This window comes from Schistocerca cancellata, chromosome 3 (assembly GCF_023864275.1).
Source record: "Schistocerca cancellata isolate TAMUIC-IGC-003103 chromosome 3, iqSchCanc2.1, whole genome shotgun sequence".
Classification (NCBI taxonomy): Eukaryota; Metazoa; Arthropoda; class Insecta; order Orthoptera; family Acrididae; genus Schistocerca; species Schistocerca cancellata.
Window position 1 is genome coordinate 891,378,228 of NC_064628.1, and position 72,089 is coordinate 891,450,316.

Genomic DNA, 72,089 nt, shown 5'->3' on the forward strand with positions numbered 1-72,089 from the left:
TGAATCTTTGACGCAGTTTGGTAGAATTGACACCCACAGTCTAATCGAGATCGAATTATCCCTCGGTACATGGTGAGTAAAACACTCTGGTGCGCTCCCCACCAGACACGAGTGAGTGATCTGATTACATTTAAACCTTCTTCACTCTTGGTAACGGTGGATCGGTTGTGGGGCGCCCAGCTTAACCGAGAGTCAAAAATCATCCCCAGAAATCGAACGTGAGACTTTATTTGGAAGGTGTACTTGCCACAGGTAATGTGACCTTCAGTGCGAGCTGTCGTCGACTTGAAGAAGGGAACGACTGCTGATTTCTCAGCCGAGACCTCCAGCCCATTGATAGAGAGCCACTCATCGATGTGTGCGATGGTTGTGGTTAATGCCGTTTTGGCCTGAAGATATGAAGCAGCAGTAGAATAAACACATATATCATCAGCATACTGTAAAATTTTTGTGGGGGGAGTACGTATGCGTTCTAGGTCGTGCGTATATACAGTATACAGGAGAGGACTTAAAATTGCACCTTGCGGCAAGCCCTGGAAGACATAAAAAGGTCCGATCATGGCACCTTTGAAACGGACGTAGGTCGTTCTTTGAGTAATCAGGGTACTGATACCGTAGAACATCCGTGAAGGAATTCCGAATCCTGCCAGCTTGTCCAAGAGTTTCGGTATTTGTACGTGATCATATGCACCCTTAACGTCAAGAAAAGCTGCCACTACTGTCTCTTTCGTTTGAAAGGCTGACGTGATATCCATATGAAGCAAAAACAGGTTATCCATCGTCCCTTTGCCTTTTCTGAAGCCGTATTGACTCCGAGGCAACAAATTACTCTTTTCAAGCAACCATTCTAGTCTCCTTTTTACCATTCGTTCCAGTGTTTTTGCAACACACGACGACAAGGCTATAGGTCTATAATTAGTACCGACATTTGGGTCTTTGCCACTTTTGAGAATTGGAATTATTACTTGCGTCTTCCATGTTGATATGAGGTCTTTCTTCATCCAGTACTGATTACAAATGTTCAAGAGAAAGTCTTTCGCTTCTATAGGTAGGTGTGCAAGTATAGAGTAGTGTATATGATCAATGCCAGGGCAACTGTCACTCGATACTTTAGAGAAAGGACGAAGGAGAACATGATAGCGGTCTTCTTCAGCAGGGAACCAATGTTTTAAAAATGGCACCGTGGGAGGAGCGATTGTATCTATGAATTCCTCTAACCAGGCAGTGGTAGCAGGAGGGGAGGAAGACAGTCTTCTTGTTCTAAAAGCTTTTATTTTATGCCAGATGCTTGTCATACTGGTTTCATTATTTAGGTACAGGCAAAATTGTGTCCAACTGTCCTTCTTGGTTTTCTTCAGGAATTTGTTAACTCGCGCATTCACTTTTTGCACAGTCAAGAAGTTGTCCAATGAAGGATTCTGACGATAGGTTTTCAAGGCGAGTCGTCGCTTCGCAAGTTCCCGAGAGCATTCAGAATTCCGCCAAGGAGGAGAACGGTGCTTCATTACTGTAAACTCTTTTTTCTTAGGGATGCTGATGCCAGCTGCGACGTTCATAGAATTGAGTAAAACTGGGTATGTATCTTCGTCCCGTAAGTCACGTCTCGTATTTGCGAGTGCCCGCCGAACCGTTTCCTTGTAAGAGGCCCAATTGGCTTCCTTGATTTTCCACGTACTATTACAGATGTGCGTAGTATCGACGTTGATGTTTATGTGAAAATCTATTGGGAGATGATCGGATCCCATTGAATCCTTTCTAACGCACCAATTAGATATTTCAGTAAAGCAGGAGGTGCAAAGAGTTACATCAACTGCGGAGGGTCTACGGTGAGGTGAAGTTATCATAGTAGGAGAGCCATCGTTGAGTATCACTAGGCTAGTATCTTCGAAAACGCTTATCAAGGTCCTGCCGTTCCTGTCTGTCACGTCTCCTCCCCACGCTACATGGTGGGCATTCACGTCTCCAGCTACGATAAAGGGAGGACGAAGCTGACTTATTAATTGTCTCCAGTCATCTTCCACGATACTGTGGTGGGGGAGCGTTATACAACGAGACAACTGTAAAGGTTTTGTGGGCAGTTCGTTTCTCCACAGCACCTAATTCAAGGTTGGTGACAGGTACCTGTAACGGGTGTGGTCGATGCGGCAGCGAAGTTTTTACCATAGCTACGCTGCCCCACCCATCGAGACGGTCTTCCCTTACTATAGAATAATTTTGAAAGCGAACAGTTCGTTCGAATTTGAACCAAGTTTCACATAACAGAACAATATCAGGCTGACTTACGAACAGTTCTCGTTGGAAGCTTTCTCTATTAGAATTAGCCGATCTCGCATTCCACTGCAATAGTTTTAAAGCCGTCATAATGTAGGGAGAGAGAGATTGAAATATGTCAGTAACGAGGTGCCGGATATCGGAATTGTTCATAGCACTATTTTGTCTCATGTTTTGCATGACAATATCAATCATATTTATTATCTGTAAGTTCAGCATGACCTTGAGGCTGTCGTTGATTCGGCGCTTGTGGGGTTGCTAATCTGTGAGCAGCAGGCAGGTATGGATTTTGGCTGACAGGAGTGAATGAATGTTGCAATGGATATAACAGGCTGCGGTACTGAGACCACTCACGAACGTTACTTTGGTTGTTTACTTGCGCCTGCCGCCGGGGAGGCCGGTAAGCGACGTGTGTCTGCTGGGACACAGTTGCACACTGAGTTGTTTCCCCACTTCCACGTTGTTGACTCTGCATGCTTGCGGCGGGCAGCGGCGGGAAGAGTTGTGGATTTTGAAAGTCCGGAGAGCTCAAATTTGCTGAAGCAGGGATGATCGGAGCCAGCAAGTGATGTTGTTGAACCCCGGTGACGGATGCGTAGGTTGGAATACGAGCAATAGACAGCGCAGCCCTGAAGTCAATGTTGTTGAACGTAGCTAATTCTTGAGCTCGTCGCCGTATATGGTATTCCGGGCAGGAACGGTCCGTGGATGCGTGTTGTTCCCCGCAATGAGCGCAAATAGTGATAGGTGAGACACAGGATTCAACATTATGTGGACCACTACATTTAATGCATCTCATCTGAGATCGACATTGTTTGCTGATGTGCCCGTAACGAAGACAATTAAAGCACTGCTTGACAGTTGGTACATAAAGGTCTACGGGACATCTTGTTCCGTGAATAGACACGGCTTCCGGTAAGGTTTGAGAGTCGAAGGTTAACAAACAGATCTGCAATTTAACGATTTGGTCTTTACCATATCTCTTCGTAAACCTCCGAACGCCTACAACAGGGAAGGGTGATTGTACGACTTCCAAAATCTCAGCTTCTTCAAGGTTGGTGTTTACTTTCCTGATTACTCCCAGCTTATGGACAACAAAGGAAGGAATGTAAGCTTCTATATTTTTAGACTTTAATACCTCATTGGTAACTAGGAAATTAGCCTTGTCTGCGGTTTTCAGTTCCACCTTAACTTTTGTTTTTCCTGCTGAAGAGATGTTAAGTATAGAATTCTTCACTTCTGGCAAGGGAATATGCAATAATTTCCCTAGTGCCATAGGGTGCAAGCGGCCTAAGTTTTTGTCCAAACATTCCGCGTAAACTACGAACGGTCCCCTATCTGTACGTTTGTAAAAGTTGAGAGACCTCGGAGTAGGTGCAGATCCCACAGGAGGGGTGTTAGTTGCAGCATGTTGGTTAGGAGTGAGCCCAGAAGAAGTTGCTACAGGCGGGTCAGCTACATTTGAAACGTCAGTTACAGGTAAGGGTTGATTAGCGTCTGCTATGAAGGTTTTGGAATTTCTTAAATCCAGACTGACCTCACTTTGTCGCTTGTTTCTCGTAGCGGAGTAGCTGGAGGAATCCTGTTCCGATAAATCCATATGCTCCTCCGCCGGCTGTATTCCAGATTCTCCCCGAACAACTGCTAACGAGTGGCTGATCACAGCCGTCGTGTTCTCCAATGGGGGTCCTGGAAGAGCTGGTAAAGGTGCTGCATCTGGATGTAGCCGCTGGGCAGGTGGTTGTTGTTGATGTTGTCCCATAGGGGCGTCGAAGTCACCACCCCCTTCTCCATACACCCCACCATATGTGGCTGGGCTTGCCGTCACCGATAGTAATGTCAGGTGTTAATGTGCCTAACAGAAAACCGTACCAAACGAAAGCTGTTACGCGCGTGCACTAGTAGGTAAACACAAGGGGCGCACGGAAGAGCGACCGCGTAGCAAGTCTTAACACTTCCGCGTCTGCAAGCGAACTGAGGAAAGGACTTCTTCTGAGGCGTTCCTAGCTGGGAAGCCCGGCGACCAGGTGGACACAGGTAGTGCCCACAGGCGAGCGGCGGTCGCGCCCCCATGTCGGCACACTTCACAGAGGATTAGCGACAGGCGAAGACGCTGCATACATCAACACGCTGCCAAGGGAAGCCGTGGACGTGTGCAGAGGCAGCGGAAACTACAAACTTAGAGCAAAAAACAGCTTTGCCACGATTCTAGATAACACGGACAAAGCGGCGAGTTGAATGGCAACTGCACGACATGAGTGTCCAAGAATCTCAAGTGGCCCGGGGAATTTTGGCCGTTTCCCGCGAGCAGAACACCTGGGAACGTAGCGGCAATACGCGGCAATACGCTGTTCAAATGGTTCAAATGGCTCTGAGCACTATGCGACTTAATTTCTGAGGTCATCAGTCGCCTAGAACTTAGAACTAATTGAACCTAACTAACCTAAGGACATCACACACTGTAAGTAGGCTGTTTATGTTTTCTTATTGGCAACGTTACGTAGTGCTCTGTATGAAAATTACTGGCTGTGCTGTGTGCAGTCTGTGGCTAGTTTGCATCGTTGTCTGCCATTGTAGTGTTGGGCAGCTGGATGTGAACAGCGCGTAGCGTTGCGCAGGTGAGCCGCCAGCAGTGGTGGATGTGGGGACAGAGATGGCGGAGTTTTGAAATTTGTAACACTGGATGTCATGAACTACTATATATATTATGACTGTTAAGGTAAATACATTGTTTGTTCTCTATTAACATCTTTCAATTGCTAACTATGCCTATCAGTAGTTAGTGCCTTCTGTAGTTTGAATCTTTTATTTAGCTGGCAGTAGTGGCGCTCGGTGTATTGCAGTAGCTTGAGTAACGAAGATTTTTGTGAGGTAAGTGATTTGTGAAAGGTACAGGTTAATGTTAGTCAGGGCCATTCCTTTGTAGGGATTTCTGAAAGTCAGATTGCGTTGCGCTAAAAAAATATTGTGTGTCAGTGTCAGTCATGTATAATTGTCGAAAGGGGACGTTTCAAAACATCCATGCCCGAGGCAGGATTCAAACCTGCGACCGTAGCGTGTATACTCTGTCTCACACAGAGTACGGCTCTCTTTTCCTCGCGGAATGCGACCGCAAGGAGGGAGGAAATTTTGAAAGGGACTTCTTCATTGGCAAGAATCTAACGTTGGCTTTGAAAAATAGTACGAGTTACGTAATTTGCGGAAGGGCGGAGACAAGACGCTGGAGGGGAGCGGCTCTCTCTCTCTCTCCAGGTGCGAGGAGTGCACTAGTATTTGGGGTTCCGAATATTGCTTCTGAGGAGGCAGGAGTTCACTCTTGACTGCTTCCGATAAATCGCAAGGATTCTCTTATCGCTTGTTATGAGACAATGCACTTAGCATTTCTCGCTAACAGCGTAGAGAGCAAAGTTTGTCAGATCCAAATAGGCGAGCTTCACTCACTGTGCGCGTTATCAAGAGCTTAACTCAGGATCACATTTTGTTTTACTACACGTCCGATGACAGCAGTATCGTTAGAACAGTTTTGAACTTTGTTTAATGCAGTTTCACGTAGGTTTGCAGTTGAAGATGGACGCATACAGTCGTCCAGTAATGATAACTTCCAGTAGCAGGTTTCGGTCGCTATTTTCAGCGTAGGGCATGTTAGACGCTATCAACTACGTCGACGGCATAGCCTTGATGCAGTCGGACGCAATCAGCGCCGACGCCACCGCCACGCCGACCATGCTATGAACATGGTAATACAGAAAACGCCCGCTTTCCTAGCTGCGCATTCTTCTTTCACTTTCTTCAATTTCTTTGCAGTGTGTGAGATGCTCATAAAGACGTTAAGAGAGTCATCTGTCCAGCTGGATGTTTTTTTATTCCTTCTTCATATAAATCACCAGGTCAACCCGTCTCGCGTAAGTTATTTATATGTTAAATTAGAATTAAGTCATACAATGCTCATGTTAAAAATTAAATACAAGGGCAGGCACCTTATATAATTCACTTGTTGTGAGCTTTTGGTGCCAATTCAGTTCTATTTGTTGTTTTTTGTTTGATACTTTCTACAGTATCTGGAGATCCAAATTTTTTATTTTTGTTTATCATTATTTGAATAATTTGTGAGTGATTGTTAAATGAATTTGATAAAATTTAAATAATTATTACATATGCAGATTAATGCAGTTTCACTGAATAAACCACTTATATGTTGAACAGCACTCCTTGCATTTCATTTATAGAATTTAAATAAAATTCACACCTCTTTCTCCCTCCCACACGAGGTGTCTTGCAAAGTTCAACGCATTTACTTTTGCTGCAGATGATGTGATGCTATGGCGAGGCACACAAGAAGATGTGCAACACCAATAAACACGCGGAACTACCATTTGAATGGAAGTAGGAGTTATACGCTGAATTACAGGCCTATATCGCAAACGTCGATTTCCAGTAGGGGTTTGGAACATATACTGTATTCAAACATTATGAAGTACCTCGAAGTAAACTATTTATTGACACATAGCACGGATTCAGAAAATATCGTTCTTGCGAAACACAACTAGCTCTTTATACTCATGAAGTAATGAATGCTATCGGCAGGGGATGTCAAATTGATTCCATATTTTTATATTTGCAGAAGGCTTTCGACACCGTTTCTCACAAGCGTCTTCTAACCAAACTGCTTGTCTACGGAGTATCGCCTCAGTTGTGCGACTGGATTCATGATTTCCTGTCAGAAAGGTCACAGTTCGTAGTAATAGACGGAAAGTCATCGAGTAAAACAGAAGTAATATCCGGCGTTCCCCAGGCCTTCTATTGTTCAAAACTGGTTCAGATGGCTCTGAGCACTATGGGACTTAACATCTGAGGTCATCAGTCCCCTACAACTTAGAACTATTTAAACCTAACTAACCTAAGGACATCACGCACATCCATGCCCGAGGTAGGATTCGAACCTGCGACCGTAGCAGTAGCGCTGTTCGAGACTGAAGCGCCTACAACCGCTCGGTCACCGCGGCCGGCAGTCTATTGTTCCTGATCTATATTAATGACATAGGAGACAATCTGAGTAGCCGTCTTCGATTGTTTGCAGATGATGCTGTCACTTACCCTCTTGTAAAGTCATCAGATGATCAAAACGACATGCAAAATGATTTAGATAAGGTAGCTGTATGGTGCAAAAAGTGGCAATTGACCCTGAATAAGGAAAAGTCTGAACTTATTCACAGGAGTACTAAAAGAAATCAGCTAAATTTCGATTACGCGGTAAGTCAGACAAATCAATTCAATTAAATACTTAGGGATTACAATTACAAATAACCTAAATTGGAACGATCACGAGATAATATTGTGGGTAGAGCAAACCAAAGACTGTGATCCATTGGCAGAGCACTTAGAAGGTGCGACAGGTCTACTAAAGAGACTGCTTACACCACGCTTGTCCGCCCTATTCTGGAGTATTGCTGTGCGGTGTGGGATGATACCGAAAAAGTACAAAGAAGAGCAGCTCGTTTTGTACTATAGCGAACTAGGGGAGATAGTTTCACAACATGATACGTGAACTGGAGTGGCAATCATTAAAACAAAGGCATTTTTCGTTGCGACGGGATCTTCTCATGAAATTTCAATCAAGTTTTCTCCTCCGATTGCGAAAACATCCAGTTTTCCACCCACCTACATAGGGAGAAATGATCATCACGATAAAATAAGAGAAATCAGGGCTCGCACAGAAAAAGTTAAGTGCCCGTTTTTCCCGCGCGCCTTTCGAAAGTGAAACGGTAGAGAGACAGCTTTAAGATGGTTCATTGAACCATCTGCCAAGCACTTTGACGTGAATAGCAGAGTAATCACATAGATGCAGATGCAGATGAATCAGTCTGACCTAAAAACAGTCTTTGATAACCAGTTCTAATGCCTTTCAACACAAGAGTTTTCTATATGAACACCGACCTGGATCGAAAGAAGACACAAAACGTTGACCACATTCATCACCCTTTTAGTATCCTGCTTCGAGACACAAAGTCCTCTTTCGGTATCACCAGCATAATAAATATCAGAAATAACCAAGTTACGACTTTCCAAAAGAAGATCGAAAGAAGACACAAAACGTTGACCACATTCATCACCCTTTTAGTATCCTGCTTCGAGACACAAAGTCCTCTTTCGGTATCACCAACATAATAAATATCAGAAATAACCAAATTAAACTTTCCAAAAGGACAGCAAAATCGCCTTTAGAAGCAAGAAAATCGTTTATCTGATATTTTTTTTACTAGTAACTGCATATTCCTTTCACAATTGCTCCATCAACAGCGGCGACAGCAGTAGACTCTAGGTCTTCAAAAGGCATGAACAGAAAAGGTCCGGAGTGAAAATATCCGTCATTAAACGCAAACGAATCAACCAGAATGTGAAATCATAGGTTAAAATGGGTTGCAGACACGTAGAGGATGGATCAAAGAAGAACACCGAGAAAATTGCTGAAAAAACGAAGACAACAGCGCTGAAGTCTACCCAAGGAAACAGCTGATCACTCAAGTGAAACAGATTGTGGGACAGGAGTAGTGGAATGGCTGTAGGTCGAGAGAGAAGAACTGTGCCTGCACGGATGAAAATGAAATCTGCTCTTATACCACACCTGAGGTACTACAGATGGTTAATGTGTGTGTTACCTGTTACAATTATTGTCAACTTACAAGTATCACGTTTAAGGTGTCTGTTACTAGCAGTCTTTGCTGTGTTATCAGTGTCCGCTAATAATTATCTGTGTAGTCATTCTTGGATCAACTATGGTGTTTGTCTCAACTAAGGTCTTTGGAGCCAGCGCTGGCTTAGCCAATGAGAAGTGAAGGTAGCTGAGCAGACAATATGGTCTGCGGTACCAAACATGAACAAGTATTCTTATTCTCTTCCGGTTTCCATTCCCTTCAGTTCTTATGTGTGTTACCGCGTGTTAAGAGACTTGTCCACTCTGAAATGTACTGATACACTATGTGAGCAAAAGTATCCGGACTCCCCCAAAAACATACGTTTTTCATATTAGGTGGACTGTGCTGCCACCTACTGACAGGTACTCCATATCAGCGACCTCAGTAGTCATTAGACATCGTGAGAGAGCAGAATGGGGAGCTCCGCGGAACTCACGGACTTCGAACGCGGTCAGGTGATTGGGTGTCAGTTGCGTCATACGTCTGTACGCGAGATTTTCACACTCCTAAAAATCCCTAGGTCCACTGTTTGCGATGCGATAGTGAAAACGTGAAGGGACACGTGCAGCACAAAAGAGTGCAGGCCGACCTCGTCTGTCGACTGACAGAGACCGCCGACATTTGAAGAGGGTCATAATGCGTAATAGGCAGACATCTATCCAGACCATCACGCACGAATTCCAAACTGTATCAGGATCCACTGCAACTATTACGAGAGTTGGGCGAGAGGTGAGAAAACTTGGATTTCATGGTCGAGCGGCTGCTCATAAGCCACACATCACGCCGGTAAATGCCAAACCACGCCTCGCTTGGTATAAGGAGCTAAACATAGGACGATTAAACAATGGAAAAACGTTGTTGTGTAGTGACGAATCGCGGAACACGATGTGGCGATCCGATGGCTGGGTGTGGGTATGGCGAATAGCCGGTGAACGTCAGCTACCATCGTGTGTAGTGCCAACAGTAAAATTCGGAGGCGGTGGTGCTATGGTGTGCTCGTGTTTGTCATGGAGGGGGTTCGCACTCCTTGTTGTCTTGCATGGCACTATCACAGCATAGGCCTACATTTATGTTTTAAGCACCTTCTTGCTTCCCACTGTTGAAGATCAATTTGGGGATGGCATTTTTCAACACAATCGAGCACCTGTTCATAATGCACGGCCTGTGGCGGAGTGCTTACACGAGAATAACATCCCTGTAATGGACTGGTCTGCACAGAGTCCTGTCCTGAACCCTATAAGACACCTTTGGAATGTTGTGGAAAGGCGACTTCGTGCCAGGCCTCACAGACCGACTTCGATACCTCTCCACAGTGCAGCACACCGTGAAGAATGGGCTGCCATTCCCCAAGAAACTTTCCAGCATCTGGTTGAACGTATGCCGGCGAGAGTGGAAGTTTTCGTTAAAACTAATTGGGGGCATTGAATTCTAGCACTACCGATGGAGGGGGCTTGTAAGTCATTTTCAGCCAGGTGTCCGGATACTTTTGATCTCGTAGTGTAAAGATGGGGAATGATAAATGACTAAGTCTGCGTTTCTTTGTGTGAGACTGCAATGAGACTTGCTAACATCATTTCTAAGTCCAAGAGCGCAGAAAAATAACGTAACATTACTCCAAATAGGTGTTTGGCGAGCCATATTTAAATGTGGGGTTTTAGCTGTACTGACCAATTATGAGTAGCAAAGGGGGACTTGCAGTCTCGATTAATGTAGAACACTTCATTATACCCTCCCTTCCTCTCCGAGTGGTAGATTATTTAAAAAATTACCTTGTTGCTAATGATTTGATATTAAATCAGAATAAGGCATCGAATCCGGAGTGGAAGTACTACCCGGAAGAAGTCAGACGCTGTCATAACCTGATGGTTATTGTGCGATTTACTTCGCGCAACAACGATCGGCAGAAATAAAAAGTGTACCAAATAATACAGAAATTCGCTTGTGAAGTTTTGGTCTGAAAATGATGAGTTAATTTTGACTCTGTCTGAAAATTATTGTAGATGAACGTTCGCCGGCTCACTTAATGCGGACGAATTCAATTAAAACTCTTGACTCTGAAATTGAATAACATTACTGTTGTAGCATGCTGGCAGGCGCGGACAGTTGCAAAGGCACTGACTCGCGCCGACTATCAAAACACAATAATCACAGAAAAAATTTCGGTCATGCACAAAAGCAAACTTGCAACTACTTGATGAAATTAACTACTAGTTCTTTACACTACCAGTTACCTAACAACTGATCTGCGTTTCCCACTGTGTTGCAACTTCAATTAAATTGTTTTGCAAAAGGTAAACTTTTCGAAAAGAATTATTTTAGTATTTAAATTGACTGTTCTACAATAATAACTGGTATTTAAAATGGTTACGGAGTTCGATACAGTGACTTATGTAAATTACTTTTCCTATAAAATTGTCTGAACATGACGTATTGTTAAATATACTGCTTTGTCAAAAATACTTAATTTTTTGTTACGTAAATTACCTCTCACACAAAGCCCAGCAACAGTACTAGAGTAACAATAACCTCTTTGGTATACATAACGATATTCCCTGACTTGGCCAGTGCGTCCACTACAATATTTTACATTCAGTTTCATTGATTATTTTAAAACAGGAAATTATTGAAACATATATACATCATAATAACATTTTTTTGTTTATTTTTTGGTCATCAGTCTACTGACTGGTTTGATGCGGCCCGCCACGAATTCCTTTCCTGTGCTAACCTCTTCATCTCAGAGCAGCACTTGCAACCTACGTCCTCAATTATTTGCTTGACGTATTCCAATTTCTGTCTTCCTCTACAGATTTTGCCCTCTACAGCTCCCTCTAGTACCATGGAAGTCATTCCATCATGTCTTAGCAGATGTCCTATCATCCTGTCCCTCCTCCTTATCAGTGTTTTCCACATTTTCCTTTCCTCTCCGATCCTGCGTAGAACCTCGTCATTCCTTACCTTATCAGTCCACCTAATTTTCAACATTCGTCTGGAGCACCACATCTCAAATGCTTCGATTCTCTTCTGTTCCGGTTTTTCCACAGTCCATGTTTCAGTACCATACAATGCTGTATTCCAGACGTACATCCTCATAAATTTCTTCCTCAAATTAAGGCCGGTATTTGATATTAGTAGACTTCTATTGGCCAGAAATGACTGTTTTGCCATAGCGAGTCTGCTTTTGATGTCCTCCTTGCTCCGTCCGTCATTAGTTATTTTACTGCCTAGGTAGCAGAATTCCTTAACTTCATTGACTTCGTGACCATCAATCCTGATGTTGAGTTTCTCGCTGTTCTCATTTCTACTACTTCCCATTACCTTCGTCTTTTTCCGATTTACTCTCAAACCATACTGTGTACTCATTAGACTGTTCATTCCGTTCAGCAGATCATTTAATTCTTCTTCACTTTCACTCAGGATAGCAATGTCATCAGTGAATCGTATCATTGATATCCTTTCACCTTGAATTTTAATTCCACTCCTGAACCTTTCTTTTATTTCCATCATTACTTCTTCGATGTACAGATTGAAGAGTAGGGGCGAAAGGCTACAGCCTTGTCTTACACCCTTCTTAATACGAGCACTCCGTTCTTGATCGTCCACTCTTATTATTCCCTCTTGGTTGTTGTACATATTGTATATGACCCGTCTCTCCCTATAGCTTACCCCTACTTTTTTCAGAATCTCGAACAGCTTGCACCATTTTATATTGTCGAACGCTTTTTCCAGGTCGACAAATCCTATGAAAGTGTCTTGATTTTTCTTTAGCCTTGCTTCCATTATTAGCCGTAACGTCAGAATTGCCTCTCTCGTCTCGTTACTTTTCCTAAAACCAAACTGATCGTCACCTAGCGCATTCTCAATTTTCTTTTCCATTCTTCTGTATATTATTCCTGTAAGCAGCTTCGATGCACGAGCTGTTAAGCTGATTGTGCGATAATTCTCGCACTTGTCAGCTCTTGCCGTCTTCGGAATTGTGTGGATGATGCTTTTCCGAAAGTCAGATGGTATATCGCCAGACTCAGATATTCTACACACCAACGTGAATAGTCGTTTTGTTGCCACTTCCCCTAATGATTTTAGAAATTCTGATGGAATGTTATCTATCCCTTCTGCCTTATTTGACCGTAAGTCCTCCGAAGCTCTTTTAAATTCCGATTCTAATACTGGATCCCCTATCTCTTCTAAATCGACTCCTGTTTCTTCTTCTATCACATCAGACAAATCTTCACCCTCATTGAGGCTTTCAATGTATTCTTTCCACCTATCTGCTCTCTCCTCTGCATTTAACAGTGGAATTCCTTGTTGCACTCTTAATGTTACCACCGTTGCTTTCAATGTCACCAAAGGTTGTTTTGACTTTCCTGTATGCTGAGTCTGTCCTTCCGACAATCATATCTTTTTCGATGTCTTCACATTTTTCCTGCAGCATAATAACATACACACCGTATTTATAAACTTCATTTAGATGTACGTAGTTAATAAAACAGGAAAAAAATTATACCGTGTGCACTGTATTTTGTGTTATAAGTTCTCGTTTTCTGTACATAGTATATTTGTGTTGCGACCTAGCCAAGTAAATACGTTCTTCCTTTCTAACATTTCTTTGCATATCCATTGGACTCGGAATACTTTCTGAACAAGGCTTTTGTGTTAAGGGGGAATAGCCACCACGCGGTAGTTGCACCGTTGATTATGGTATGTCATGTAAACTCTATTTTCTGCGATTCAGTAAGTATCGAGACATACAAAATCTCTTGCATGTATTGCACGTCTTCCCAACATTAAATTCAATATACAGTGCCGGAAAAATAGCAGCAACACCGATAAATGAAATTTCGGGGATATATTTGCCTAGGTAACATATCTAAGTGATTGACATTGCAAGATGAGAGAGTAATGTAAGGCACAAGATAAGCTATTCCAAATGTGAAATTGCGATACATTAGTAATCTGTGTAAACGCCAGAATGATGATTGCAAGCTTGTAAACATGTATGAATTGTGTTCTACAGTAGTCGGATGTCAGTTAGTAGGATGCAATTCGATGCCTGTTGCTAATGGTCGTTCAGTACAAGTACGGTTAGTGGTGGTTGGGGATGAAGCTATAGTTGTCTTGCGATGATCGACTGGAGACAGATCTGGTGATCGAACAAGCCAAGGTATCACGTCGACACTCTGTAGAGCATGTTGGGTTACAACAGCGGTATGTGGGCGAGCATTATCCCAGTGGAAAACAACTCCTCGAATGTTTTTAAAGAATGGCAGCACAACAGGTCGAATCAGCAGACTGACTTACAAATCTGCAGTCAGGATGCATGGGATAGCCACAGAGTGCTCCTGCTGTCATTCAAAATCGCACCCCAAACCTTGAGACAGATTGGTTGCAGGTCCTCGACTGGTCTCCTCCTAATGAACACTCGGCCGTTACTGGCACCAAGGCAGAAACAGCTTCCATCAGAAAACACAACTGGCGTCCACATTGTCCTGAAATAAGCTATCGCTTGACACCACTGAAGTTGCAAACAGCTGTGATTTGGGGTGAGAGGGATGTACTCTGCACGGTGACTAACGCTCACGACCGTTAGAGTGTGTATACAGGGTGAGTCACCTAACATTACCGCTGGATATGTTTCGTAAACCACATCAAATACTGACGAATCGATTCCACAGGGCGAACGTGAGGAGAGGGACTAGTGTAATTGGTTAATACAAACCATAAAAAAATGCACGGAAGTATGTTTTTTAACACAAACCTACGTTTTTTTTAATGGAATCCAGTTAGTTTTGTTAGCACATCTGAACATATAAACAAATACGTAATCAGTGCCGTTTGTTGCATTGTAAAATGTTAATTACATCCGGAGATATTGTAACCTAAAGTTGACGCTTGAGTACCACTCCTCCGCTGTTCGATCGTGTGTATCGGAGAGCACCGAATTACGTAGGGATCCAAAGGGAACGGTGATGGACCTGAGGTACAGAAGAGACTGGAGCAGCACATTACATCCACATGCTAACACCTTTTTATTGGTCTTTTTCACTGACGCACAGTTACATTACCATGAGGGGTGAGGTACACGTTCGACGGGCGTTTCATAGTACGTGGAGGACGCATAAATTGGCCAGCCCGTTCTCCTGATCTTACACCTCTGAACTTCTTTCTGTGGGGTACGTTAAAGGAGCATGTGTGCCGTGATGTGCCTACAACCCAAGAGGATATGAAACAACGTATTGTGGCAGCCTGCGGCGACATTACACCAGATGTACTGCGGCGTGTACGACATTCATTACGCCAGAGATTGCAATTGTGTGCAGCAAATGATGGCCACCACATTGAACATCTATTGGCGTGACATGTCGGGACACACTCTATTCCACTCCGTAATTGAAAACGGAAACCACGTGTGTACGTGTATCTCACCCCTCATGGTAATGTACATGTGCGTCAGTGAAAAAGACCAATAAAAAGGTATTAGCATGTGGACGTAATGTGCTGTTCCAGTCTCTTCTGTACCTAAGGTTCATCACCGTTCCCTTTGGATCCCTACGTAATTCGGTGCTCTCCGATACACACGATCGAACAGCGGAGGAGTGGTACTCAAGCGTCAACTTTATGTTACAATATCTCCGGATGTAATTAACATTTTACAATGCAACAAACGGCACTGATTACGTATTTGTTCATATGTTCAGATGTGCTAACAAAACTAACGGGGTTCCATTTAAAAAAAACGTAGGTTTGTGTTAAATAACACACTTCCGTGCATTTTTTTATGGTTTACATTTACCAATTACACTAGCCCCTCTCCTCACGTTCGGTCTGTGGAATCTATTCGTCAGTATTTGATGTGGTTTACGAACATACCCAGCGGTAACGTTTGGTGACTCACCCTGTATAATGCAATCCTGTTCCGCATCGTGATAATGACGACACTAACGCCACTCTTATGCGACTGTCACTACATTTGAACAGATATCACCTTTCCAATGGAGAAAAACGCCTACCAACTTTCGTTTACGTAGCACAACTCTTTTTTGTCGTTACGATTTCTTCCCGACAGTGTAAATTTACAATTTGGTTATCGTCAAGGTACCGATACCGATCTTAGAGGAAATTTTGCCTTCAGCACGGCTATCCCTTCAATCAAAATTGATTTTCATGTGGTGCAGACAATTAGGTAGCGTGAGATCGCTTGCAATATTTTTAGGAGATTTATAAAAATTTTCAGAAGGTACGTTTCCGTTGAGATCTTCGGGTCAGCACTTAAATTGTGATGAATGAATTAAATTGAATACTGCTTCATATAGCGATAACTGTGCCGTTATTCCTATAGTATGAAATGGTTTTGAAACTACTTTTTTATTTTTGTTAAAAGACACGGCTAATTTTTCTCACGGCGCTATCGCCATAAATATCATACGTATCTCAACGTGAAGAAATGCGTCTTACTCACGATGGATTAAAAATCTTTCTTTAATATTACGCGATAATCCATGTAAACAATGCTTAATTAATTTTTCTGTGAGGCTGGATGCTCCAGGACAGATGCCTATGTGCAATGGCAGCGTAAGCATTTACAGATATTATTATTAATAAAAAAACTGTACTTCTGGCCTAATATGATTTGCAAAATATTACAAGACGCCGTTTTCAGTTTATTGAGATTATTCTTTTTAATATTTTTAGCGTTAAATGACTGTTACAAGAACTTATATAATTTTTGTCATCAGTGGCGTCGCTACAATAATGAGCCTACACAAAATGACCAGGGCAACATTTAATTATTACGTACTAAATCATATATATTCAACAAAATTCTATTACTACTACAGGTAATTCTATCAGTTACAGACCGTGAAAATTAGAGTCCGTCATCTAGAACATCAGAAACGATAAATAAGATAGTGAAACAAAAAAATACGCTCATTCTTCTTGTACCAAGGGACAAAGATAATAATAATTGCGATTCTAAGAGCGCAGATAACTCTTCTCCATTGTTGAGTATCAACGACTAATTTATACTCTTTCTTTCCGGAGGCTATACTGGAAATACAGAAGCGTCCGATCTTACCCGTCGGCTTTGACCCATGACGTCACAAATACCGCGGAAACGACTATAAACAATTCCAATATGGCGGATATAAAAACATCGCATACGTATTGTAAACACTGAAATACACAAGTTTCACAAAAAGCCTAATGACTGTAACGGGACAAGCGTGGGAAATTAGGGGTTTTTGGGTGCGGAGAAACTAAATATACAGAAATGTAGCCACCGACCGCCATTCAAAACCACGCAAAACAACGAAATAAATCAACATCACAAAACTGACCAAATACCAAAAAACACATTCCTATCCATAATCGGACACTTCCCTTAACCTATATAGCTCAACAGAACCTACCGATCACATCCCCCAATAGAAAACTAAGAAACGAAAGCTTCCCTTACACCTACATACATCGGCACTTATGCAGTTTAGCAGGTACGGAAAAAATTTTTCATTTTTTTTCAAAATTTGATCATCATGTGTCGTTATGCGGTGGGGGGAGTCTGCAGTGCCCCCCCATCCCCCCACAGGCTTCATTAGTGTCAAATCAATATTTTCGAATCATAGGCGGCCGCTGCCGCGGCCGCATTCCAAAAAAAAAACTCCCAACCTAACCTCAAGTGGGCTACGCTACAGATCAATATGTTCATCAAATTGCTTCATATTACGTATACATGTTCATTAGTGTCAAATCAATATTTTCGAATCATAGGCGGCCGCTGCCGCGGCCGCATTCCAAAAAAAAACTCCCAACCTAACCTCGTATTCAGGGCTACGCTACAGATCAACCGAACCACAACCAAATACACTCAATAACAAACTCACCCGACGTACAGCAATGAGCATTAAATTAACCATTAACTCACTAATAGAAATTCCGCTTCAAATCCAACACTTGAGCAACAGAAAACTGACCCCACCACACGAAACAAACGAAACAAACGAAAACAATGAACACACCACCAGAGAGCACGACAAACAAAAACAAGACATCTACAAACACGCCACAATCGCAAATCAAACTCCGCGCCGTAATGACGTCACACACCACAACACGCTAACGTCACGGGTCAAAGCCGACGGGTAAGATCGGACGCTTCTGTTGACCCGCTATACTATATTGTGGTGCAGACAATTTAGGTAGCGTGAGATCGCTGGCAACATTTTTAGGAGACTTGTTACATTTTTCAAAAGGTACGTTTCCGTCGAGATCTTCGGGTCAGCACTTAATATGGGATGTTGCATGAAATGTTCTACGAAAATGCGATGTTATCAGGTATTTAGCACACACGCATTCTAATTCAGTGTGGACCAACTATGCTGAGTGCACCTGTTTTGTCTATAAGGAGGAATATCAGGTATTAGTTCTCGTTTAAGAAACTTACTCGTTACACAGAGCTAAACCATCCAGATACCCCATTTAAACGTTGCTCTTAGTAAATTTGTCAGTACTAATTACTCATGAAAAGAAGTCAGATTGCATTATAATTGCGTTTTTACAGCTCCAAATTCGTAGAGAAAAGAGGGTGTTTTCATCAGCGCAGTTTTCTGCGGGATTAAAATGTTCACTAAGTTAAGTTTTCTAAAACGCAGTTCCAGGTTATAAAAATAGATGATGTGCTGTGTGTGGCATTATTGTCTACTCGTACAGCCATTCATGTATGTTCCCCCTTGTCTCTTTTGCTAGAATACTATGAAAGTTATTTTCAATTCGTTTATTTTACAAAGTCGTTCGTAACACATTATCAACACTGCTATCAAGCTAAAATTCGAAAGTAGCCGAGTCAAATGTTCTTACAAATTAAGGATTGCCACTGACACCGTTACTGAACAATTCTGACGTATTCACCTTCATGTTCTTCGTGGTTTAATGAAACTACTAGTTGTCGTCACGTAGAACTTTTTGGAATCCAGCTAAAATACAAACTATTCCATCCCAAGGTATCGATCGGAAACGTCAGCCATTGTCACCAGCCCAGCAATGCGATCTCGTTGACGAAACTGTCTGCTATGCCACCACAGCATGACCGTGTGAAAGACGTGCTTGTAGTGATTTAGGGCTGATCACTTCTCAGCGATAAATAGTTCTTCTAAGAGATGACACTGAGGCCCCTCTGGAAGCCACAGCTTCTTCAGAGATTCGCTGTACTCGTTTATGTTCGCAGAATGCCAATCAAAACTGGTCCAGATTCACCTCTTGTTTCTTTCGCGATCTGAAAATCGTGTAATTTTTCCCTCGTGGACGGAATATACCGCACTGCATGGAAAGGAAGCATAATTCGACCCATCCCTAAGATCGAAAACCCGTAACTGTCTAGTGATTACCGACCAATTAGCATACTGCCTGCTGCTTTCAAAGCACTTGAATATATTGTTCATGATCAAATCACTGAACACCCGCATGAATTCAACATATATGACAAATTTCAATCCGGTATCCATAAACACCACAGCACAAGCACTGCTCTAATTAAAGTAACTGATGACCTGAAATACGCCATAGACAACCTAATGGCAACAATATTGACGCTACTAGACTTCAGCAAAGCTTTTGACTCTGTTAATTTTAACATATTGCTCAGAAAAATTCAACAGCTGCATTTCTTAGATAGTGCAATGAGATGGTTTGAAAGCTACTGAAAAGACAGACAGCAATGTTTTGTCTGTGTAAATGAAAAATCTTCCTGGAAACATGTCTCCTCAGGAGCGCCACAAGGATCAATCTTCGGACCACTTTTGTTTTCCTTATATGTCAGTGATATTTCGTCTGTTCTGTCCTCCTGTAAATATCATTTCTATGCCGACGCCCTCCAGCTCTACCTAAGCGTCAGACCTGAAGATATAAACACTGCAATCGCTCAGATGAATGATGATATGTCTTCAGTGGTGACATGGACGGAAATCCTAGGGCTTAAACTAAATGCAAGAAAGACACAAGTAAACTTAATAGCTCATCAGAAACTGATAACTTCAGGTTCCCGCGAACGGCTGCCTCCGATTCTACTCTACGATATTCCAATACCATATCAGAAAACCGTTAAGAACTTAGGTGTAACTTTGGATGAGCATTTCAACTGGGCACAGAATACAGTCGCAGTGTGCCGGAAGACGTCCGCTTGTCTCTATGTTCTCAAAAAGTTTCGGAACGTATTTCCACAGGACGCCAGCTCGGGCAAGCACTCGTTCTACCGAACCTCCACTGTTGTGATGTAATTCAACATGGCATGAGTAGTGAAAACATAAGACGATTACAACTAACCACGAATGCCTGTGTGCGTTACACCTTCAACATTCGCCGATATTATCATGTTAGTGCTTCATACTCCCAGCTAGGGTGGCTGCGGCCGGACAAATTGCGCGACTACCTCACTCTATGTCTACTTCACCGGCTCCTCGTCGCGCAAGCACCCCAGTACTTTGCTTCAGAAATTAAACACCATTCATGGCATCATAATCGAAGCACGAGGTCACTCTTATCTGGTATCCTAACTGTTCCCACTCACAAAACAGAAACTTTTGCAAACTCCTTCTCAGTTGCTGTTGTCCGCCTCTGGAACAAACTGCCCCTTACCTTGTCCAAAATTCAATCCCCTGCTACTTTTAAGAAGAACTTGAAGCATTTCCTGTTATCATCCTCATAACGTTTTCCACAAAATTAATGTACAAGGCCAATCCTCCCCTCTGTCAAATACCAGAGCTAGTTTCTCCTATGTTGCTCCTTTCTCTTCTTCCTCTTCATCTATCTCCGTTAGTTACGCAATCTTCTTTTCCTTGATATTTCCTTAATTATGTTTCATCATGTCCCTATTCTTCTCCTTCCTTCACCATCAGTCTTCCTCATACCCCCTGCTGTTAAAACTCCTATCTAAAATCTGTCTCTATCATAATGTTTAATCATAGCAGTACTTATTATCTATTATCATATTTTTTCCAAGTGTACCTTTGTAATTGTTTATTTCACTTTTCGTACTAGATGTAGTCTAACATGCTTACTAAAACATATGAAAGTAAAATAAGTAGAATGCCTGGTTAGATGTAAGAGAGGGCCTGACGGCCCTAACCTAGCCAGGTTAAGTAAATCGATAAATAAAATAAAATAAATTTAACTCTCTCAAGACGGGTTGCTTGCTTAAGAACTGAGAGCCGTGGCCTCCCTAAAAAGTAGAGCACGCGAAAAATCAGTACCTGTACGAGTGTGTCCGTCTCGCTGCCATTTTCATGATTTCTTTCTCTAAGCCGACCTTGTAAGTTTATAATGTACGCTGGATTCGCGTATGAGTACCTTACGCCCGCCTGGTTGTGTCACTGTATCTATAACTCTCTAAAATAGGAAAAACTGTTCTTGCAAAAAGGATTCAGGCTTGTTCACCTGATTTACTCAATCTGCTAGTGAAGGTCCATCAAGTCATTCCATATACATCGCTATACGAACTGACTGTAAGTCAACATAAAATTACAGGGCTGGTCTCACACACTTACCCTAATTCACTGAAATAAAATGGCGTTGCTCTGTTTTCGCATAATTCAGACTGACTTCAGAAGCACCAGTTTGCCGTCGAACTATAGCCTCAGTAGGATTATTCGGTCATTCAACAGATGTGAAACAGTACAAACAGGAGTAATGCTACCACATTTCACCTTTAAAATCATGCAAATTTACAATTTTCTCAAACCGTCATTCTTATCTCGTGATTCCATTGCCTTTATTGTTCATTTACATTTACTGTGATTATCTATTTGGTAATAAAACTCATTCTTTTCTATCAAATGTAGAACATAGCGTGTTATTAAGCAACGATGTTATGGAAATAGCGATAAATATGAGTTGTGTCCGCAGTCATTTGGCAGTTACTTGTAAAGAACGGTTACCATACCAAAAAATAGACTAGTAAAGGAACGTGAATCATCTAAAAGGTGACTAAAATGAGAAAATATATAGGGAAACTGATCGGAAATCAGAAAATTAAATTTTAAAAAAGGCAGAAAATTAGTTAGACTCATTACAGTTAATATTACTAAATACCAACACATTTCTTTCTGTGAAACATTTCATTGTTGTTTAGTGAGGAAAGTAATATGCACGAAAAGAAAAACGGAACACAGAATGCAAATAGAACGATTTAAGGAGGAGCACATCTAAGCGCTCTGGCTTTGATCTGTATGGGAAACGCAGCTCCGCACACCACTTCACTGCGGTGAATCCGCAGCTGCGAAAATCATTTTCTGGAGGGAGGAAATCCACCTAACCGCTACAAAGCGTTGAAACGGGGACTGCTAATAAATTTCATAAACACTGCAGCCCTTTGGTAGATCCCCTTCCTCTACAAAAACTAGGAGGTGTGGGTGTTGAAATTATTGTAATTAATCGAAGTGGCAAGGATCGTACATTAGTAAGCGTAAGTCCGGAATCAAGTAGACGGCATTACACATTTAGCTACCAATTTAATCCAAGTATACTGATGCCTACGACTGTTGGAAATAGGCGTCACTTTCACTCTCCGATCCTCTCAAGCTACGTGCTCTTCGTCACATTAACCACCCCGAGGAGATGCTGCATATGCCGTAAAGCTCACAGCTGAAGCGGGACTCTGACATTCGACATGACATTCGCTGAACATTTACTTTAGAGTCTCCAGGTTATCATAAACCAAGGGAATTAAATTAGCGTCAGTACTCCGTTGTTCCTGAATTTAATCCTTCTCTAAAATAATTCTCTCGATGAGTAAATATTTCGGTCATGAAAACCTGATCTATGAGTGTTACTGTTACATAATTACAAACAATACTTGAACAAGCAAGCCGGCCAGAGTAGCCGAGCGGTTTAGGCGCTTCAGTCTGGAACCGCGCGATCGCTACGGTTGCAGGTTCGAATCCTGCCTCGGGCATGGATGTGTGTGATGTCATTAGGTTAGTTATGTTTAAGTAGTTCTACGTTCTAGGGGACTGATGACCTCAGAAGTTGAGTCCCATAGTGCTCAGAGCCATTTGATTTTTGAACAAGTAAAAAGGCTTTAGCTGTTTACAAGTATACACGTAGTAAAGGTTGTTTCACTGTGCCATCGATAATCTTAGAGGGGCCGAAGCTCACCGTATAGTTGACATTTTTTAAAGATATATTATTTCTACCCTGTCGTTTGTGAACATCTGGATCCAGCTTGGACTGGATACTGTTTGACGCCTCGAACACGGTTTTGTGTGAGAGTTCAAATTGGAGAGCCATTCATTGCGCTTACGAGCATCGGTTTGCTTCCAGAACACATCAACTGGCATAAGCCTGTGCAGCACTTCATCGCAGTAGCGAGACATAGTGAAATGCTTTTACCAGAACACGTGCTGTGACACAGATCAAATGGCTCTGAGCACTATGGGACTTAACATCTATGGTCATCAGTCCCCCAGAACTTAGAACTACTTAAACCTAACTAACCTAAGGACAGCACACAACACCCAGCCATCACGAGGCAGAGAAAATCCCTGACCCCGCCGGGAATCGAACCCGGGAACCCGGGCGTGGGAAGCGAGAACGCTACCACACGACCACGAGATGCGGGCAACACAGATCATGCAAGCGCTTTCAGGGTGCTGCATACTAAACATACAGATCAAGAATTTGTAGCCATAGGGAGCATCCCAATTCGCACATCGGTTCGTGGAGCGTCTCATTACCAAAATGTTAATAATAGTGCCTTAAGCCGTCGGCACACGGACCGTGCTGGCGAACGTCAACGTTGAGCGTGCTATGTTCAACGTGCTGCTGAATGCTCAGAAACGATGCGACTTGTGCACACGGTACGTGGGCCCCAACGTGCTACACGCGATCGCAACGCACTCCGGCGGCAGTTGTGGGAAGTTTCTAGAAAAAGTTCCATTACAAACAGTGCGATACAAATTTGCAATACTTCTTCACATAAGATAAACATTATTTCATCATTCCCACATTTTAGTAAAGCCCCAAGGTGAGTCTTACTTGATCACTGTTCCTGCACAGTAGCAGAATCTTTGCAACACGTGAATTACGAAGCGTAAAAGAAAAAGGAGCAAACTAGCTTTACACAAGTAGAGCAAGGTGTCCTGTACATCAAGCCAATCGAACACCCAAAGAAAGGTGAACTTATATTTAATAACATCAAAAATTGTAGTATATACTTACTTAAACTAATAATAAAGTAACAGAACCTAATAACAACTCAAATGTTAGGAAAAAAATTTGTGTACTGGCGAGTCGCGAACCACCGCCCAAACATTACAATTTCACGTTTCAGTCACGCTACTCGACACGCTAAAGCAACATCAATTTGTTAGCTGTCATTTCTAGAATATTACTAATCTTAGCACTTGCTGAAAACTTTAATCGTAGCTATATTACTAACCGAAATTTAATTATAACAAATTGTACCAGGAACAATGCATTTTGGGTGCATCCTCAGTGTGTCGCTGCCTTCAAATAGCAAACTCTCATAATACGCAAGTTACAATAATTCTTTTGCCACGAAAATGATGTTTCTCATTATTTTATTGCAACGGATCACACAGTTAGCAACGGGCTTTCCAGTGATTCTCAATTTGCTGGTGCTCAGAAACGGCATATATACGTATAGGCTTGAAATGAATGCTAATATGGCACCTCACAACTTTGTGCTGAAGGGAGATGGCGTGTATGTGACGTAGGTGGCGTTGTGCCATCTCATTGGTCAACGCTCAGACGCACGCTCAGAATATCTGACACGCCAGATATTGCTCTGCACGTTCGGAAAGGCACCCGAACGTGCTATTTTACGCTATGACGTCAGAAACTCGGCACGCTCAACGCTCAACGTTCGGATACACGGTCCGTGTGCCGACGGCTTTACACAAAGACACGTTAATCACAGATTTCGCTTACCTTAACTATGTAGATTACTCTCATACTCTAACAGTGGGAATATCAATATCTAGAACTATGAGAATACGGATGCGGTTTCTGTTACATGTAACTAACAAGAGTATTTCATGAACATTCTTGCTGGAAGCGTTGGGAATAACATTCACGGAGATACGTGCAGGACTGTCAGATGGAGCAACTTAACACCAGTCCCTCCATTCCTCAATGTAGTGACAGATTTCCTTCAGGGCCCAATGTGGGTGCCTACTATGAAATGTGGAATTTAGTTAGCTGCACATCGCGAAGCTAATGAGTGTTGACTGCAAGTACTTATAAAATAATACCACTTCAGTGCAGCAACTGCAACTTATAATACATAAATATATTACAACAGGAGCTGCGGCAATATAAACCTATTCAATCCTCTTGAAGTAGGTACGTCTGTGGTGGTCGAAGAAGTTTAGAAATGGATAGCTAGAGTCGCAATAGTCCAGTGGAGCCAAACTGAACGTGTAAAAGAGATTTTCTGGAAACATAAATGACAATTACTGGGAACAAACAACATTGTACTAACAAGATCATGTTTAGTAAATTTGTAAAATTGGTACTCCAAATCAACTGTGCAATAATATTAAGGGGCTCCGGAAAGGCTCAAAATCAGGAAAAGTTCAATTTTTACTTTTTTGCGTTTTCTGAATCTGCAGACTATTACCTTTTAATAGATATATAATTTATTCAATTCCGAAGACTACAACTATTTTTAAATTTTTTTTGAAATGTGTTCTACATGGGCGTGACCCACTGTGGCGCTGTTAAACTGCTGTCAAATGGTGTTATTATTAACGTCCGTGTTCATCAGGTACATTTTAGTGATGTGAGATAAAGTATGTGTTGTGGCTAACCTGTGATGGTTCAATATATATCGCTGGTGTGATTGTCGATTGTTTCATGTTTATTTACTCTGTCGTTATCTCGAAAATATTCGTAATTAATTCTGTTTGTTGAGTCTCTGTTTTGTTGAAGTATAATAATAAGTAAAAGTAAAGTTATTAGAAATCCTCTGAAGGCTTTTAAGAAAAGTAGAAATGTTGGAAAGCCAAAGGTATGTGTTATTACTGTAAATAATAACATTCTAACATGGTACGAGCGATGCTTGCTTTAGACAAGGAACGCCTTCGGGCTGCAGACAGGGCTGTAAAGAGTCTAGAAATACAAGCAAGAGGAAACAGGAGGAGGAACAAGAGAAAGCTGGAGGAGGAGTTTGCAGAGGATGAAGATAATCCATCCTATGGACCTGGAATGCACTAAAAAGTTAATCCAATCTTTGTCGCTCGATTCCCAAAACTTTTATTTTCTCATACTAATTACATGTTTTCTAAGGATCTTCCAAACATATTTGTTTCAAACTTTCAGTAAATGTTACACAGTACCTTCTGCATAATTTAACACAGCCTTTTTCCAAAAAACTGTATATTTTTGAATATATAAATAAAAAATTGCAAAAAAATGTTGTGAATTTTCATTACAATTGAAAACAATCATCTTTAATAACTGAACTAAAATTTTGTAAAATCCCTGTGTTAAATTGTAGCCCATTTCCGATAAATAATCTGTAAAAAGTTCAACTTCCTACGTCAAATACTTTGTGAGGAAAGATGTAACTTATAAGCGTTATTTTAACATTGCAAGTATAGGGCGTTCCGGAGCCCCGTAACGCCAGATCGTATACCTTTTGTAGTGACCGTGAGAATAACAGAGATTAGAATTCTCGCTTAGAAGTACTAATATAGAGTCAGACCTTTCTCCCGGCGTAGTGCAGCAACTCATCGTGGCATGGACTCAACAAGTCATTGGAACTCCGCTGCAGAAATTCTGATCGAAGCTGCCCCTACAGTCGGTCATAATTGCGAAAGTGTTGCCGGTGCAGGATTTTGTGCACGAACTGACCTCTCGATTAAGTCCATAAATGTGCGATGGGATTCATATCGGACGATCTGGGTGGCCACATCATTCGCTCAAATTGTCCTCAGCTCTGCTGAACACATCCCACACCGTTGAGGAGCCACCACCAGCCTGTACAATGCCTTGTTGACAATTTGGTCCACGGCTCCGTGGGGTCTGCGCCACACTCAAACACTACCATCAGCTCTTACCGACTGAAATCGGGGCTCATATGGCCAGGTCGCGATTTTCCAGTCGTGTAAAGTCCAACTGACATGGTTACGACCCTAGGTGAGGCGCTGCAGGCGATGTCGTGCTGTTAGCAAAGACACTCACTTCGGTCGTCTGCTGCCATAGCCCAAAAGTGGTTCAAATGGCTCTGAGCACTGTTGGACTTAACATCTGAGGTCATCAGTCGCCTAGAGCTTAGAATTACATCTACATCTACATCTACATCCATACTCCGCAAGCCACCTGACGGTGTGTGGCGGAGGGTACCTTCAGTACCTCTATCGGTTCTCCCTTCTATTCCAGTTTCGTATTGTTCGTGGAAAGAAGGATTGTCGGTATGCCTCTGTGTGGGCTCTAATCTCTCTGATTTTATCCTCATGGTCTCTTCGCGAGATATACGTAGGAGGGAGCAATATACTGCTTGACTCCTCGGTGAAGGTATATTCTCGAAACTTTGACAAAAGCCCGTACCGAGCTACTGACCGTCTCTCCTGCAGAGTCTTCCACTGGAGTTTATCTATCATCTCCGTAACGCTTTCGCGATTACTAAATGATCCTGTAACGAAGCGCGCTGCTCTCCGTTGGATCTTCTCTATGTCTTGTATCAACCCTATCTGGTACGGATCCCACACTGCTGAGCAGTATTCAAGCAGTGGGCGAACAAGCGTACTGTAACCTACTTCCTTTCTTTTCGGATTGCATTTCCTTAGGATTCTTCCAATGAATCTCAGTCTGGCATCTGCTTTACCGACGACCAACATTATATGATCATTCCATTTTAAATCACTCCTAATGCGTACTCCCAGATAATTTATGGAATTAACTGCTTCCAGTTGCTGACCTGCTATTTTGTAGCTAAATGATAAAGGATCTATCTTTCTGTGTATTCGCAGCACACTACACTTGTCTACATTGAGATTCAATTGCCATTCCCTGCACCATGCATCAATTCGCTGCAGATCCTCCTGCATTTCAGTACAATTTTCCATTGTTACAACCTCCCGGTACACCACAGCATCATCTGCAAAAAGCCTCAGTTAACTTCCGATGTCATCCACCAGGTCATTTATGTATATTGTGAATAGCAACGGTCCTATGACACTCCCCTGCGGCACACCTGAAATCACTCTTACTTCGGAAGACTTCTCTCCATTGAGAATAACATGCTGCGTCCTGTTATCTAGGAACTCCTCAATCCAATCACACAATTGATCTGATAGTCCATATGCTCTTACTTTGTTCATTAAACGACTGTGGGGAACTGTATCGAACGCCTTGCGGAAGTCAAGAAACACGGCATCTACCTGTGAACCCGTGTCTGTGGCCCTCTGAGTCTCGTGGACGAATAGCGCGAGCTGGGTTTCAGACGACCGTCTTTTTCGAAACCCATGCTGATTCCTACAGAGTAGATTTCTAGTCTCCAGAAAAGTCATTATACTCGAACACAATACGTGTTCCAAAATTCTACAACTGATCGACGTTAGAGATATAGGTCTATAGTTCTGCACATCTGTTCGACGTCCCTTCTTGAAAACGGGGATGACCTGTGCCCTTTTCCAATCCTTTGGAACGCTACGCTCTTCTAGAGACCTACGGTACACCGCTGCAAGAAGGGGGGCAAGTTCCTTCGCGTGCTCTGTGTAAAATTGAACTGGTATCCCATCAGGTCCAGAGGCCTTTCCTCTTTTGAGCGATTTTAACCTAACCAACCTAAGACATCACACACATCCATGCCCGAGGCAGGATTCAAACCTGCGACCGTAGCGGTCGCGCGGTTCCAGACTGAAGCGCCTAGAACCGCTTGGCCACACCTGCCGGCGCCATAGCCCATTAATCCCAAATTTCGCAGCACTGTCCCAACGGATATGTTACTCGTACGTCCCAGATTAATTTCTGTGGTTATTTCACGCAGTGTTACTTGTCTGTTAGCACTGGCAACCCTACACAAACACCGTCCTCTTGGTCGTTAAGTGAAGGCCGTCGGCCACTGCGTTATTCGTGGTGAGAGGTAAAGCCTGAAATTTGGCATTTTCGGAGCACTCTTGATACGGTGGATCTCGGAATATTGAATTCCGTAACAGTTTTCTATACAGAATGTCCCATGTGTCTAGCTCGAACTACCACTCTGCGTTCATAGTCTGTTAATATCCGTCGTGCGGTCATAATCACGACAGGAACCTTTTCGCATGAGTCATCGAAGCACCAATGAGAGCTCTGCAAATACACTACCCTTTTATAAGTTGTATACGCAATACTACCGCCGTCTGTATACGTGCATATACAGGTAGCTATCCCACGATTTTTGCCACCTCATTGTAGATAGTCATTCCCCTCATTCACTATGTAAGACGAAAATTACTTTAATTGGTAGGAAGTGCCCTTCGGCACGAGCTGTACAGTGGTTTCTGCCTTGAATATGTAAATGTAAATATAATGAATACAAAACTTTATTGATGAATCCCTTAACAACCCATAGATACCGCAAACCTTTATGTCTATTTTCGGTATTCAGTCTAGCTTCGTTAGAAAACTTTCACAATATTCTGTATTGGAGAAGTCTTGCAGTCTTCATGTAGCTAATGGAAGATATTTTTATTTGTATATATAAACTCAAAGCTCTCTGTCTTTTATATGCATATTTACAAGCAAAACAAAACAAACACAAGCAACCTTTGTGTATACAAATAAGAATGTCTTTCATCAATTTTCGGAATAACTACTTTGATATTAGCAGCTACCAGCTTTCGTTTCCCTCAGTACGGGGATACACATGCAACTTCTTTACTTTGGTTAGATGTCTGACACTGCTCCCAAACAAGTGCTCCACGACTCCACCACCCAGAGTCACAACTTACAAGTGCTACTATATTCACTCTGTTAGTCAATTTTCAGCTAGGGCCACAGGGACATATAAATATTTGAGAATTACCTTGTCTCACATACGTAGATTGATAGCTTACCTGTTCTCACGGGCGTAGATTCTTATGGCTTATTTTCGTCGGTCACATCTTGCGCTTCCACCCCGACCGGTACTAAACCCACGCCAAGATTTCGCACAACCAGCGAGACTTGCGTCTTGATTCTGACAAGATGTCACTTTTTCATACTACACATGCAAAACTCCTTCCCATTGGTAACCACAATCTGTCGATGGAATCGTGCATCTTTTCTCCTGATACTTCTTCCTCTCAATTGATCTCAACCTATCAAACAGGTGACGAGCCCGATCGATTACACGTTTTTCCAGGCATACAGAAGGTTTTGGGAATCTTCATCCCTCAACTGAAAGAGCCAGGTGGCACTTATTTGTTTCTTGAGCCATCTTGTTCGTGTGTACTCTTCCATCCCGCACTGCCGTTTGATTTCAGAAAGTCAGTGTAGTGAAATAGCCTAACTGTCTCTTCCGGTTGCCCATTGAGCTTGTTTACGAATAAGTCTCCAAACTATTACATTCCCAACGGTTTTCACTTATGAGGTGTTGCAGACTCGACGTAAAGTAGTACCTAAACGGATCTGTAGGAAGGTTTGGAGGAAAGAGACTGTGCAGATGAGCCATGTGAGGAATGTTTCATTCATCAAGGAATTTCTTCAGAATTTTTTTTTTTCATTCTTAACTGTATCCTTAAGCGGGGTAGGACGTCAATCGGGCCAACTTGGAGCAAGAGAGGCACCACAGGACATTGTAATTCTCACTGTCTATACTTTTACAAATAAACTGGTAAAACTTTGTCAGCATGACCAGGAAGGATTCAGGATTCACATTCATAGCAGTGGAAGTTCGAAAACAAAATAAAATAAATTTTTTTACATGTGAAATTTCATAATTTTTTCACTTACTATTGGCTGTATTTGTTGCCATAGGTACACTTTTCTTCATGAGTAATAGAGATTCTTTGATGAATTTTGCACAGCATACAAACCACACTTACAGGTGTATGACACTCTAGAATTTATTTAATTTATGAAAAAAAGAATGAGCTATTACATTTTAAACTTCATGTTTAGAAAAGACTCAAATTTTATAGTTAATTGCCTCATTTTTTATCACAGTTTTTAATAGATTTGGAAAATTCTAGAGTTTCACACACCTGTAAGTATGGTTTGTATGCTGTGCAATATTCATCTTATATATCTCTCTTATATATCTCTCTTACTTATGAATAAAAGTATACCTATAGCAACAAGTGAAAAAATGATGAAATTTCACATATAAAAGTAATTATTTTGTTATCTTTTCGAACTTCCACTGCTGTGAGTGTGAATCCTGAATCCTTCCTGGTCATGCTGTCAAAGTTTTATGAATTTATTTCATATACAGTGGAAATTAAAATGTCCTTTGGTGCCTCTCCTGTTCCAAGTCGGGCCTTCTGACGTCCTACCACCCTTAAAGGTAGGCCAGCCTCTTTGACTGATGACCCATTCACACTCAATGTATTTTCAGCATAAACCAGACGAGATGATAGTGGAGAAGAGTGAGTCTGAACAGGGAATATTTTGGATGCGATTTTCAAGTTACGGCATATGTGTCAGAACAAAGGGAACCTCATGTAAACTTTGGTCACAGCAGGGAGTTAAGACAATTTCTAGATTAAATGAGGGAAATTATGGTCAGAAGAAAGACTAGTGCACGTTAAATAACTACGTGCGTAATTTAGTAGAGTTTGTGACTTTCTAGACGTGTGTAGTTGTCCCTACGTTGCTGCTTATCAACAGATTGAAGCTGTGGTCTTCTTCACAACAAGTTCTCTGAGCTCAACTGCGTCATGGACAGCTCATCAAAAACGAGTGCGCAGTGCGCCAAAAAGTTTGGAGACTAACTTTGCTCCTGTAATAGAAGTCTCGTCAGTGTAGTAATTATGTTGGTAGCTGTAAACAAATGATGTACAATGGACTAGTCTATAGTGAGCAGGCATGTTAAGTAGTGGGAGTGCGACAGTAGTGTGTCAATAACAATGTCTCTCAAAACGCAGTGGACAAAACATCTCCAAATAAAGCGTTCTCGGCACTCTCCAGAATATTTTGGAGAAGAGAAAAGTTTGTGCAAAGTTTATCACGCGGACCTTTTGACTCCCGAACGAAAACAACGACGCATGGACGCATGTAGCATCTTCTTCTTTTCTAGAAAAAAAAATCGTTAGGGGTAACGAGACTTGGTGATATCAATACGAAATTAAAACTAAATGATAAAGTACAGAAATTCATATGAAGAATCGTCACTTTGGTGACGTGATAGACTTACCAGACAATGTGAGGAACAAATTGAACAACATTGCAAAGAAGGGCTTTTTTGACAGTTTCACATGGTTGTACGAGGGTAGTTAAATAAGTAATGCCCACATTAAAAAAGGAAAGCTATTAATATGAGTCATTGTTGGTGCATCACATTTGATGTTTGTTCTGTGCCCTGGTGAAGTTTGGAACCGTTCTGGCAGACGGCAGAGCCGTAGTACAGCGTCAAAATGGCGTCTACCTGCAACTCGCTTTACAAGCAGCATGCTGTTATTGAATTCTTTTGTGCACAAAAATACGAGGTGCATTCAAGTTCTAAGGCCTCCGATTTTTTTTCTTAGTAACTACTCACCCGAAATCGATGAAACTGGCGTTACTTCTCGACGTAATCGCCCTGCAGACGTACACATTTTTCACAACGCTGACGCCATGATTCCATGGCAGCGGAGAAGGCTTCTTTAGGAGTCTGTTTTGACCACTGGAAAATCGCTGAGGCAATAGCAGCACGGCTGGTGAATGTGCAGCCACGGAGAGTGTCTTTCATTGTTTGAGAAAGCAAAAAGTCACTAGGAGCCAGGTCAGGTGAGTAGGGAGCATGAGGAATCACTTGAAAGTTGTTATCACGAAGAAACTGTTGCGTAACGTTAGCTCGATGTGCGGGTGCATTGTCTTGGTGAAACAGCACACGCGCAGCCCTTCCCGAACGTTTTTGTTGCAGTGCAGGAAGGAATTTATTCTTCAAAACATTTTCGTAGGATGCACCTGTTACCGTAGTGCCCTTTGGAACGCAATGGGTAAGGATTACGCCCTCACTCTGCCAGAACATGGACACCATCATTTTTTCAGCACTGGCTGTTACCCGAAATATTTTTGGTGGCGGTGAATCTGTGTGCTTCCATTGAGCTGACTGGCGCTTTGTTTCTGGACTGAAAAATGGCATCCACGTCTCATCCATTGTCACAACCGACGAAAAGAAAGTCCCATTCATGCTGTCGTTGCGCGTCGACATTGCTTGGCAACATGCCACACGGGCAGCCATGTGGTCGTCCCACCTGGATGACACTTTTCGCATTTTCAGGTCGTCATGCAGGATTGTGTGCACAGAACCCACAGAAATGCCAACTCTGGAGGCAATCTGTTCAACAGTCATTCGGCGATCCCCCAAAACAATTCTCTCCACTTTGTCGATCATGTCGTCAGACCGGCTTGTGCGAGCCCGAGGTTGTTTCGGTTTGTTGTCACACGATGTTCTGCCTTCATTAAACTGTCGCACCCACGAATGCACTTTCGACATCTCCAGAACTCCATCACCACATGTCTCCTTCAACTGTCGATGAATTTCAATTGGTTTCACACCACACAAATTCAGAAAACGAATGATTGCACGCTGTTCAAGTAAGGAAAACGTCGCCATTTTAAGTATTTAAAACAGTTCTCATTCTCGCCGCTGGCGGTAAAATTCCATCTGCCCTACGGTGCTGCCATTTCTGGGACGTATTGACAATGAACGCGGCCTCATTTTAAAATAATGCGCATGTTTCTATCTCTTTCCAGTCCGGAGAAAAAAAATCGGAGGCCTTAGAACTTGAATGCACCTCGTAAACCGTGCTGACCATCCACAAATATTTGTGTACAGTGTATGGCGATGCCGCAGTTGATAGGAGTTCAGTTGGGTTGTGGGCAAAGAAAGTTACAGCCGCAGGAGATGCAGAAACAGAGCTCCATGATCAGCCACGCTAGGGACGTCCTGTCACAGCCACTGCTCCAGACATGCTGAATCGTGCGGATGCCATTATTCGTGCCGACCGGCGCATCACAACTCGACAGTTGCCTCTACAGCTGTAGGTCAGCATTGGAAGTGCGTCTGCTGTGATCGAGACCGGGATACTGAAAGAGGTCCTCACGTTGCGTTCCACGAATGCTCACAGCGGACCACAAGAATCAAAGAAAGTCCATTTCATTTGAGTTGTTGGAGCGTTTTGAGACTGACGGCGAGGCGCTTTCTGTCACGGATCGTTACGAGGAACGAAAACTGGGTGCACCAGTTTACGCCGGAAACAAAAAGGCAGTCCATGGACTGGCATCATCCTCATTCACCACAAAAGAAGATGGTGCCGGTCGGAGTGGCCGAGCAGTTCTAGACGCTACAGTCTGGAAGAGCGCAACTGCTACGGTCACAGGTTCGAATCCTGCCTCGGGCATGGATGTGTGTGATGTTCTTAGATTACTTAGGTTTAAGTAGTTCTAAGTTGTAGGGGACTGATGACCTCAGCAGTTAAGTCCCATATTGCTCAGAGCCATTTGAACCACTTGAACAAAAGAAGAAATTCAAGACAACCCCCTCTGCTGTAAAAGTCGTGATGACGGACTTCTGGGATTGTGATCCCGCCATTCTCGTGGATGTGATGCCAAGAGGGTAAACCATCAATTCAGAGGCATATGTGAAGATTCTGAGTAAACTCGCGGGCCTTTTCCGACGTGTTCGATCGGACAAGAATTGAACAGAAATCTTGCTCCAGTACGATAATGCACCCCCACACACAAGTCTGAGAAACCAAGAACACATCGCCAAATTGGGTTGGACATCATGGCCTCATGCACCCTACAGTCCAGACCTGGCACCCTCGGAATTCCATCTCTTTGGACCGCTTAAAGATTCTACATGGGGAAAACACTTTGAAGATGACGAGAGTGTCAGTCATGAAGTGAAAACATGGCTACGCCTACAGGACAAGTGCTTTTATCAGCATGGAAAACATGCTCTTCTACAACGTTGGCGTACGGCCATAGAACGTGATGGAGACTACGTAGAAACATAGGACATGGACAAGAAATGCTGTATATTGCACCAAATTCTGACCCTTAGCAATAAATATGTTCTGAGAAAAAAAGGTGACGCATTACTTATTGAACGACCCTCGTATGTACGCTCTGTGCGTTGTACTCAAGTGGGGGAGATTATGTAGAACATCTGAAGCATTAAAACCACCATCTTAACTTTTTTGTTGTTGTTAATCCGGTCACGAAACGTTTTGGATTGACAAGGTATGAGGATGGGTCTTGGCAATGACTAAGTTGTCTCTTCGCGTCCCGAACTGGCAAAGCGCTTTCAGTTTGTTAAAAATCAACAGCGTATACTAAACTCCAAGGGTTTTGCAAAAAATACGGAAACACTGTGAGAAATGCTTACTTGCTCATAAACGCATATGGTAGCCGAGCCTGCAGGTTAGGCTGTTGTATATGACCACAAACGTGCAATGTTCTCGACACACTGCAAGTGTCAATCGCGCTCAGAACAATGTTCTTTACTATTGTGAGTGCGTAATGTCGGAGATAATTTAATTCGAATGTGGCGAAATTGCTGGTGCGCGTATGCTGAGAGTTTTCGAAACAAAAGTAGCCGAAGAGATTGGTGTTTCAAGTGGCACCGTATCGAACGTTTGTACTGCATACAGGGAAATCGGGTAGACATCATTCGCTGATCCACAATGCGGATGAAAGTGTGTGTGTTGAGTGATCAGAACGGACGATCACTGATGTGACAAAAAATAAGAGGACCACAGCTGCAAAAGTCATTTCAGGACTGAATGTCGCTGTCAGGAACCCTGTAAGCACTAAAACAGAACGAAGGGAGCTACATAAGTTGGCAATTGCACGGCGAGATGAAATTCCAAAAGTATTCAGCAGTGACGGAAATGACCGTAACAGGGAAACAGCGTCGAAGCCCATAAAACGTGGACTGTGCTGCTATAGAAGAATCTAATCTTTTCGCGTGAGTACTGTCCAACTTCTGGCAGAGTTTACGTCTCAAGTTTGAAACATGGGTGGGATTGGCTGATGATTTGGGCATCCATATCGCATTAATACACCGAAGAGTCACTGGTACACCTGCCTAACATCGTGTAGGACCCTCGTGAGCACGCAGAAGTGGCGCCACACGACGTGGTATGGACTCAACTAATGTCTGAAGTAGTGCTGGGAAGGGGTTGACACCATGAATCCTGCTGGGCTGTCCATGAATCCGTAAGTGTACGAAGGGGTGGAGATCTCTTCTGAACAGCACGTTGTCAGGCATCCCAGATATGCTCAATAATGTTCATGTCTGGGGAGTTTGGCGGCTATCAGAAGTGTTTAAACACAGAAGAGTGTTCCTGGAGCCACTCTGTAGCAATTCCGGACATGCGAGGTGTCACATTGCCCTGCTGAAATTGCCCAGGTCCGTCGGAGTGCACAGTGGACATGAATAGATGGAGGTGATCAGACAGGATGCTTAGGTGCGTGTCACCTGTCAGAGTCGTATCTAGACTATCAGGGGTCCCATATCACGTCAACTGCACAGACGCCACACCATTACAGAGCCTTCACCTGCTTGAATAGTCCACTGCTGACTTGTAGGGTCCATGAATTCGTGAGATTGTCTCCATACCCATACATGTCGAACCACTCCATACAATTTGAAATGAGACTCGTCCGAGCAGGCAACATGTTTCTAGTCATCAATAGTCCAATGTCGGGCCCAGATGACCCATAAAGCTTTGTGTCACGCATTCACCAAGGGTACACGAGTGGGCCTTCGGCTCCTAAAGCCCATGTCCATGATGTTTCGTTGAATGGTTCGCACGCTGACATTTGTTTATGGCCCTGCATTGAAATCTGCAGCAATTTGTGGAAGGTCTGCACTTCTGTCAAGTTGAACGATTCGAAACAGTCGTCGTTGGTCTCGTTCTTGCAGAATCTTTCTCCGGCAGCAGCGAGGTCGGTGGTTTGATAGTTTACTGGATTCCTGATATTCACGGTACATTCGTGAAATAGTCGTAAATGAAAATTCCCACTTCATCACTACCTCGGAGATTCTGTGTCCTATCGCTCGTGCGCCGACTGTAACACCACGTTCAAACTCCCTTAAATCTTGATAACCTGCCATCGTGTACTATCCGTCTATACCTATACCTTACACATATCTATCTCAGAATATCAAACATCTTCCACCATCCCCAGATCTCAGTATTGTTGAGGCTTTATGGTCTACTTTGGAGAAAAGGCTGTATGATCGCTATCTACCTCCATTTTCGTCAACTGAGTTTCCCAATGTTTTGTAGGAAGAACGGTGTAAAATTTCCTTGGAACTCATACAGGCCGTGTACTTGTCTGTTCCGAGATGACTGGAAGCTGTTTTGAACTCCAAAGTTTTCTCTACACCGTATTACGCATGCGCATGGTAAGGTATTGTGTATTTGATGTTACCATATTTCTTTACTATAATAGACTTGTGAAGAACTTGCTGACGCTACGAACCAGCAGGTTCTTTGGACGTAGAGTGAATAACAGTGTTAGCACAGATCAAGTGTCTCATACTATTGATTATACAGAAGTCTCACCCTTTGCATCACGTAGTTGTTGTTTGAAACATTGGGTTCTGGGTAATGACACGTCATGGGATTAATTTGCGCCCTAGGTAGCACAGTTCCTTAACTTCGTTTACTTCGTGATCACCGATTGCAATGTTAAGTTTTACGCTGTTCTCATTTCTGCTATTTCTCGTTACTTTGGTCCCTCTTCTATTTACTCTCACTTCATATTCTGTACTCATTAGACTGTTCATTCCATTTAACGCATGGTGCAGTTCTTCTTCACATTCACTGAGGATAACAATGTAACAACTGATCTTATCACTGATATCCTTTCACCCTGAATTTTATCCCACTCTTGAACCTTTCTTTCATTTCCCTCAACACTTCTTCGACGAATAGATTGAAGAGTAGAAGTGAAAGACCGTATCCCTGTCTTACACCCTTTTCAATCTGAGCACTTCGCTTTTGGTCTTTCACTCTTATTGTTCCCTCTTGGTGCTTATACACTACCGGACATTAAAATTGCTACACCACGAACATGACGTCCTACAGACGCGAAATTTAACCGACAGGAAAGACATGCTGTGATATGCAAATGATTAGCGTTTCAGAGCATTCACACAAGGTTGGCGCCGGTGGCGACACCTACAACGTGATGACATGAGGAAAGTTTCCAACCGATTTCTCATACACAAACAGTAGTTGACCGGCGTTGCCTGGTAAAACGTTGTTGTGATGCCTCGTGTAAGGATAAGAAATGTGTGCCATCACGTTTCCGACTTTGATAGAGGTCGGATTGTAGCCTATAGCGCTTGCGGTTTAAAACCGTATCGCGACATTGCTGCTCGCGTTTGTCGAGATCCAATGACTGTTAGCACAATATGGAATCGGTGGGTTCAGGAGGGTAATACGGTACGCCGTGCTGGATCCCAACGGCCCCGTATCAATAGCAGTTGAGATGACAGGCATCTTATCCGCATGGTTGTAACGGATCGTGCAGCCACGTCTCGATCCCTGAGTCAACAGATGGGGACGTTTGCAAGACAACAACCATCTGCACGAACAGTTCGACGACGTTTGCAGTAGCACGGACTATCAGCTCGGAGACCATGGCTGCGGTTACCATTGACGAAGCAGCACAGACAGAAGCACCTGCGATGGTGAACTCAACGACGAACCTGGGTGCACGAAGGGCAAAACGTCATTTTTTTGGATGAATCCACGTTCTGTTTACAGCATCATGATGGTCGCGTCCGTGTTTGGCGACATCGCGGTGAACGCACATTGGAAGAGTGTATTCGTCATCGCCCTACTGGCGTATCATCCGGCGTGATGGTATGGGGTGCAATTGTTACACGTCTCTGTCACCTCTTGTTCGCATTGACGGCAATTTGAACTGTGGACGTTACATTTCAGATGTGTTACGATCCGTGGCTCTACCCTTCATTCGATCCCTGCGAAACAATACATTTCAGCAGGATAATGCACGACCGCATGTTGCAGGTCCTGTACGGGCCTTTCTGGATACAGAAAATGTTCGACTGCTGCCCTGGCCAGCACATTCTCCAGATCTCTCACCATTTGAAAACGTCTGGTCAATGGTGGCCGAGCAACTGGCTCGTCACAATACGCCAGTCACTACTCTTGATGAACTGTGGTATCGTGTTGAAGCTGCATGGGCAGCTCTACCTCTGCACGCCATCCAAGCTCTGTTTGACTCAGTGCCCAGGCGTATCAAGGCCGTTATTACGGCCAGAGGTGATTGTTCTGGGTATTGATTTCTCAGGACCTATCCACCCAAAGAGGACCCTCAAGAGGACGTCGTTATCAGGAGAAAGAAAACTGGCGTTCTACGGATCGGAGCGTGGAATGTCAGATCACTTAATCGGGCAGGTAGGTTAGAAAATTTAAAAAGGGAGATGGATAGGTTAAAGTTAGATATAGTGGGAATTAGTGAAGTTCGGTGGCAGGAGGAACAAGACTTTTGGTCAGGTGATTACAGGGTTATAAATACAAAATCAAATAGGGGTAATGCAGGAGTAGGTTTAATAATGAATAAAAAAATAGGAGTGCGGGTTAGCTACTACAAACAGCATAGTGAACGCATTATTGTGGCCAAGATAGACACAAAGCCCATGCCTACTACAGTAGTACAAGTTTATATGCCAACTAGCTCTGCAGATGATGAAGAAATAGATGAAATGTATGACGAGATAAAAGAAATTATTCAGGTAGTGAAAGGAGACGAAAATTTAATAGTGATGGGTGACTGGAATTCGTCAGTAGGAAAAGGGAGAGAAGGAAACATAGTAGGTGAATATGGATTGGGGGGAAGGAATGAAAGAGGAAGCCGCCTTGTAGAATTTTGCACAGAGCATAACTTAATCATAGCTAACACTTGGTTCAAGAATCACGAAAGGAGGCTGTATACATGGAAGAAGCCTGGAGATACTGACAGGTTTCAGATAGATTATATAATGGTAAGACAGAGATTTAGGAACCAGGTTTTAAATTGTAAGACATTTCCTGGGGCAGATGTAGATTCTGACCACAATCTATTGGTTATGAACTGCAGATTGAAACTGAAGAAACTGCAAAAAGGTGGGAATTTAAGGAGATGGGACCTGGATAAACTGAAAGAACCAGAGGTTGTAGAGAGTTTCAGGGAGAGCATTAGGGAACAATTGACAGGAATGGGGGAAAGAAATACAGTAGAAGAAGAATGGATAGCTCTGAGGGATGAAGTGGTGAAGGCAGCAGACGATCAAGTAGGTAAAAAGACGCGGGCTAATAGAAATCCTTGGGTAACAGAAGAAATATTGAATTTAATTGATGAAAGGAGAAAATATAAAAATGCAGTAAATGAAGCAGGCAAAAAGGAATATAAACGTCTCAAAAATGAAATCGACAGGAAGTGCAAAATGGCTAAGCAGGGATGGCTAGAGGACAAATGTAAGGATGTAGAGGCTTGTCTCACTAGGGGTAAGATAGATACTGCCTACAGGAAAATTAAAGAGACCTTTGGAGAGAAGAGAACCACTTGTATGAATATCAAGAGCTCAGATGGCAACCCAGTTCTAAGCAAAGAAGGGAAAGCAGAAAGGTGGAAGGAGTATATAGAGGGTTTATACAGGGGCGATGTACTTGAGGACAATATTATGGAAATGGAAGAGGATGTAGATGAAGATGAAATGGGAGATAAGATACTGCGTGAAGAGTTTGACAGAGCACTGAAAGACCTGAGTCAAAACAAGGCCCCGGGAGTAGACAACATTCCATTAGAACTACTGATGGCCTCAGGAGAGCCAGTCACGACAAAACTCTACCATCTGGTGAGCAAGATGTATGAGACAGGCGAAATACCCTCAGACTTTAAGAAGAATATAATAATTCCAATCCCAAAGAAAGCAGGTGTGGACAGATGTGAAAATTACCGAACTATCAGTTTAATAAGTCACAGCTGCAAAACACTAACGCGAATTCTTTACAGACGAATGGAAAAACTGGTAGAAGCCGACCTCGGGGAAGATCAGTTTGGATTCCGTAGAAATGTTGGAACACGTGAGGCAATACTGACCTTACGACTTATCTTGGAAGAAAGATTAAGAAAAGGCAAACCTACGTTTCTAGCATTTGTAGACTTAGAGAAAGCTTTTGACAATGTTGACTGGAATACTCTCTTTCAAATTCTGAAGGTGGCAGGGGTAAAATACAGGGAGCGAAAGGCTATTTACAATTTGTACAGAAACCAGATGGCAGTTATAAGAGTCGAGGGGCATGAAAGGGAAGCAGTGGTTGGGAAAGGAGTGAGACAGGGTTGTAGCCTCTCCCCGATGTTATTCAATCTGTATATTGAGCAAGCAGTAAAGGAAACAAAAGAAAAATTCGGAGTAGGTATTAAAATTCATGGAGAAGAAGTAAAAACTTTGAGGTTCGCCGATGACATTGTAATTCTGTCAGAGACAGCAAAGGACTTGGAAGAGCAGTTGAACGGAATGGACAGTGTCTTGAAAGGAGGATATAAGATGAACATCAACAAAAGCAAAACGAGGATAATGGAATGTAGTCAAATTAAGTCGGGTGATGCTGAGGGAATTAGGTTAGGAAATGAGACACTTAAAGTAGTAAAGGAGTTTTGCTATTTAGGGAGTAAAATAACCGATGATGGTCGAAGTAAAGAGGATATAAAATGTAGACTGGCAATGGCAAGGAAAGCGTTTCTCAAGAAGAGAAATTTGTTAACATCGAATATAGATTTAGGTGTCAGGAAGTCGTTTCTGAAAGTATTTGTATGGAGTGTAGCCATGTATGGAAGTGAGACATGGACGATAACTAGTTTGGACAAGAAGAGAATAGAAGCTTTCGAAATGTGGTGCTACAGAAGAATGCTGAAGATAAGGTGGGTAGATCACGTAACTAATGAGGAGGTATTGAATAGGATTGGGGAGAAGAGAAGTTTGTGACACAACTTGACTAGAAGAAGGGATCGGTTGGTAGGACATGTTCTGAGGCATCGAGGGATCACAAATTTAGCATTGGAGGGCAGTGTGGAGGGTAAAAATCGTAGAGGGAGACCAAGAGATCAATACACTAAGCAGATTCAGAAGGATGTAGGTTGCAGTAGGTACTGGGAGATGAAGAAGCTTGCACAGGATAGAGTAGCATGGAGAGCTGCATCAAACCAGTCTCAGGACTGAAGACCACAACAACAACAATCCACCCAAATTGCGTGAAAATGTAATCACAAGTCAGTTATAGTATAGTATATTTGTCCAATGAATACCTATTTATCATCTGCATTTCTTCTTGATGTAGCAATTTTATTGGCCAGTAGTGTATAAGCTGTATGCTACCCGTCTTTCCCTATACGTTACACATGTTTTTCTCAGAATATCGAACATCTTCCATCATTTTACATTGTCGAACGCCTTTTCGAAGTCGGCAAATCCTATGAACGTATCTTGATTTTTCTTTAGCCTTGCTTTCGTTATCAACCGCAACGTCAGAAATGCCTTTCCGGTGCCTTTAACTCTCCTAAAGCCAAATTGCTGGTCATCCTCAATTTTCTTTTTCGTTGTTCGTAACGTTACCGTGAGCCTGAAACTAGTCAGAGGCAATTCTATGTAGTGCCACCGGACAAAGGCTAACTTTGCGCACTCGTGTCCGTGCACGCAAATGTGTGTGTGTGTTTGTGTGCGTGTTTTTATTTACAGGAGCGAAAATACCTGCATACAAAGCTCTCAGTAATATATATGTTTACATATGGCTGGTTGTTTTTAATTTTCATGCACTGTAGCAGAATAGCGAGTTCATAAAGCGGCAACTGGGGCGGCTGCCTGCTGACCGTGAGGGGAAAAAATTAGCGAAATACTACAGTTTGCATGCCGGACGGCAGTCTGGAATCCACAGAGGACTCTAGATAGAGCCACGGTGCGTGACAGCTACGAGAAGCAAAGTGCCTCCCCTAGGCCAGTACTATCACTAACAAACACACTCGCGACATTCACTTCTTTGAAAGTTGTCACCTTCTGACATCTGGAACGATAATTGCCGGGCGAGAAAACCGACCGCAAGATAAATGTCTGTTTTTAATTGTTGTTCTACTTAATTAGCGAAATAGTTATTAAGTTCTTGCTTTCAGAGCATTAGTAAACTATCAAGAGCTATAAACGATCTTCAAATAAATGCAAAGTTATCCGAAACTTGCCGAATAAGTGACACAAGCAATAGTTTATTTACGGATAAATACTTTCGAGTATGTGCGTAACTGCACATACAAGCAAGACATTATAAACACATATTTCGTGCTTGAGAACCTTTTCTGTATTCTTATTATGATAGGCACTTTACTTGAAACGTAACATTTTTTATGCAGTCTAATGATTCTCACATCCTTACTCTTCACTAGCCTTCCTAATACACGAATATTTCGTAAATGCAGTTATTATTGCTTCAGAAGCGAATACCTTGAACAATCTTATTGTGTGAGTCTCAGATGTAGTAACAATTGTGGAGTTGGTTTCTTATGTGTGGGGAAACAGTTTTATTGACTGACACTATATATTGTCATGTCTGCTTCGTTTTCTCTTCAGCTACAACTGTGGTGACTTAATTTGGTGCTTTAAATAATGTAGGTATTGCATTCCATACACGTTTCCTACGTTCCATGTTCTATGATTTGATTGTAAGTGTGGTGAAGAAAACTTCACATTTTTGCGTAGATATATCATGTCTTTCTGCAAAATGTCAGGTCTTCTGCTGTTAACTAGCCACATTCTTTTCTTAAAAGGAAACGACCATATTCAGTAAATTTCTGTAGGTCGTAAATATACTGTCCTGTAATTTACTGTTTCATACTTCCCAGGGTATGTAGCAAACTAAAGAAAGACAAATGCGGTGTCACTTCACAGATAGTTCCGATTTTTATTGCATTACGCAGTATACACTCCCTAATTTCTACATTATGTTACAAACCAATACTCACTCGATACTGTACAGTGACATCACGACCGGACTTGGAAAATTTTCCCCTGGTTTAATGAACAATACTTATTATATTATCAAGTGCGATACGCATATGTGAAATAATAGTTAACTTTATTTTGTGTCATTATCTGCAAACTTCTGGAATATATGTAATCTCTATTGAAAACCGAGATAAAAACTCTATACAAAGATCCTGTTATTAATGGATTACATACATGTGTAACGGTATGAAAAAGACTACTGTTGTCTTGTTATTGCTGTTGCTGATGATTGCGAGATTGTCTGTTCTGCAATTCTCGCTCTGTATCGATTCGAATGTGAGTTTGTGTTTTATCTGTACCACATTAAGAAATCTAAAATATTTGTTTCGGTATAGACTGCATCCTTTTAGTATCTCCTTCATTGAAAGTCATAGTAAGCGTCTTTATTTTTGATCAAGGTGAATTATTAAAATACGGAGGGTTTTTCTTTGGTTTGCGCTCTAATCACGCGCCATTTTGTTCGCGACTGTGATTAAGTTGTCATATCCGTTACAACTTGCAAGCATTTTAATTGGACGAAGTTTGATATTATTACTAATGCTTTCATCAGGGAAAATATTATTTCCTTTCGCTGTCGGTTAAAAATTAGCAAACGAATAGTCTCCCAAGCTAAATGTGGGACGGAACAACTTTAATAAGTGTAATAAAAGAAAGTCTTAGCATCATTAATTATTCTTGACTTCTTCATGCTATTATTTATAGAATATAAGACAGAATATATAGCTCACTTGCTACAACAACGTTATAACTCGAAAATCGTGATTTATCAGGAGACGCTTTTGAAGTTTAGGAATAACTGTAATTTTTTTGAAATTATAATATCAAACTAACAAATTGCTACGGTTTGTTAAAGTAACATCTTGTTATGATATGGACATAAACTACCAGCTGAAATATGTACTACACAATTTTCCATAATTTTTCAAAACTATTCACTTTCACTTATGACGCTGTCGCTGCTAAAAGCAGTTTTTTTGCTTGACCTAATTTGAATTGTGACGTCACTGTTGATAACAAAAAGTGTGATTACCCAATGTTTACCACAAATTTGCTCTTATGACAGTATTATTTTTTCCTGCGACTGACAATAAAATCAGAAAACATGTCGAAAAGAAAAAGGGATTGAAATAGTAATTATCACACTTATAGCGTACGTCATTTATTTAAAACAGATTGTACAAAGCTTAATTGAAACACAAAATATATAATTTACAGCTGCTCATGGAATGGTGCATAAAATGTAGGTATGTGGTTTTTCTGGATTAATTCAAGAAGGTCTTGTTTTTTTGTTTGTTGCTACGGGTATTTAAGCTTTTGTCTGTCAAGGCAATATGGTCCACCCTCTTTTTCTTCTGCATTTACGCACTGAAGTTCTCATCCTCATAAGACGTTTTGAAGAAAAGGGTAGCTGCGGATTCGCGCTCTGACAAATTTTACTGTCGCTCTTTTCACTTGTGACATATTCAGAGGCCCCATTTTAGCTGCTACAGCTTTAATACCCAAAAATCTTCAAAGTTCACTTCTGTAACATTGAATGATTTTCCAGTTTTTTATTCCCACAGATAGCAGCAGTGAATGACTCCGGCGTGTACACTGGGTCACCCTTAAGCTGTCGTTTCACTCGTCGCTCAATTAATGAGCGTGCAGAATTTTCCTCGTTTTGTGTGTGGTCTTTGATGAGGTATTTAGGGGTTGTGCTTTTAACGTTGAGATGAGATATAGCATAGAGGTACAAAGCAACCATGGACTTAATTTTTTTGCTGGCCCACACAATTATCAGAGCCGCCTGAAGCAGCTACTTTATTCAAAAACCGAGGAACGCAGGAACCCAATACGTTCATTCCTCTGTGTCCACTGCATTCATCCCAAACAAACATTCACATTCATTAGTCTTGAGATCGTACATTGTAAAATTAAAAACATTTAATTTATACTTATAATAAAAAACTGAGACACCGCCCTTAGGAATTCGGATAGCTACTTGTAAGTGATACATCGCTACAGCAGCATTCGATTCCTCCTTATCGCACTTCTTTTCCTTTCTGCACATTTCTGTCTCCAGTATATGCTGATAATAATATTCCTTTCTCTTCTCTTATTCAGTATTATCATAGGTACAGCACGTCTCACATAAGTTTTTATTGGGTGTAAAAATTAAATGTTAAAGTCTTCTGTACATATCCGATAAAACATTACATAGGTCACAAAAGGGATACCTTTTCCTTTACAGTCAGCCATGTAGTCTCTGTGAATGTCCGCAATTGTTTTGCCTCCATTAATAAAATGTGTGCTGGTGTTGTCATGAGTATAATGACTTACGATTTTTGGTATTTTATCGATAAAGTTTTTAACACCTTCCTTCAAATCTTCATCGACTGTCCTTTGTTTGCCATGTTTTCCTTGGCGATCTTCTTCGAGCAGAACGTATGCCAGCTTATTTCGTTTTTCTTGTACCGTCCTAAAAGGGCGATCTTTTATACTTATTGTGTTCTTGAAAAATAATTTGAACGTTCTGACTTTCTGATCATCCAGGCGGAAATAGAAGGCGTCATTATTATCCCTTTGCTTCCTTGTGCCACCAACACCCACATGACGATATTTTGGCTGAATGGGTTCCATATTATTGTGAATATACTGTCGTTGTTTGTTTACATTACCCAACGACCAGTGGGAATTAAATAGCCGCATCCGTTCTTCTTCTGTAAACTTCACAGAGCGCTTCTACGTACACTATTCCGTACACAGAGGTTCCATTCTCCTCTCATTTCGGATTTTGTTGCCTGAGGTGTGCATTTTGTACGCCTTTCCACTGTTTTTCACCTTCTTATTAACATTCCTCATCCAGGTGTGCTCAGTCTTTTTACGCTTAATTTCTTTCTCAATATTTTTCAATATTATCGGAGTTTCCACTTGGGCGATATTAGAAACACAGTTCCCACTGTTCGAATTAGCTGCGCCGTCGTTGTCACTGTCGCTCTCTCTGATGACGTTGGGTGGTACATAAGTGGCATCAGTAACATCAACGTCTTCAGAAAATGAACATGAACTTGAGGAAGAATCTGACCTCGTTCCAACAGGTGAAGTTCCAGCAGAATTACCCTTGACCTCCACGTTTGAATCTGACTCGGTGGCAGCAAGTTATACAATCCCTTTAAAGTTAAAAATCTCATATTAAAGTGCAGAACTCATTGTTACAAAATCAAAAGACGTGGGATACATTTTCGTAAAAAGTAATTAATAACATACCTCTTTCTTCTGAAAGTTCTTAGCTGGACTCAGAATTAGTATCCAGATCTGCAGAAGGAGCTGTTGCGGTACATTTTACCTGCCATTCCTCCACAATTCCTGCTAGTTTCTTGTGAGCCATTAGCTCCAATTTTGTTTCTCGACTGTCTGATTGCATGATTCTCTGACTGGAAATAAAATTTTACTATCGAATAAACTATCTCACTGTTTCGTAATAATTGTCCAAGTCCATCTGAGGGTCGTAAAATATTGTTATGGGAAGTTATTTCAAAAATACGGACATAAATATAGATGATTCAAAGTAATTTAATTACACTTTCTAATATGACTAATTGCCATCCTGGTAGGGTCGCTATTTTCTGACATTCCACTCCTTTTCTCTAACGTCAGACATCAGCAAAAACACCCTCTGAATGCATTAGCATCTATAGAATAAATGACTGGGGTAAGAAGTGAACACTTATTCTATGACAGAGCACAACAGTGTTTAGCTGTACACAAATTGATTTTAATTTTAAAAAAAATGGTTCAAATGGCTCTAAGCACTTTGGGACTTAACATCTACGGTCATCAGTCCCCTAGAACTTAGAACTACTTAAACCTAACTAACCTAAGGACATCACACACATCCATGCCCGAGGCAGGATTCGAACCTGCGACCGCAGCAGTCACGCGGTTCCGGACTGAGCGCCTAGAACCGCGAGACCACCGCGGCCGGCGATTTTAATTCAAGATTATTGCCAAATAAGTACACGAATTTACATAGGTTGTAACATATCAATGTCAGGACACTTGTCAAGATAACGCATTACGTCCTGTTTAATAGAAATAACACGAAACTGAACACAACAATATCACATTTTAACCAGAAGGTCTCTACAAAGTTATTCTTACTACTACATCGTGAAGTTGGCCAATATTACGACAAATCATCCGATTCCAGTCCTATGATCGGTACTATTTAGGATGACAATCAAGTCTGTGGAGGATGGGTAGTTTTTGTGACAAGCTGAGCAAAAGATTACTCGAGGTTGCTCGAGTTCACAGTGGACGCAAGCTGGCGAACCAACAGGTTTACGCCTCTGATAGCGGTATTTACCTTAGCTGCAATGAGCTGCCAGCTGCATGACTTTTCTCATCATCTTAAAGTCCTATAAAAGCTAATCAAAACCTTTGCTGATTTTATCAGTAGAAACTGTCCTATGTTTCTCGTTAGTTGTATAAACATGCACCCATCCATAGTCTTGAAATATGGCGATATGCACGTGCATGGATGGAGCAGCGTGCATATTACAATGCCCTCCCAGTTTTCACAAGAACAAATAACTAGGTGGCTGTTTTGTTTCTCCGCTATTGTAGCTCAACAACGCTACAGCTAATATGTAGTTGAATGTCAGACGAAGCGAATGCAGTGTTCACACAAAATTCCTCTTTTGGCGACATACAGAGCTTGATGCGCCCTGTTATGCACTTGACGCTGGTTCACAGGAGAGTCCCAGAATTTTTCGGTCTTGTTTCTCTCGCAGCAAAAGTGTCCCCCACCTGGATCCTTTCATGTTTGACGCCACAGCTTTTTCTGACCTATAGGACCATTCCTTTCATCTTGTGGAAACTATCTCTGCCAATCGCAAAGGGCTTGCAATCAAACTGCGTCGAAATTTCGACACTTTACCCCTTCCTAGTTCATGTCAGCCCATCGGACGCTTTCTGTCTGTTCCAGACGCCCAAAAGGTACATGCTTATGTCATGAGTGGACCACGTGCATTTCACGTGATCGACTGCATCGCTCGTCTGTCTGTATCCATCTGGAAATTCCCCAATGCAGTTTTCTAAAGATTCTCTCCTTACCACACCACTGGCCCGCTAGCTGCTCTGCTTGATGAGTCAGCTGGCGCTTTCATTGTCTCTCGCCGTAAGTCACTTTAGGAGTATTCCGTTGTACTCAGGCCGTGACGTTGCAACTCGTATTTGCTCCGAAATTAAAACTTTTCTTCCAGCAGGTTTATTCTTCTCTTCCTCATTGAGATGCACGATTTAGGTTTGATGTGTTAATACCGTCGACTAAGTGTCATCCCTTTACATTTTAATAGGCAAATCTGCTCATTTTCGCTGAAGTGTGTCAGGGGTCATAATCACCTTCCTGTTACAATGTGTGAAATCTATCATGTAAGGTGCGAACCTGACATTCATTTAATGTTCTACCTTACAAAGTCTCATAACATCAAACACACTATGTGATCAAAAGCAATTGGACACACCCAAAAAAATACATTTTTCCTATTATTTGGATTGTGATACCACCTACTGCCCCCGTACTGCATATGAGCGACCTCAGTAGTCATTTGACATCGCGGGAGAGCAGAATGGGGCGCTCTGTGGAACTCACGGACTTCGAACGGCGTCAGGTTATTGGGTGTCACTTGTGTCATATTTTTGTACGCAAGATTTCCACATTCCTAAACATCCCTAGGTCTACTGTTTCCCATGTGATAGTGAAGTGGAAACATGAAGGGACGAGTAAAACATAAAAGCGTACAGGCCGACCTCGTCTGTTGACTGATAGAGCCCGGTGATAGTTGAAGAGGGTTGTAATGTGTAATAGGCAGACATCTATCCATACCATCACACAGGAATTCCAAACTGCATCAGTATCCACTGCAAGTACTTTGACAGGCGGGAAGTGAGAAAACTTGGACTTCATGGTCAAGCGGGTGCTCATAAGCCACACATCCCGCCGGTAAATGCCAAGCGATGCTTCGCTTGGTGTAACGAGCGTAAACATTGGACGATTGAACAGTGGCAATACGTTGCGTGGAGTGACGAATCACAGTACAGAATGTGGGATCAGATGACAGGGTTTGGGTATGGCGAATGTCCGCTGAACGTCATCTGCCTGCATGTGTAGTGCTCACAATAAAATTCGGAGGCTGTGGTGTGGTCGTGTTTTTCGTGGAGGGGGCTTACACCCGTTGTTGTTTTGCGAGGGACTCTCACATCACAGGCAAACTGTTGAAAAGCTATTCGGGGATGGCGACTGCATCTTTCAGCACGATCGAGCACCTCTTCATAATTCACGGCCTGTGGCGGAGTCGTTGCACGACAATAACATCCCTGTAATGGACTGGCCGGCACAGAGTCCTGACCTGAATCCTACAGAACGCCTTTCGGAAGTTTTGGAACGGCGACTTCGTGCCAGGACTCACCGAGCAGCGTCGATACCTCTACTCAGTGCAGCACTCCGGGAAGAATGGGCTGCCTTTCCCCAAGAGACCTTCCAGCACCTGACTGAACGTATGACTGCGAGAGTAGAAGCTGTCATCAAGGCGAAGGGTGGGCTATACCATATTGAATTCCAGCATTACCGATGGAGGGCGCCGGCCGCGGTGGCCGTGCGGCTCTGGGCGCTGCAGTCCGGAACCGCGGGACTGCTGCGGTCGCAGGTTCGAATCCTGCCTCGGGCATGGATGTGTGTGATGTCTTTAGGTTAGTTACGTTTAAGTAGTTCTAAGTTCTAGGGGACTGATGACCTAAGATGTTACGTCCCATAGTGCTCAGAGCCATTTTTTCGATGGAGGGCGCCACGAACTTATAAATCATTTTCAGCCAGGTGTCTGGATACTTTTGCCCACATAGTGTACATCTATGTATTCAAATTTCATCCAGTGGCCAGCCCAGTAGCACTTGTATTTCGTGATTTTAACAGGTTTATCATATTGTATACATCACACAGACACACTATGTGGATTGAATACATGACGCCCTTTCAGCAATCAGTAAATAATTTGCCACACTCATCAATAGGCTGCACACCAATCGAATTAATGTACAAGAAGTATGAAACAAATAACTGGGTTAAACCTTTGCCTAAATATTCTGAGAAAGAGACACCGTTAGAATAAATGGTTGGACAAACCATATTATCGTCGGAAGCAAATGCACAAGTTGGGAAAAAACATGCGATAAAAGAATAGGTTGCACGACAACTTTTCAACTTGGACAGCTGATGCCATTGCGCACGCGGCATCAGTCTACCAAACACAAAAAGCTTAACAAAAATGGCAGTTATTGTACACAGGACTGTACATTACACGCAGAATACCATACCCAGGATGCTGTTTCTATAGCAGCCCAAAAACAGGGAATATACATTGACTATACAGACAAAGATATCCAAGAATTTATACGCTAAATGAAAGAGGTCAATGTGTCTCAACCACTTCTGTACCTGCTATCCAACGGAAGATACAACAATCTATTATATGTGTAAACCCATATCAAATGAGGTCAATGCACATCATCTATTTCAGCACCCACATCCCTTACGGAGAATGCAACAATCTATAATTCTTACAGAAATTTGCAGAGTCTCTGCCAGAAAAAAGGAAAACACTTCTAGTCACACAATATTCATTTTTCGCTTAACTACGTGCAAAATATTAATATTAGTTTTCAAGCAAATTGGAGAATCTTATAATGAATGCTAGACGAGGAACACCCCATGGTAGCTACAAAGATTCTTGGAAATCTGTCATGAAAATTTTGTTACTCTATTCAGAGTGAAATAACAATATAGAAACTGTACATTAAACACATTTTTGGAAACAGTGAATATGAATAATACATTGTGACAGCCTGTACTTGGCGTAGGAGGTAGCAGAATGGCGGGTGGAAAGCATTTCTCTCATCTCCTCTTCCTACTTCTGACGTAGTCTGCAGTGACCTTATTCATGCATGTGTGCTACACACAACGCGCCAGTGCGCGGCTTAACAACCAGTGATTGAATGTAGGAGGCACGGTGCGTTGTACAAACATAACTCTTGAAAATGACAAAAAAAGACTTAATTGCGCAAAGGAAATACTAGGAGCAAACGGTATGAAGTAAACTCTGACTCATAAGTAAGACCAAATTACAGGAAATTCAAATGATCAAAGTATCAATTTTTCCATGTTACGTGTACAACTAGTTATAGGGAGAAATAGTACGCTACATAACCCGTATCGCTAGCCAGTGTATTAACCACAAGAATAAACATATATAATGAATATCATTATTGCACACTTTGTATTTGATACACAGATTTAGCTCGTATGAAATATTTTATCTAATGACAGGTCCATTTTGCCACGTCATTATTGGACAAACTTCAAAAGGAACTTCTTACATACGACTGTGCACAGACGTAGGACTAGTGAGAAGCTATTTACAAAAGAAATTATTTACACAGGAAGAACTATGGTCATGTGCAAGGAGAGAACTACGTACACAAAGGTTACGATTATACTAAAGTAATAAATAAAGCGAAGGTTAACGAGTAAGCTGTGAAGAGGAACAGGCTAATGAATGTACTGATGGTACGAAACGTAAGTGCGATTTATGTTACGCCTTCTACAGCTACTAACAATAAGAAAGAACTACGCAATTTATATAACACTACAACCGATTAAGCTATGACGATTATACAATACTTTAGATTGTTATATTGGAAACTACCTCTACATTAAAAAAGAATACGAAAAGTAATGTACTGTTTAGGAAGGAATACAAAAATTAAGAAATTAAGAAGAAAATTAATTTAGGTAATGTGATTAAAATAACAAAAACTTTGCATAACTGGCATGGGACCATTGCTTTTCACAATATATATAAATGACCTAGTAAATAGTGTCGGAAGTTCCATGCGGCTTTTCGCGGCTGATGCTGTAGTATACAGAGAAGTTGCAGCATTAGAAAATTGTAGCGAAATGCAGGAAGATCTGCAGCGGATAGGCACTTGGTGCAGGGAGTGGCAACTGACCCTTAACGTAGACAAATGTAATGTATTGCGAATACATAGAAAGAAGGATCCTTTATTGTATGATTATATGATAGCGGAACAAACACTGGTAGCAGTTACTTCTGTAAAATATCTGGGAGTATGCGTGCGGAACGATTTGAGATGGAATGATCATATAAAATTAATTGTTGGTAAGGCGGGTACCAGGTTGAGATTCATTGGGAGAGTCCTTAGAAAATGTAGTCCATCAACAAAGGAAGTGGCTTACAAAACACTCGTTCGAACTATACTTGAGTATTGCTCATCAGTGTGGGATCCATACCAGGTCGGGTTGACGGAGGAGATAGAGAAGATCCAAAGAAGAGCGGCGCCTTTCGTCACAGGGTTATTTGGTAACCGTGATAGCGTTACGGAGATGTTTAACAAACTCAAGTGGCAGACTCTGCAAGAGAGGCGCACTGCATCGCGGTGTAGCTTGCTGTCCAGGTTTCGAGAGGGTGCGTTTCTGGATGAGGTATCGAATATATTGCTTCCCCCTACTTATACCTCCCGAGGAGATCGGGAATGTAAAATTAGAGAGATTAGAGCGCGCACGGAGGCTTTCCGGCAGTCGTTCTTCCCGCGAACCATACGCGACTGGAACAGGAAAGGGAGGTACTGACAGTGGCACGTAAAGTGCCCTCCGCCACACACCGTTGGGTGGCTTGCGGAGTATAAATGTAGATGTAGATGTAGATGAACTATAAGCCTCACTGTAAGTTAAAGTTCTTTACGGCAAATAAGCTTTATTTACACAAATACAGTGCAGCACTATCCAAGAGCGCATAAGGATGTATGAAATATTGATAAACTTATAGTCTGAGAGGTATGAAGGCGAAACGTTATTATCAAAAATATGAAACGTATCGAGTTGTACTTTATGTCTGCATGTGAATGAACACCCTGACTGACCTACGGGCAGTTATGCATTAATAATAAGTTGAATATTAATAACAATTTTGTAGGAAATGATGCAAAGTAGCGCAACCCGCTTGGCAGGATGATTGAACTGCAGGTGTAAAGTACCAAATAAAAGGCCTCCCCTCCAATTTTTGGGTTTTAGTGGGGGAGGTTGAGCAGTGCCGGCTCGTATCGATTGATCGATCGGGTCGGCATGGTGTGATCTTTGGGCTCGGCCGTTTGACGTGGCTTTTGACCGCGACGGGCGTGTGGCGCTAGAGAGGGACAGACGGAGAGCCGCACGGCGCGTGAGAATCGGAGGCGAGCGTGGTTGAGCAAGCCGGGGCACGGCGCAGAGGTTGTGGCGTGTTTGGCACGTTTGCAGGACCCAACCTGGCTTGTAGTGTGGGAGGTGGACTCGGCCACATTAGTCACATCGAGTCGTGCGGCCCTGATTTGGATCTGTAAAGGATTTTATAAGAAATTTGGTGACAATTGCTTGCCATGTTTTTGGTGCGCGTATTATACTGATCCTTGCTTCCCAAGTATCGGCACCATGACCGGAAGCTGTTGTCTTGCCAACCAAATGGCCCCCTATGTTAGGTGCTGTTTAAGTAAAAACCCGTTATTGTGTTTGGTTAAAGGTTTATCTGGATTTTCTGATGTGATACAGTCCGAGTAAGCGAGGTGTATTAATTGGTACTACTGCTGTTCGGAGTGACGGACGGCATAAGCCAGTATGGTGAAACTGTAATGTTTTTCCTGGTACAGTGAGCCATGTTGGACGTTGTTACAGTTGGTTCAAAGCACAGGCTTAACACTGAATCTGTACGTTCTGTGTTATCTAATTGCATTACTTGTTCTCTCGTAAACTATGAATTGGTAGTCTTACTTGACTGTTAAAGTTTATCAGAATCCTGTTTAGGTGTAATTTAAATGAGCTCCCCAGTTTCAGTGAGCATATGATAACCTACTGGTGTAGTTTAAATTTCTAAGCTGACATGGTATAACGCTATTCGCTCTCGTCCTTTGAGGTTACCTCAAGGGCATTAGTTATTGACTATTTTATTTCAAAGTTTGTGAAATAGGGGCTGTTATTTTATACATCGTAGTTATTTTACGTTTGAGGAATTAGTGTCATAGTGTACAGTGTGCGGCACCCTGTCCAGCTCGTCCGCTTGCTGTGGGTTCCTTTTTTTTTTTTTTTTTTTTTTTTTTAAATCTCATTGTGTTCGCTTTTGTTCGTTACATCTGCTCGGGGCGGACGTCGTAAGACATTCGTTTGAGTTCATTATTGGTCGATTAACTCAGTTTTTTTTTATTACAGAGGGCAGCTAACCCTCTGACCGAACACGCTGAGTTACCGTGCCAGCTGGGTTCTGGGTCTGGCCGCCTCTGGTCTGACTCCAGTGCCCCTCCCCCCACCCCCCCCCCCCACCCTGCTTGTGCTACTTGAATTAGCCCGAGCCTATCTGACGTCACCTGTTTTGATAATGTGTCACGAACAAGTGTATCTGTTGGCATTTTATTCTGTGTTAAAAAGTTTGTGATATCCATTATTGGTTAAACTTTATCTCATTATTGTGAAACCTTCCCGTCACCTCTATACCTCTTTTGTTACGCAACATTCCCTTCTACAATAACCTATGAAACTTTGCCTTAGAATTTCTATCTCCTGCTTAATAATAACAAATGAAATCTTCCCTTTGACATTAATCCTCTTTCTCAATCTTCGCATACAAATTTAAATGCTGCTTATTAAAAGTGATTTTCTGATTATTTCGACGAAACATAGAATGTGTCGTCGTCGTGGCCCTCAGTCGTTACCTGCAATAACCCAAAACTGTTCCTTACCTTTTTTACTGTTACTGGATCGCCATTTCACTGCTACATCGAACTGCGACATGAATATACTTACTCTGTTTTACTATACTCTATTAGCTGATGGTGGCCTCTCATAATAAGGGGCTGTATTTATTACCAAAGCTGACGTTATTCTTTGATAGCAAAGCTGACGTTATTCTTTAATTAATTTGACTGAAGTTACATAATTCATAGTTAAACTTTTTCTTGATAACAATAAAATTTTGCAAAGTTTTACGTTGATGGTTTTTGGGATTGATCATAATCAGTAAAGCAATATTGCTGGCAAAAATTAATTATATTCCGAATGAAATGATTTTACAAACATTCAAATGGGACCTATTTTTTACAATAATCTTACAACTAGCCATGCGCAAACATACCTTCAGTAGTCTTGAGTTTCTCAAAAAAATAATTCAACAATATTAGTTCCTCTTATGATAATAGTTAGCTGATGTCTCTGTACATCCGTTTATAATCTCTTGTAAATTATGGCTGGTGGCTGGCAGGCACACCGCTCCTCTCAACCTCTCGCTTCAAAAATGGCTCTGAGCACTATGGGACTCAACTTCTGAGGTCATTAGTCCCCTAGAACTTAGAACTAGTTAAACCTAACTAACCTAAGGACATCACAAACATCCATGCCCGAGGCAGGATTCGAACCTGCGACCGTAGCGGTCTTGCGGTTCCAAACTGCAGCGCCTTTAACCGCACGACCACTTCGGCCGGCCCAACCTCTCGCTTCAGACCTGCTACCGACTCGCTTCACATCTCGCTTACTACTGGCTTCCTACGAACGCTAAATTGCGGTCTCTACCGCCAACAATGCTTTCTGGTGTAGACAATGCCAGTTACCATTACAAAATGTATCAATGCTCTTTTCTTAAAATGTATCCATAGGCGGTCCCTCCCACCCTTTTCAAAATTATATCAATGTGCGGTCTCTCCTGGCAACAATACTTTGGTGCAGACATTCCTCGCTACCATAATTATTTCCAACATGACAAATATTAATTATTCCTACTTAATCCTATTAATAAAATAAAAATATCTTTCGTAAATTGTGGTTTGACATTAGACAATAGAAATATACACGTCTTACAATTGTAGTCTCCTTTTGGGAGCTTTACTGTGCATAAAATTTAATTAAATTGCAAGTCACTTAGTGCTTGGTTAAAGATTAATGTTGTTGTTTGAATAGGGTGGTTGCCCGTGCTTGTAAGGATTATGAATTTTAAAGATAAAATTTTATTTGGCCAAGGAAAAGTTAATAAGTGTTGTTGTTATAAACTGTGAATGTTGCTTATGTGGCCCGGCCCTCCTGCTCAACAGTAATTGGCTGATTAGGGTGGATTACCCACCACAAAATTTATGGGGAGGAGGACATGTGCAGGGTTATTACAAATGATTGAAGCGATTTCACAGCTCTACAATAACTTTATTATTTGAGATATTTTCTAAATGCTTTGCACACACATACAAAAACTCAAAAAGTTTTTTTAAGCATTCACAAATGTTCCATATGTGCCCCTTTAGTGATTCGGCAGACATCAAGCCGATAATCAAGTTCCTCCCACACTCGGCGCAGCATGTCCCCATCAATGAGTTCGAAAGCATCGTTGATGCGAGCTCGCAATTCTGGCACGTTTCTTGGTAGAGGAGGTTTAAAAACTGAATCTTTCACATAACCCCACAGAAAGAAATCGCATGGGGTTAAGTCGGTAGAGCGTGGAGGCCATGACATGAATTACTGATCATGATCTCCACCACGACCGATCCATCGGTTTTCCAATCTCCTGTTTAAGAAATGCCGAACATCATGATGGAAGTGCGGTGGAGCACCATCCTGTCGAAAGATGAAGTCGGCGCTGTCGGTCTCCAGTTGTGGCATGAGCCAATTTTCCGCGGGCTACGCGTGAAACTTGCCCGCACGCGTTCAACCATTTCTTCGCTCACTGCAGGCCGACCCGTTGATTTCCCCTTACAGAGGCATCCAGAAGCTTTAAACTGCGCATACCATCGCCGAATGGAGTTAGCAGTTGATGGATCTTTGTTGAACTTCGTCCTGAAGTGTCGTTGCACTGTTATGACTGACTGATGTGAGTGCATTTCAAGCACGACATACGCTTTCTCGGCTCCTGTCGCCATTTTGTCTCACTGCGCTCTCGAGCGCTCTGACGGCAGAAACCTGAAGTGCGGCTTCAGCCGAACAAAACTATATGAGTTATTCTACGTATCTGTAGTGTGTCGTGACCATATGTCAATGAATGGAGCTACAGTGAATTTATGAAATCGCTTCAATCATTTGTAATAGCCATGTAGGTACATTCATATTCGGTACGCCAAAACAGCTAAACATGAGAGTAGCCCTGCCATCTGAAGAATAATAACGACTAGAGTGGATCTCATATGAACTTAGCCAAGCTGAAGGACCTGCCACTGCTGCCCTTACAATACGACGAGTCTGGTGAGCGCTCTGCGCTGCATGAACTTCCACAGCCACGTCTCCGGCTGTAAGAACGTTCACGTGACCACTGATACCAGCATCGTTGCACAGCTGAGGCAGCACGTCCAATTTATGTGGCGGTTTTCCAAAACGACGGTCCTCCCACTCGGCGGGCCACACATTTCATTCACTTCAGACTCGCTCGGTGGGATGCAGTAAGCACAGGTGCGTCTCCGTGGCACCGTTCTCTTGTTTCTTTCCACATTTGCACCACACTGAACTCCTGGCTGTGTGCATTCTCCAGTAAAGACTGGACGCAGATGACGTTCTGCTAGCTATGCCACTACACTATCTGTTGGCGGACGATGCTGAAAGCCAAGGTGGTATATGCCATCATCGGATCAAAACAGACGCCGTCTTTCCAGGTATACTATTTTCTTTTTTGTCGGCAATGTAGTTTGGGTGAGGCATGGATTCCAATCAGATCGTGCAAGACGCCGTAATTGTCACGACAATACTTCTCAGCTACGAATGAGCGTTTTTCCCCTCCAGTCACAACAGATCAAAATCCATTCTGCAGCCCGAGCCGAACTGTAACGCTGAGGATGGCTGACGGCTCATCTCTGAGGGGATGCTGAAAAGCAGAGTCTCCTTGTTGTTTGAATGCGACGTTAGCCCACGTTAGCCCAGTTGACAGAACTCAAACTAACACAGTTTCGAGACATACATTTCACCTCATTAGTATCCTTCCCTGATATGTGCGTATATATTGTGCTATAAATTCTGTCTCCATTGGTGGGGCGAGTTGACGTCGTTCAGGGTTTGACAAATAGCTGTGAGCAGTTTAGAATCTATAAATACGAGGGCAGTTCAATAAGTAATGCAACACATTTTTTTCTCGGCCAATTTTGGTTAAAAAAGCGGAAATTTCTTGTGGAATATTTTCAAACATTCCCGCTTCGTCTCGTATAGTTTCATTGACTTCCGACAGGTGGCAGCGCTGTACGGAGCTGTTAAAATGGCGTCTGTAACGGATGTGCGTTGCAAACAACGAGCAGTGATCGAGTTTCTTTTGGCGGAAAACCAGGGCATCTCAGATATTCATAGGCGCTTGCAGAATGTCTACGGTGATCTGGCAGTGGACAAAAGCACGGTGAGTCGTTGGGCAAGGCGTGTGTCATCATCGCCGCAAGGTCAAGCAAGACTGTCTGATCTCCCGCGTGCTGGCCGGCCGTGCACAGCTGTGACTCCTGCAATGGCGGAGCGTGCGAACACACTCGTTCGAGATGATCGACGGATCACCATCAAACAACTCAGTGCTCAACTTGACATCTCTGTTGGTAGTGCTGTCACAATTGTTCACCAGTTGGGATATTCAAAGGTTTGTTCCCGCTGGGTCCCTCGTTGTCTAACCGAACACCATAAAGAGCAAAGGAGAACCATCTGTGCGGAATTGCTTGCTCGTCATGTGGCTGAGGGTGACAATTTCTTGTCAAAGATTGTTACAGGCGATGAAACATGGGTTCATCACTTCGAACCTGAAACAAAACGGCAATCAATGGAGTGGCGCCACACCCACTCCCCTACCAAGAAAAAGTTTAAAGCCATACCCTCTGCCGGTAAAGTCATGGTTACAGTCTTATGGGACGCTGAAGGGGTTATTCTGTTCGGTGTCCTTCCCCATGGTCAAACGATCAACTCTGAAGTGTATTGTGCTACTCTTCAGAAATTGAAGAAACGACTTCAGCGTGTTCGTAGGCACAAAAATCTGAACGAACTTCTCCTTCTTCATGACAACGCAAAACCTCACACAAATCTTCGCACCCGAGAGGAGCTCACAAAACTTCAGTGGACTGTTCTTCCTCATGCACCCTACAGCCCCGATCTCGCACCGTCGGATTTCCATATGTTTCGCCCAAGGAAGGACGCAATCCGTGGGAGGCACTACGCGGATGATGAAGAAGTTATTGATGCAGTACGACGTTGGCTCCGACAACGACCAGTGGAATGGTACCGTGCAGGCATACAGGCCCTCATTTCAAGGTGGCGTAAGGCCGTAGCATTGAATGGAGATTACGTTGAAAAATAGTGTTGTGTAGCTAAAAGATTGGGGAATGACCTGGTGTATTTCAATGCTGAAAAAGCAACCCCTGTTTCAGAAAAAAAATGTGTTGCATTACTTATTGAACTGCCCTCGTATTGCAAAATGTCTGACGACCCAGTACATGGCAAACAATTCCCTGTCGACTGCGCTCCACTTCCGTCGTTGTTCAAAGAAATTCTTTGAAAAAAAGTAAAATTAAAAATTAAAAAGTAGAAATAAAATGAAATGTCTCTTATCTTCCATTAGCTTTTTGTTTCAGTTCAGAGCCAGCTGCCGTCTGGCTTGCGTCCACCGTAGTTGCTAAACTGCCCGTCTCTGTCCAAACGCGCCTCCGAAAGCCCAAAGGTAGCGACGTATCGCCGTGTTATCCTCAGCCAACAGATTCAGATACGGAGGAGATGTCGTCAGCACACTGTTCTCCCGGCCAATGTCGGTTTTCGTTACCGGAGCCGCTACTTCTCAGTAAAGCAGCTCCTTAACTGGCGTCACAAGGGCTGAGGACATCCCAGTTGTCAACAGCGCTCGGCAGAACCAGACGGCGACCCAACCACATGCTAACCTAGCCTGACAGCGTTTAATTTCATTGACCTGACGGGAACCAGTGTTAGCACTGAGACAAAGCTGTTGGCCCGCAAGTGCCACAGGCACACCTAATTAGGGGTGGGCCAGTAGCGTAGCCTGAGACAGATCCTTCTTCAGATCATAAAACACGGATTCCACTTCTGTTGCCCACGGATCTTCCGGCTGGCCCAGGTGTTTTTCCTCCCTTACGCAGCCTGCTGAGTGACGTCGGCGCAGCTGCTGAGTGACATTAAGTTTTGGCGGTAATATTTAAGCGAAAGAACTGAATCCGCGGATGCCTTAGTTGATTGGAAGCAATGGTTTCTCCCACATCGCTTCTACATGCCCTGGAAGAGGAGTCAGGCCTCGATATGAGACTGAGTAAGTCACAAATTGCACTCTCGTTTGCCAAGAGTATGCATTGAAGAGGCAAGGAAACAGGTACACCCACCAAACATCATGCAGCGCCCCGCGAGCACGCAAAATTGCCGCAACACGATGTGGCATGGACTCGACTAAAGTCTGAAGTAGAGCTAGACAGAAATGACATCCTCAATGATGTTCATGACTGGGGAGTTTGTTGGCCAGTGGAAGTGTTCAAACTCAGAACAGTGTATCTAGAGCCACTCTGTAGCAGTTCTGGACGTTTGGGGTGTCGCAGTGTCCTGCTGGAATTGCCCAAGTCCGTCGGAATGCACAATAGATATGAATGGAGGCAGGGGACCAGACGGGACGCTTAGCTACGTGCCACAGAAATGACATCCTCAATAATGTTCATGACTGGGGAGTTTCGTGGCCAGCGGAAGTGTTCAAACTCAGAACAGTGTATCTAGAGCCACTCTGTAGCAGTTCTGGACGTTTGGGGTGTCGCAGTGTCCTGCTGGAATTGCCCAAGTCCGTCGGAATGCACAATAGATATGAATGGATGCAGGGGACCAGACGGGACGCTTAGCTACGTGCCACAGAAATGACATCCTCAATAATGTTCATGACTGGGGAGTTTGGTGGCCAGCGGAAGTGTTCAAACTCAGAACAGTGTATCTAGAGCCACTCTGTAGCAGTTCTGGACGTTTGGGGTGTCGCAGTGTCCTGCTGGAATTGCCCAAGTCCGTCGGAATGCACAATACATATGAATGGATGCAGGGGACCAGACAGGACGCTTACCTACGTGCCACTTACCGTACACGTATCTAGACGTATCAGGCAGAGGTCCCACGTCACTCCAACTGCATACACATGACGTCGTTACAGAGCCTTCACCAGCTTAAACAGTCTCCTGCTGAGAAGCAGGGTTCATGGACTCATGAGCTTGTCCCCATACTCGTACACGTCCATCCACTCGATACAGTTTGAAACGAGACTCGTCCGACCAGCAACATTTTTCCAGTTTTCAGCAGTCCAATGTCAGTGTTGACGGGCCGAGACAAGGCGTAAAGTTTTGTGCAGTGCAGTCATCAAGGATACACGAGTGAGCCATCGGCTCCGAAAGCCCATATCGATGATTTTTCGTTGAATGTTTCGCACACTGACATTTGGGCCAGCATTGAAATCTGCGGTAATTTCCGGAAGGGTTGCACTTCTGTCACATTGAACGATTCTCTTCAGTCGTCGTTGGTCCCGTTCTTGCAGCATCTTTTTCCGGCCGCAGCGATGTCGGAGATTTGATGTTTTACCGGATTCCTGATATTCACGGTACACTCGTAAAATGGTGGGTACGGGAAAATCCCCACTTCACTTCTAGAGTACAGATTCCACACTCGATGTCAATTTTAGCTTTCGTCTGCCTCAAGAATTCCATACTCAGGATACATGGCACTGATAGGTTTTTAACAATAAGAAAAAATGCACGTTACTGAAATAGACTCTATCTGGATTTGAAGCTGAGTCTGAAGATTTACACGTTGTGTTAGTGGACCAATTGCTCCCGATACGGTGCAACCTTGAATTGGAAGTGATAAAACTTTGCGTACAGAGGATATTTGCTTAAATAAACATAAAGATAAGACATTTATATTAGCTCCTGTATCTACAATGGCTGTTACTGGTATGTTGGCAATTGATACTCTTATGGAAGCTTGAACTTGTTCGTCCCATACGTCATCATTGTCTTTCGTCTCAGTGTCTGCTACTAGATCATCCCGTAAGTTTGTCTCTTTGTCATACCTAATTGCTTTAATTTCGTGTGGACTAAGGGACAGGGTGCCCCCATTCAAACCTGCAGCATCCTCTAGGAGGCTCAAAGGTGCTGCTTTTAATTTTCCGCTCGACGCTTACTTTCCTGCTGATTTATATTTCTTAAAGTTTCTTCCGTCTGGAACTGGTGTTGGTTTTGTGGTACTAACTCGGTTGGAAATGGATCTTGTTGTCCTGGTGTATTCGCTTGCGCATAATAAATTTGCGTATTATGCGGGCGTTTAGGCTTCAGACTTCCCGAAGGTCCGTTCACTTGTTGCGTGAAGTGTATATTTTGTGGCTGAAAGGTATTTTGCTGTGGCTTGTGTTGATTGTAACCGTTACTGCAAGGTGTACGTTGGTCTCCACCTTGAGTATGCCATTTATTTCTTTTCCACTGACGATTTGAATCGTAAGACTGATCGTTTTGATAATTACCGTTGATCGGTTGCGTGTTTCCATATTGCTGGGGCTGTGTGTTATAATGTGCATTTTCGTACTGAGGTGGTGACGAATTATATATTGGATTGTATCTCTGGCCGTTATTGTACTTATTTTTGTATTTGCTGTTGGAGTACGTAGTGTGTTTATTTTTGAAACCGTTGTGGGGTTGGTACTGGCTGTCGCTGTGACGCGCTTTCGCTCGGCCACCATTGTTGCCTGCATATTCTGTATTGTGCTGGCCGCCTGCACTGAAGTGAGCGTTGCCAACATCAACTCTAGCGTCCTCGTAAATCAGATCTAACGAGTCTAACACAGATAGGAAAGTGTCCGTATCGTCCTCAGACACGTTTACTAACTTTTCTCTGATCGCAATAGGTAGCTTAGTTTTTAGAATCATAATAACGTCTTTGGCGGTGATCGGCGAATCCCAGAACTTGATTTTCGCTAAATACTTTTCAAAATACCTTCTCAAACTACCGCGTTTACTGTTAAACACTTCGGCGTTGTAAACCTCTTTTCTCAGGCGCTGCTGCACACCAGAACTCCAGAATTTAGCTAAAAACATCTGTTCAAACTCTTTGTAACTCTTACAAGAGTCGACCATTTCGGTTCCCCATAAGGCAGCATCGCCTACGATAAATCCACTAACGAATTGAATTCGCTGGCGATCACTCCAGCTATTCGGGAAAATTCCTGAAAAATTTCGGATGAACACTATAGGATGAATTTCTCTCTTCTGTGGGTGAAAGGTCGGAAAAATACGATGTTTGATCACGCTTTCCTCCTGCATCAAACTAACGAAAGTGGGTGGGCTGGTACTCTGGTTAACTTGTGCTTCTATAGAACTATGAGTTTGAGCGTTATCAAATGGTGAACGGTAATGTACCTGCTGTTGTTCATTACTTCGTGGTGAATTATTCCAGTCTCCTGACACGGGAGGTGGGGAATTTTCAACTTGACATTTTAGTGAACGAACTTCATCAACTATCTGTTGACGCCATTCAGGTAAATCTTGAGCTAACGTTCGTCTTATCTGGCCTAATTCTGACATCACCGTGTCTCCTGTTTTTCCAGGGGCCGCCAATATTTCAAATGTCACGTTTTTTACAGTTTCCCTGAGTTCGTTCTTGATCTTGTTTTCTATGAATCCGTCTTTATTTTTAATCCACTCTTGGTAGTGGTCAGACAATGCTTCAGCATGTGCCTTAACAGTATTCTTTATTTGATCCTCTACATTAAGAGTCTCGATCTGTTTGGAAAGATCATCAACAACATTCTCGATCGTGTCTACTGCGGTTTTAACTCCTTTGACCTCATCAGAGATTGCAGTATAATCTTCTTTTAAGGTCGCAGCTTGTTTTTGATATTCCATCACATTTGAATTTATTTCTCCCTTGGCTGCTTCGATTTTTTCATCTAACCGTTTTGAAATATCCTCTATTTTTGACTCTACTTGTGTGTCAATTTCTAGCCTCATGGTCGTGATCTGACTACTAATTTGGCTTTGGACATTACCCAACAGGGTATTTAAATCAGCTGTTATGTCTGCCTTTAGTTCGGCCTTTACCGAATTTAACCGTGTATTTAGGTCATTTATCTCCGTTTGCAGATCAGTTTTTACTGAATTTATGTCTGCTTTTACTGAGTTGCACAGATTTGTAAGGACCTGATTTTTATTATGCCGTCTTTCGGCCTTCTCTTTTTCTTCGCGGGCCTTTTCATCTAATCTTTCCTGTTTTTGGCTTTCGAACTTGCGTTCCATTATTGCTTCGATCATTGCAGCCAAGTCATTTTTTTCAAAAGCGGGAATAGTTTGCACACTAGGACCAGCTTCTAAAACTTCGGTCGAGGCTGTTTCTGCCTCCGCTCGTGTACCTATCGCGCGTGATCGTAATGGATAGTGAGGTCCATTCGCATCACCGCTGTCGTCTGGTTTTGTTTGTGTCCGCTGTTTACCGTCAGCCATGTTCATGAATTATTTGTCAAACGTCAATATGCTACAGATATTGTTTGTCACTGCCGTCAGTCGTTTGTCTGTGACGTAGTGCTATGGCTTACTGGGACCTAAGATGAAATTTAAACTCTGGGTAACAACTGACGTTCATTTACGCCAAGAAGACAAGATGGTTCCTACTAATTACAAACAAATGAAATATCACACGTTTTACCCGTTTTGAGCGTAATTATCCGCCATATCGTAATTTTTTTTTTATGCACTGACAACAATGATACACTTTCACTGAATTTAACTACATAAGAATGGACTATGGACAAATTGAAATAAAGCTGTTTCAAGGCAAGGAAAGACAGGTTTACGTTCTGATCAACTCGAAAGATGCTACGTCACTACGAAAGCTTGGCTACTGCGTATAAAAATTTCACTTCTATGGCTGTCTTGATGGTGATACAGATGAATACTCGCGTTTTTTGGTAATTTCATCAATCGTTATTCTGAATTAATTAAAAGGTTTTCCCACTTCTCTTTCTCGGTTGAATTGCATCCACATGAAAAAATGAAACAATTATTAGAACAAGCACTGAAAAATTTTTAAACACATACATGAAATGATTTTTGATCGAGTCCCTGTTCGGGCGCCAAGTGTAGCGTTGCTCTTGGGGGACGAAAAGAAAAAGAATTGTTATTTTATTTTTTTTTTGACAAAAGTCGAAAAAATGAATATTTTGGTGGGCCACTTGGCAACAGAATCAGGGATTGATTACACTATTATAATAACATACGTTGAGCATTAAATACCTGAATAAGAGCAGCATATTGATGTATATATATTTGAAATCGTTCGGAAGAAACATTATCATTTTTGTGCATTTTTATAGTCGCGATGTAGTCATACCCGGATCAAGATTTATAGACTTTAAAAGAAATGCAACACTACACAAAAAATTGGTTCAGAAATAATAGGAAAACGATAATGTTCCTTCTGCCTCATGCTGCGTTCGGCCCATCAGCGTGACGTAATTTCTGGTGATGAAGTAATACAAAATAATTATAATTCAAGTAAATGAGGAGATGGAAATCATCAAGGTTAATTTACTAAAATAAGCACACTTATCTTTAACACACGTTTTTTAATGCTACGTACCTTTTCATATTAAATTACAATAGATGACCATTGTGGTTAGATACTTTATACATAACAGTCAAAATGTCCTCTTGACTCTGTCTGTTCGATATCAGTTACAAGAAACTACATGTTTTCTGATTGGAAAAAATAACAATTAGCATATTCACTCAATACTTTCACTTAGAATATAAAATACAGTTGCGGAACGCAGCAAGTCCGCGTCCGCCTCTCATGGAATACAGACAGTAAAATGTGAGGCGCCCAAAGCCTCATTTGTCTTGAAACAACAGAATTCTTTTTTACACCATTAATCGATACATGTACATAGAGATTTACTGGCACCGCGCAAGAACGGCAAAGATAAAGAATAATAGATTCTGTCACTGCTATGCGATGGTTCATTTCTTTTACTTTACAATTGTTCGATAACTTTAGGCCATCAGGCGTTTACTATTGAGCGTATATTAATGTTTGTGAGGCGAAAATTACTAATATTACAGTATGCGTTCATGTTGTGCACATCAGTTTTGCAGAATTAAAGTTCCTTTCGATACCCATACCTCCCTAACGAAGCATTTGCGAACCTATGTTCATATAACATTTTTTGTTCGTAATTGCTATACTATCACTGTGTAAAATATTGACCTCTCCTCCCCAAACACCCTGTATATGGGAACTTAGTCTGTATGATCATACTTTCGTTAACAGTCAAATGTTATTCGGAAACCTAGAGGTATAGAATCTCACTGTTGGCCATCATCCGTAGTTCGCAGTACATCACGTGAGAAAAGGTCTAGCTGAATTTTGCACGAACGAGCTCTCTAAAAGGGCTCTGATTCGTGGACACAACCTTTTCGGTCTGTAGGAAAGTTGTTATATTCTCACTCAGAATATGTTCTACAATTCTGCGGCAAAACATCGTTACGGATATTGATCTGTAATCATGCGGGTCCATTGTTCTACACTTCTTATTTAAAAGAGGCACCTCTGGATTTATACAGTCGCTTGCCACTTTGCGATGGGGGAGAAATTCGCGATAAATGGAAATAAAGTAAGGGAACAACGCCGTAGTGTATTCTGTGTAAAACCGAAAAAATTCCATTTTTCGACCTGTTTTCTTTCACCTCTTTCAGAAGTTTCTCTACGGCGGGGAGCTACGTTTATTGCTTGTTACATTGAAGATTTTATAGTGTCCTAGACATCACTTGAGCTGCACCTAAGGCATTTGCGACTACTGTTTCGTCATGTAGACTATAGTATCTTCATTAACACAACCGAAGCGCCAAAGAAACTGGTGTAGATATGCGTATTCAAATACAGAGATATGTAAACAGGCAAAAGACGGCGCTGCGGTCGACAACGCTTTGCGAGTCGAGTGTTATCAGAGTGTGAGAAGTCTTATTCGGTTACGGAGTTGGAGGCACTTGCCGTAATATGGGCTTTTAGGCGATTTAACTATTATATCTATGGAAGAAAAATTAAAGTCTCTTCAGACCATCAAGCCTTATCATTCCTCCTTACATGCAAGTTGCAACACCCTCGTCTTACTCGATGGTGCTTATTCCTGCAGGAATATTACTTTGACATTGTATATATAAAAGGTAAAGATAATGTTATAGCAGACGCACTTTCTCGCTCACCTGAGGGCTTACCAGAAACCAGCGAACTGGTGGAACAAATGTCTAATTATAAAGTTTTGTTAATGAAAGATCCAATTCACAGAAAGTATTTTCTTCAGTTATGTAGGCAGATTCAGATTCTTCAAAATACAGATCCAAAGTGGAGAAAGGTTATACAAATTCTTCACGAAAATCCAGCCCACAAGTTGTCCAAGTTTTATAAAGTTCATAACCAAGTGCTATTTCATAAGACGTCTGAGTCATCTGAGAGGTGGTGTGTTTGCATCCCTCGAAATTTCATTGAACATCTTCTGTGGTACACTCACATTTCATGGGGTCACTACGGACCAGAAAAATGTAAAAGGAAAATCTCGACTTACTGTTATGTTCCGAATCTACACCAGAGAATCCATAAATTATTGAGAAACTGTGTCATCTGTCAAACGGCAAAATCCTTAAACGTTTCCACTTCAATCCCACTAAATCCAATAATTGCTGAAAGGCCAAACCAGCTTCTTAGTATTGATTTGGCAGGTCCACTACCCACCGGTAGGGGAGGCGCTAAATACTTAGTAGCAATCCTGGATAATTTTTCTAAGCACATAAGACTGTACGCAGTAAAATCTTCTTGTGCAAATCCAATAATTCGTCGCATTGAAAATGACTATTTCCCACGATTCGGGGTTCCAGAATCAATCTTGTCTGATAATGCTTCAAATTTCACATCACGCCCGTGGCGTGCATTTCTTGCTCGCCATGGAATCAAACAAATTTTGATATCCCTGTTTCGACCGCAATCGAATCCGACAGAAAGAATCTTCAAAGAATTTAACAGATTTATAAGGACGTACATTCCGAATAAGCAATCTAAGTGGGTAGACTTCGTAACACCTTTCGAACAGATTGTAAACCACCTTCCTCATCTGTCGACCGGATTCACGCCACATGAGTTAATGTCAAGATCAAAAGAAAGGAGTGAATGGATAGACCCCCTTCCAAAGTTACAAGACAACGAATTGGACCTAGACGCAAAAATCAGGCAAGCTCTCATATCATTGACAACGTATGCTAACCTCCGAAAAAAGGCATTTGATAAGAAGGTAAACAGAGTTATAGATTTCAAAGAAGGAGAAAAGGTATTAGTCAGGACTCACTTTAAACCATCCCTGTTGTTAAAGAAGAATCGTAAGTGGCAACATATTTATGAAGGTCCCTTTGTGATAATGAGGAAACCACACATTGGTAGCTATTTGTTATCTGACCCTGCCACGAATAAAATCAAAGGATTGTTCCACCATCATGATTTAAGAAAATTTTATAACGCCAGGAATTAAGTTAATTTAAGCTGTAAGAAAATTCTAAGGTATTGGAGATCAGGATTAACCAATGAGTAACAGGAATTGAACTGAACTGAACTGACTACGGACGTTAACCGGTGCTAAAAGGAAACCTTATGTACCAAAACAACGTGTCTGGAAAATAAAATACAGAATAAGTTGTAGACAAGTATTTACATGAATAATCTTTATGTAAACAGGAGGACATGTCCTAGAGGCGATTTTCAATTTTAGTTATAAGTTAGTATGTAAGAAAAATGATGTACTCGAGAGGTATTAATTAGCCCCGAGGTACTAAAATGAGGAAAGAGGAAGGAGCGAATTATGCACTTCTCTCGCTAAATAGTAATTTGAGAATGAGCAGGAAGGAGCGAATAATGCACTTCTCTCACTAAATAGTAATATGAAAATGATGATTATATGTGCTTAGTATTTGTAAGTGAAATTTAATCGAGGACAATTTAATGACCTGTTTTTAAAAGGAAATACTTAAACGTCCAGACAAGAGGGGAAAGTTATGTGAAAAGATTCGATTCCATGAGGTTATTCCCTATTTTCAAATGTGACGTAAATAAGGCACCACCTGTTAGCGCAAAACAGTCGGTAGATTTAACTTGTAACTTCCAGCACAGTGCTGTGCCAGCGATGAAATAACATCTCTTTGAAGTAAACAGATACCTAGGATTAAGCATGAACAGATTGATAACGCAGTGCAATTGTTCTAAAAAAGGCCTGACGTTAACCTTAAGTAAAAGCGTGATGGAATAAAAAGGAAGTTTATTATATAACGCAAAGTAAGATGAGTCCAGACTATAAACAAGCTGAGTAAAAGAACATATGAGTAACATGATTTATTATGCCAACTTCACGGTACTATTGAGCATTAGCGATACTGGAAATTCACAAGCTAGCAGCAGATAGAATAAGAATCTCGCCCAAGCTTCACAGGTCGCGACAGCAGCAAACAACAACACTCTAGTGAGAGGCTTATATATACAAATGATAATTAATACCCAAGTGCGTAATGCATAAACTTGACTTAGTCTAAGAAATGAGCAAAGAGTAGTAAGCAAGCTGCAGCAAGATACATATTAGATATACATGCTTGAAGTGATAGATTTTATTTTAAGTGCGCACTGCAATATTTATTGTTTTCTCTGTGATTATTGAATCCCTTTCCTAAGTGCAAATCCTTTAAGATCCTTGATCCTATCCACTCCTCAGGATCAACTTGTAAAGATAAACGTGTGCTTAGGAAGTGAGGCACTACATATAAAAATGAGTAGGATCGCGACGCGCATATTGCTTTTGTAATGCGCAATGTAAATTAAATTTTCGACCTGGTTGAGGAGTAATTTAAATTCTGTCGACGATCTGTGAGTAGGCCCGCTTTGCCCACTTTTCTTTTACGACTGTTTGTATTTCTACACGAAATCCCGAGGCGGAATTGCTATTTTCAAATCTGTCCTCGAACTTTCTTTAAAGACAAGCACATACGAGAGAAACTTTGACATAAATGAAGCTCCCCTCACAAGTCACTAAATAAGACGAGCAATTTAAAAAAAAATGTATTGGGCCTACAAAATGAATAAGCAAGCGTGATAAAGATTACTATGAATGAAATTAATTTGTAAAGGAGATTGGAATGGATTTGGTCAAAGAAAAAGGACTTATAATAGCCTACCTGTGAACGTAGGCATAAAAAAAGACTAATTAAGAAACAATTGTTCTGATTCAAAGTGGTCAATTAGATTAATTCTCGATTTAAATGAACTCTTGTAAATATTAGTATGTAAATCAACTTGTAAACACCGTGTGATGTGATGAAGCGAGAATTTCTTTTAATACACCGTTCACGCAGATGCTCACCATAGTGCAAGTGAAGTTTTAAAGTTCGACGATTTTCAGTGGCAATATTCTACTACACCATATGTGTAAAAAAAATTCATTGATGTGTGCAGTGTGTAATAATCAGTGTCATTCCACACGTGCAGTTGCAGCGGTAGCTACCACTTACCTGTGAATCCGTAACTGGATAGTGGACAGGAAGTGATATGAGGCAGTTTCGGTGGCAGAAGCTCCCTCCAGCAATCTAAAAAGCACAAAGCCACGATCCGCCGAACAAAAGCGACGCACGGCACCTCAACCGCGAAATCAACGCTCTGCAAGAAAGCTCCGGTCACGTGCGCGTGCACAGACTGAATTTCAAGATTGCTCGCAACAGTGGAGGCGGACAGCCACCACGTGACGAAATAATGTAAACGTTCAACCGCCAACACAGTTGCTGTGCGCTACATTCTGTAGCAAAAACATTCACACCCAGTGCTGAAAGCATTTTGTATG